We start from the raw sequence: 72,089 nt of genomic DNA on the forward strand, positions 1-72,089 counted from the left end.
GTCCTCCGTGACCGGATACACATGGATTTGCACATAAAGTGCAGGGTGTAGCGTGAGTACAACCAACTCAGTAAGTAACAAAAATAAATAAGGAACTGAGAAGTAGTGGCGAGCTATATAATTACCATTCACTTCAGTAATTTCAGCAATGAAAGTAGACATGATTCAATTCCTGCAATATAAGTTAAGTCAGTTGTACATTTACTAAGTTCAGATAAACCGGATACAATATTTTACAATAGTTCAGAATGATGACATAATTCAGCTAAGTGCAGCAACAAAGGAAACAAATGCAACCTCTCAGGGTAACAATCACTCAAGCTCTCAGTAGCTCAAACACTCGGCTCTCAGTCCTCAGTAATCACACTCAATAGGTACATGCGCTCACTAGGGGTGTACAGACTCTGGAGGGGCTCCTTCATCCCAAGCGCTATATCACTGCGGTGTGCAGCCCGATCCAATCATATAAGTAGCCATAAGGCTTGATGCGGCATTCAACCTGATGCACAATCCATAAATAGTCATAAGGCTCGTTGCGGCGTGCAACCCGATCCATATACATTCAGCCCTTAGGCTCGTTGCGGCATGCAACCCGATCCATATACCTCACATAGCTCATTGCTCGGTACTCAGGCCCTATCTCAGTCACTAACCTCTCTAGCCTCTCGACTCTCAGAAATCATACAAATCATCCCAAAAGAGATGATAACAAGTATCAACAAGAAAACAAGAGGAAACAGAGATATGACACACAAGTAAAACAGTGAATGAGTACGATACAACAAGTAACGGCTAATTCAACAAGTACCCGACCGCTGCAGACCCCAACAGTGATATCATATGTCCTAAGCATGATTTCTAACATGAATGGCAGTCAAATTTCTAGAAGACAAAGGGAACATGTAATTAACAATAAGATATTCGACTTTATAGTCTCACGGGACAGACCAAGTCACAATCCCCCACGGTGCACGCCCACACGCCCGTCACCTAGCATGTGCGTCACCTCCAAAATAGTCACATCATACCAAAATCCGGGATTTCATACCCTCACGACCAGATTTAAGACTGTTACTTACCTCAAACCGCGCAAAATCCTACTGCGAAATGCCTTTGCCCTTCGAATCAGTCTCCAAATGCCCTGAATCTAGCCACAAGCAGTACGATATGATTAATATAGGCTAAAGGAATCAATTCCACAAGAAAAATATGAAATTATAAGCCAAAATCCGAAATAGGCTCAACCCGGGCCCCGGGCCCACTTCTCAAAATCCGACAAAAGTCACAAAACCCAAAAGCCCATTCACTCACAAGTCTAACCATACCGAATTTATTAAAATCCGACACCATTTGGGCATCCAAATCCCCAAAATTCACTCTCCAATTTCCCTAGCCCTAAACCCTCAAATTTCACCTCAAAAACTCACCAATTAGGTGAAAAATCAGTGGGGAAACATCATTATTAAAGATAAATGGACACAAGGAGATTACCTCAGTAATCACTTCAAAATCCTTCTCAAGATCCTCCAAAATCCGAGTTCAAAATAGTGAAAATGGTGAAAAATCTCGAAACCTCGCTTATATAGGTTCTGCCCAGGCCATCCGCACTTGCGGCCATTTACCCGCATCTGCGGCTTCGCGAGTGAAAACAAGTCACCCGCTTCTGCGAAGAATTCTGCTCATGTGGGCCAAAATCTCGCTCATGTGGGCTCGCTCCTGCGAGGGAATATCCGCTTCTGCTAAGCCCAACCCACAGTCCACTTCCGCTTATGTGGTCCTACTGTCGCATATACGGTCACGTAGGTGCGGGAAAAGCATCGCACCTATGACTATCTGTTGCCTCGCCTCAAGCTCCGTACCAGCGCTGCCCTCTCCGCCTACACGAGCTCGCAGTTGTGGTTCCCCATTCGCATGTGCGATTACACCAGCAGGAACAACACTTCAGCTATCCTTCAACATCAAACTTTGATCCGTTAGCCACCCGAAATCAATCTGAAGCCTTCCGGGACCTCAACTAACCATACCAATAAGTCTTATAACCCAACACGAACTTATCGAACCCTCAAATCACTTCAAACAACATCAAAAATACGGATTACACCCGGATTCAAGCCTAATGAACTTCTAAACTTCAAATTCACAAACAATGCCTAAACCTATCAAACCACGTCCAATTGCCCTCAAATTTTGCACACCGGTCATAAATGACACCACGAACCTACTCCAATTCCAGGAAATCCAATTCGACCCCGATATCAAAATTTCCAATCTCTGTCAAATTTGCCAAAAATCCAACTTTCGCCAATCCAAGCCTAATTCTACTACGGACCTCCAAATCAGACTCCGTACGCGCTCCTAAGTCCAAAATCACCTAACAGAGCTAACAGAACCATCAAAATTCAAATCCGAGGTCGTTTACACATATGTCGATATCCGGTCAACTTTTCCAACTTAAGCTTCCAATTAAGAAACTAAGTGTCTCAATTCACTTCGACATCACTCCGAACTCGAACCAACCAACCCGGTAAATCATATAACAGTTGTAGAACACAATAGAAGTAGAAAAATGGGGAAACGGGACTACAACTCTCGAGATGACCGACCGGGTCGTCACAACTTGAGGACGAGCAAGAGTTTAAGTGTGGGGTGGTGATGTTCGGCTAAAAAATGTGTATACTTAACCATTGTTGCCTCGCATTCTAGTACTTTTGAATCGTCTTTCAAGTATTAATTATATTACTTTATTCTTAATATTATAGTTTAATTATGTAGGAATAAAGTGGTGTGAAGATGAAGAGATTTGGAGCAAATGAAAGACACTCTTTGGTATTTGTCCCCCCAAATGAAAGACAAAAAAAGAGAGATAGAATTCAAACAAAAAGAAGCAAGGAATTCGTACTTTGAACATGAAACGTTACTAGATTTAGCGCCAGGGCCAGCACTAGGCGCTGCCCTGGATGCTCGAAGCGGGGACTTGTCCTATTTCGCCCGAGACTTGGTTATTTCTGCCCTACACGGTCCCAACTCGTATAAAAGGAGTTCTAAACCTATTTGGGGGGAAGAATGTTTTTGAGATGAACTTTTGGCGAAGGGAGAGAACAGAGTCATCGTGGAGGTCGGGTTTCATCTTTTCTTCCACTAAACTTAGTAATTTTTATGTTTCTTTGTATGATTTGTTGTTTGGCTACCATGTCTATGTGGAGCTAAATTTCACGTTCTAGGGTTGTGGTTTTTTCATGACTATTGTCATTCGGCTATTGATTTTGCTGTCTTGATTTATCATATTGGTTTATTTATTCAATATTGCGCTTAATTATTTAATTATTTGATCACCAATTGAATATTATTTACGAATCTAGAATTGAACTAGAAAGTGGAAATTCTCGATTGCATATAGGATTGAGTAAAGCAAGTTCTTGTACCTGGGCATCGGAGAACGGATTCGCGGTTAGGATAGATATATACCTAATTGCCTTGCTTGGTTGATTTACAGGAATTATAAATGCATTCTTGTTAGTTCTAGTTCCATAGACATATAGGCGTTAGGTTAGCTTGAATAAGCGAGTAAGAACTCGACCGATTCCTATGAGCAATATTAACCTTGTTAACGTATAAACTAGATAAATTAGTTAGTCAATTCAATTGAAGAATACAATAGGAATGTTAGATAGCCCATAACCCTAGATCGTTTTTATCACATTAATAATATAAAAATCTGCTCTTCCTCTGCTTAAAGTTCATTAGTTATTTTCTTTTTAGTTTAATTACTTTAGCATCACTACTTTTGGGTTTAATCCTTGTTCAGATAATTAGGATAGTCTAATCTAGTTAATAGTTGATAACAAGTCCTTGTGGGTTCGACACTCTATCTTATCACTTTATTACTTGACGACTACGTATACTTGCGAGTGTGTTTGGCCGTAACACCAATGCTAATACCAGAACCTACTGCTCTATGATCAAACCGCATTAATTAACAATATCTCTATCCCCAGAACCTACTGCTCTATCAATGTCATTTGGAATCATAATTTTTATTTTGCCACCATAGTTAGTTTTTATATCTAAACTTTTAGATTTTTATTTTCCTCTTCCTCTTTTTTTTTTATTACTGGAAGAAACTACAAAGTAAAGGGATATTGTTGTTCATTAGTAATTCCGCACAATTAGTAGAAATATTTTTCACAAAACACCAAAAAATAGAAAACTTACACAATCTTCAGCCTCTGGAGAGCGATGCATCGTTTCTGCTTCATTTCATGATGATTGTGTTTCTAAAAGGTCTTGGGAGAGAGTTACTAGATACTCGTCCGGTCTGTAAAGGTCCTTGACTCGAGTTACATGGTTGTCCTATCTCTACAGATGCACCAGATACTCGTCTAGTCTATATGTGTGGCTGAGACGTCGCTCCAAAATTGCCACGTCCTTGAAAACTTTCACGACCACAGCTCGTCCCGTCTCTCCCACTTTTTTCTCGTCCACTTCCTTTCATTTACTACAACATCACATAAAAAGAAAATGATTGATCAGACTAAAGAAAATATTAATTAAAATAACAGAGAATTAAAATCAATTAGTTGATGAAATGTTAGAGTAAAGCACTAATTTTACTTCACCGCTGATTCTGTTATAAAATTAAAGCTTCAAACATTACGAATTAATTTTATTCAGTCTAATTAGGACAAAATACAGAGAACTTTTCAAAATAAGATATTGACATAAAGCTACAAGCATCACGAACTAATTTCATTGCAAGTCTAATAAGGACAAACATGCAGAGAAATTTAATTCTAATTATTGTTTAAGTGACCAAATATATGCATTTAATTCTAATGTAAAAAATATGTAGAATATTTCAAAAGAACATCAATCGCAAAGAAGTATTATATTTTCTTATAACCTTACAGTAACATATATGTGCCTTATAAAATTTAAAAGTATCTATCTACTGATTTAGGCATATAGCCATAAAAGAAAAAAAAAATAATGAAACACCAACATGCAATAGGTCTCTCAACAAGAAGCCTTTAACTTACCCAAACTGAGATAGTCGAGTTCTGTCAAGACTGAAAATCAACAACAACAACAACAACAACACCAAATAGGCTTCAAATGAGTCTTTTTGTGCCATTTCTTTTTTGTAATCCTGTAGATTATCAAATGGTTCAGAGAAATTCAGATGAAATCCGAGAATACAAATGTAAAATTACTGAAATAACAATAATCCCTAACTGCATGTTGAAAATTTTGCCTTACAGAATCCTTATAAAAATACCCAAACATAAATTTATATATAAACTAGTATGGGTATAAACAAAAAGGAAAGGATTAGGGTCACTAGCAGCTATATGAGAGAAATCAGTTGTGCAATTCTTCCTCCACAAAATCGATATGGATTTGAACAGCAACTATATGAGATTTTCGTTCCTAAAAGAAAAAGGAAAAGATTAGGGTTTTGAACACATACATGATAAATTAGATTCATATTTTGATCAGAGAGATTTAGAGTTGAGTGAATTTTTAGCATTGAAGTGATTTTAGAGAGAGGGGAGAGGGATTTCTAGAGTGAGGAGTGATTATGGCTTTGTGCGTCTCTGTTTTGTTTCTTTTAATTAGAATGAGATTTTTTAATTTTGTTTTGTTATTTTAAATTAAAATATCTAGGGTATAGTAGCAACCCAGTCGCTCCAAAATAACTTTCGCGGTGACAAATTAAAAGTCGCCACAAATAATATGGAGCCAAAATTTTATTCTTAGCGGGACCGAAAATTTCAGCCACATCAGAGGCGACCTCAGAAAAGTTGCTGCTAAATATTTATCTTCTGTAGCGACCTGTATAGTCGATGTTAATAGTATACCTGTTGTAGTTACCTATAGGGTTGCCGCTATATGTTGCCACTAAAAATCTAAATTCTTGTAGTGTACCCTCATTCGCCTTGCTTATGTTACATGTTTAAACTTACACATTGACCTTCTTATACTCCCATGGCCTGCAATTCACGGGGTGTATTTGATATTCCCATCTTAGGGTCTTAATCTAGAAATTTGCACATCTGGTATGCATGATCTGATAGGGCCTAAAACAGGGCCACGTCGTCAAGATCTCTCTCTCTCTCTCTATTAGTGCCCTTACCTGTTGTTGAATTAGCCATCTAGATAGTTGTAATCCTTCTAATTGCAAATATCTTTATATTATTAACAAACATAAGTCCTAACACAAACTCTTATGACTCACCTCTCTGCACGATTTGGATTTGAAAGAAGGGTAATAGACTCCTGAATGCCTCGTAGCTTCCTGTTTATATAATGCGGTGCACAACACATCTATAAACAAGGCTCTACTAGACACGGCTTGTAGAATTCCTAGGATAGAACTGCTCTGATACCAAGTTTGTCACGCCCCAAACCTGGGGAGGCGTGACCGGCACTCGGTGCCATACTCGGCCAGAGCATACCACACTGCAACTGTGAACTATGAAGGGGTAGCCCTCAACTTAGGTCGACGGGGCCTACCTACAAGCTGACAATACCAATCAATGTTGACGAGGCCATATTCTGAATCATCTTAAAATAGTGTATGTCTCATCTGAGGGTATACATACCCAAAAGCTCATATACATAACTGTGCAGGCCGGCGAGGCCGCCATGAACATCTACAACCAGTAATACCAAATTGATCATGTACACAGGGCTGGCAATGCCACGATACTAACATACAAAATACACAGGACTCGTATACAAGCCTCTAGAGATAACTGAACTGTATCATGGTCGGGATAGGACCTCGTCCTACCCATCAAATTTGTATATATAAAATGGACTCCAAGGTCTTGACCTGGTAACTCTGAGGAAGAGGATCTTACCAACCAAACTAGTGTTTGACTTTGTCTAATGGAAAGGTCTATCTAGCTGTCTAGCAGGACTTGCAGGCATAAAATACAGCGTCCCCAGCAAAAAGGACGTCAGTACGAAATAATGTACCGAGTATGTAAGGCAATAGAATAACTGAAAGTTGAAACTGAACTGATAATATAATAACTGAAAGTAACTGGGAGTCAAAGATAATCTGAAGATACGCTTATCTGTTGATATTGACTCAACTCTCTCAATATAGTATGTAAAATAACAAATCTGCCCTATAAGGCTCGGTATGTGTAACTGCTCTACCGTAGTAAGCTCGTTCATAGGCGCTCGGCCATACTAGGCTCTGTATCTCGTCCATTCTGGGCTCGCTCATAGGTGCTCGGCCCTCGATATATAATTTACCATTTGATCATAGGTTTCCCAATAGGAGCCTGCCCACTTATTATAGCTCGAGGGTGGTAAAAATACTATAATACTTCCCAATAGGGGCCTACCCACTGATTATAGCTCGATGGTGGTGAAAATACTATAATACTATCTATCTATATACATATGGACCCTATGCTCTCTTGACTGGAAGAAGACAATACATAACTGAATATAAAGTCCCGATAAGGGAGAATACTATAACTTATGAGACTCGGATAGTGTACACATATCCAAAAATACGAACTTTTCTTTATGTCTCGTTATCAAACGCATGTAGATACGAGATCATGCCAATGAAGAAAAGGTTTAGCCTTAACATACCTTATCACACTCTGAACAATAACCACGTTTAAATCCTCTCATCGCACTTCAATCTACCGCAATGATAATAATGCTATCGTTAAGCTATGAAAGATGCAACTATCGTACAACGAACGACAAGCTTATTTTATATTTAAATGGGCGACATCTCCCCTGTTTTCCTTTCTTTACCAAGTCCATAAACCAAAAAGAATCCATACAACCTTTACCTATATACTTTCAGCACCACAACACAAATCAAGATACATAACAACAAGTGCATAAACATCACCAGCGAAACTATTATTTAACACGACGAACGGCAAGTTCGGATTGAATCCTTGTTGAACCCTTTAACCCCAAATTCATTCATTCATTAACTTAACAACATATCCAATATGATATTAAGTACAATGGGAGGAATTCTAACCTCCTATTCATCTCCTAATTCATCCTCAAACAGCCCAACAATCCAACAATAATAACAAGTATAACTTTTCATATTCACAGTACCAACAGCAAGTTCGACATGTAGACAATATATTTATAATAACAACATCATATGAAATTTATTTTCCAAGGTTTCCAACCATTTAAAGTTCATGGAAAGCAGTCCATTAAAAATAATAACACCTCAAACTATTTCAAGTCTCCTTTTGTAGTATTTTGCTCAAATAATTCAACCAACACACAAACAACTTCAAGCATATGTAGTAGGTTGTTATACTCACCTTAACCAGTAGAAACAACATGAAATTTCAGCCAAACATAGCCCCCAACTATCCTCGATGACACCACAACACTATAGGTGTTGTATTCTCTTCTTGAATCAACTTTTGGTGTTCAAGTTGGTGTGTAAACACTTGTAGTTCGCCTTGAAACTCAATATATATGAAGGAGGGACTGAATCTTACCTTAATCAACAAGCACAACTCGAAACCTGAGGTTACTTCACTTTGAAGCACAACTCTTGGTACTTGCAGTTCATGATCTTAAGTATTTATAACCTCCAAGTTAACATGATTAACTTACTTTATGTATTTTTAAAGATGATCTTGTTTCTGAGCTTACATCAATTGACTTGCGACGTACTTTTATGTACGAAAACTTTGGGGGAGGGGGGGAATGCACAACTTGAAATGTTGTAATTGTAATTCATAGAGTCTCAGTGTAACATAACATATGGACAAATAATGGACCATATGAGGACGACTATCATTACAATATGGTCCAACTATGTTAGGAGGTCTTGTATATCATCTCAATTGATTCTTCAATCAATAATGTGGATGCTTATGAGAATGATCATGGTAAAAAGCTCTCTTAATGACGGATTAATGAGGTTCAAAAACAATTAAACCTAATTCTGGTGGCTTTATATTAAGAAGTGGCTCCAATAGATGATCAAGAAACTTGCTAGATATGATTTTTCTTAATTATGTTAACGCAAAACCATATATCCTTCGTAGGCCGTTTTCCTAATAGGAAAAGGACAGACAAGAGAATATACGAAGAAGGTTGGACGGTATACATATAATTATACTAATTTCTTAGTAATAGACATTTGTACAATTAGATAAGATGTCATCAAGTCAATCATGTGTTAATGCCTCAGATTGCCTTTAATTATTGGTGCAATTATGTTGGATTTGCACATGGCCTGTTTCTCTTTTTCCTTGAACTCCAATGTGACTTATATGTGATTAACACCCACTAATTAATCAGTGTTTTAGGTAATTGACATTAACTAGGTAGCTACCATTAATTGGGAAGAACTAAATTAACAATGCTATAATCAATTGCACTACTAGCTACTTTTCACCTCTTCAGACTTGATCATAAGTGAGCGGTCTATGCTCAGTACTAAAGGAGTCCTCTAGCTGGAGCCAAATGACAAATGTTATGAAGTTTTATTTTTAAAAAACTACTCCCTTTAGATGAATCCTCGAGATGAAACTTTATCGTTTCAATTCCCAAGATGTCACAATTGGTGAGCTTGAATTTGCTTGCAACTTAAGGTTAGGTCATACTCATGGAGAAATGAAAAGCTAGTGACTGGAACAAGGCACCAAAGAATTGACAATTCTTGCAGCTGAATCATTGTGATCCATTATTTACTTAACCATCACTGTTCCCAAGAAATCTACTATATTCTCCAATATTTTTTGGACATGATTACTATTTCATACTTATATAGTGGACTTAGATGCAGAAAGTCCGAATAGCTACATATCTTGGCCTACTGGTCAGTGACATTGATGAAAATTTGGAGATAAGGGTACCAATTTTAGAAGATTTTTTTTTTTTTTAATCTACCTAAGTCTTGATGAAAAAAGTTAAACGATACTTGTTCTAATAGGAGATAGCAAGTATCCAATGAAGTGCGAGGTTACATATATCAGATGAAATAATCAAAGAAAAAAAATGTTCGACATAGGTACATTCACAAAGGGTAGTGTAAATGCCATAGCTGATTGATGGGAAAAAAAGAAATCGTTATACTTGGCGTGCCTAGATGGACAAGGGGAATAAGATATTTATCCAAAAATAGGGGAAGCTTGAACATATACCATAATAGTATCAGAACAAAATTACTAGGACATGATCAGCTTCACGTTCAATACTTTAACGCTGGCTCTGTTACTTGTTAGGGGAAATGACAACCTGTTTACTTAATCTTTCTGTTAGTTGGAACAACGCGTTTCAAGATTTATTCCTAGTAATTGGATATTATTCTTCTCAACTGCTCAATCTCAAAGTTTATTATTTTTAAATGAATGCTTTTAACTCTGTGGTTTTGGGATCTCAGACATGATCCCTGATTTTTCTTTTACAAATAACGACAGATTCTTAAGAGGTTTCACACGAGATATCCTTATTCTTAGCCTCCTAAAAGCAGCAAAAAAGTGTATAAATGAAACAAGCTACTAGCAGAAGACTAAAGAGTGGTTATATCTCGAGTTAAAATGTCAACTCTGACAAAAGTGTAGTTAAACAAACCCTTTTGGAGACTTGCGATAAGCTTTTAGTAGTGTAATTAATAAAGTAAGTACATGATTAGTTCCAACAACTAAGTTATAATTTACTAACTAATGGAGAGAAGGTGAATTGGTATATACAAGAACAAGAAAAGAGTTGGGGAAAAAACAAAAGGGTAAATACAAGCCAGCTCTAAGGAAGAGAGAGCAATGATTGGTCGTTTTCTGGCCCCAAAAACTTCACAAGCACTCCAGCTCGGGTTTTTCGAACTAGGCTTGGCTGGCAATGAAAAAGGAAGAATCCCTAAACTGCTGGCAATGGCACCACTTCGATTCCCTTCTAATTCTATAAAGGATAAATTTGCCTTTATTTTACCCGAAATTGTTCAATTTTGTCCTCCGTTATGCTTTTGGCTTATTCTTACTCTTGTTGTTAGCAAATTGTTATGTATTTGTCCTTGCCATTAACAAAGGTCCAGCCTGAAATGGTTGAACTTCTGTGTCTAAATTTTTCGGAAAAAAAAAAAAAAAAAAACTATCCATATGTTTTTTACTATGATTTAAAATTATCCTCATGTTAGCTCCATTAGAGATTAGGGATAAAAATGATACTTTTTCCTAACAATGAACACAATATTTGATGAAATGTTTAACGGATGACAAAGTTACTCGATTTCGTATAGTACATGAGCAAATTTAATAAGGCATCGGACAGATTAGTCAGAGTAGTGGTTATCGGGTAATTTATCTGCTAAATCAAATAAATAATAAAAATAAAGTACATGTTCCAAATTCACGAAAGGGAAAGGCCAAACAATGAACATAAACAATTGCTTGAACAATTGCAAGACTCTTAAAGTATTGAACATAAACAATTGTATCAAAATAAGAAGGGAAAGGCTATAACACTAACATTCACGGTTTATCAAAATAAGAAGGGAAAAGTTTATATACATAGAGGTAAAAATATAAATATAATAACTTTTAATAGATTTATATATATGTGGGTAAAATATAAATATAATAATTCTTAACGGGTTAACGGTTTATCCGATAAGAAAATTGAGTTATCTCCTCCAAACTGATAAACCGTTAATTATGAAATTTCAATCTGTTCATCAATCATTAATCTGATAATTCGATACTAATAAGCCAATAAGCCAATTTTATAATCCGGTTATCGATTACGGTTCGATTTTAAACCAAGCTAGATGTTGATGAGAGTAAGGATTGGGTCACTGTCATCCTCGTGGTCACTTTAAACACAAGAAAGTGCCAACCTCACAAGAAAAGAGGTCTTATGTATGGCAGACCCCAACCTCTCCATGTTCCAAATTCATAACTTCCCCCTTATACCCTTTTCCCTACCTCCCCCCACAAAGGCCCCAACCCCCTTGCTTTATTATTTTCTCTATAAAATCCGCCCACATTCTTCCCTCAAATTCTCTCAATCCTCAAGTCCCTTAATTAGAGCTTGATCAACACCTTCTCAATACCAAGAAAAAGCCTCAACCCTCTTCTCATTTTGCCTCGTTTATTCTTCTTCCTTTTGTTCTCTCTTCACAAGAGAAGTACAGCTAGCCATAAAAGATGTGTTCCTCCAAAACTAAACTGCAGGGCAGCCCACAAACCATCTCACAAATCAATGGTCGCCCTGTTCTTCAACCAAATAGCAACATAGTTCCTCTTTTTGAACACCGCAACTCACTTAAAAAGACACCTCCAAAAACAACTTCTGCTGTTGTATTACAGCGAACTAATAATGCTCCTCCTGCTACAAATGGCAATACTAAAGTCAAGATTTCAGTAACAACTCCACCGGTCTCTCCTAAATTGAAATCGCCTAGACAACCAGCTACCAAAAGAGGGAATATTGATCCTAATGTCTTGAGTTCAAGTGGTGAGAAAGTTTTGAGTCCCAAAGGCACTGCTAATAAAACAACAACTTTATTGAAGAAGCCTAAGAAAAGCAGTTGGGGAATAACTTTACCCTCTTCTGTGGAGAATTCTTCGTTGAAATATTCGTCCTCGTTGATAATCGAGGCTCCAGGAAGCATAGCAGCAGCAAGAAGGGAACAAGTTGCAACTGCGCAAGTGCAAAGAAAAATGAAAATTGCCCATTATGGAAGAACAAAATCAGCCAAATATGAAGGAAAAGTATCTTCTTTTGATTATTCCTCTCCTTCAGCAGCTAACCCCAGTCCTCGAGAGGAAAAAAGATGCAGTTTTATCACGCCTAATTCTGGTAATTAAAAGTATCTTCAAACACAAAATGAGACACAAATTAGTGTAAGTGGATAAATAGGACTAAAGTTTTTGGTGTTTTGTTGTGTTTCCAGACCCGCTCTATGTTGCATACCATGATGACGAATGGGGAGTTCCTGTCCATGATGATAAGTAAGCATCTCTTTTCCCCTGTTTTTTGTGCATTGTTCATATTTGTCAGCTTCATAAAAAGGGCGCGCGGTGCACAAAGTATCTCATGTTTATACAAGGTTGGGGAAGGGCCACCTTTCGAGGGGTGTGATGTAGGGAGACTATCCCGATGTAAGCATCAGTGGCTGATTGGCTGATTACACGGCCGAACCCGTGAACAACTTTACCGTTGCTCCGAGGCTTCCCTTCGTTTGTACGCTTCATACTTATATTAATTTCCTTGTTGTATATACACAGTCTGCACTTTGAGTTGCTGGTGTTAACTGGTGCACAAGTTGGATCGGACTGGACTTCAGTGTTAAAAAGAAGGCAAGATTTCAGGTAGGTTTTTCTGGTTTAACTGATTCTTGATGAACATTTTGAAAGAAAAACTCGGAGGCCTTAGCTGTATTTTGCATTCTACTTTCCTCCAGGGATGCCTTTTCAGGATTTGATCCAGAAATTGTTTCAAAGTACAATGAAAAGAAGATAACTTCAACAAGTGCAGAATATGGTATAGAGCTTAGCCAAGTCCGAGGAGCTGTCGACAACTCTAACAGAATTTTAGAGGTAATCATACAATATGAGCTCTATAAAAGAATTTTAACCACTAATTAAACTTTTCAACTGTCTTTTCTATTTCAATGTTTTTCAATCCTTCCCAACATTATGATACCCTAATGGCCAATGGGAAGTACAGATGGGAAAGTGTTAAATTATTTAATCTGCTTGAGCCAATCATGGATGTAGCTAACACCTCTTAAATAACATAACCACATGGGCCATATGGAATAAGTATTGCATACCTGGCCTGACAACCCCAAGAAAGTAAGATTAGCTAACTTAAATAAGTGTTTATGCTTAAGAAATACAGTAGACTTCTCATAACTGTTACATTCCTGTGATTCTTAAATAAAATTTGGACATTTTTAGTCTTGCAAATTTTTAAATGTGGGGATCAATTTCTTGAATGTATTTCAGATAAAGAAGGTATTTGGATCGTTCGACAAGTATCTGTGGGGATTTGTAAACAACAAGCCCATTGCAACACAGTACAAGGCATGCAACAAAATCCCAGTGAAGACTTCAAAATCAGAAACCATAAGCAAAGACATGGTGAAAAGAGGCTTCCGCTACGTCGGCCCAACCGTTATACACTCCTTCATGCAGGCGGCCGGCCTTACCAACGACCACCTAACCACCTGCCCACGACATGTCAAATGCGTGGCATTGGCAACTCAACGACCTCCGGCTCTATAATTAACTAATCATATCTAATTTATTAAGTACTCCACTAAGCCATAGTTTTTTTAAAGTAGACAAAAAAGTTGTTAAGAAGCCTAGTTGATTATTGTCTAACAATATTTCCCTTTTTTTCTATTTGGGTGATGAATTTAAAGGTGTCAAGTGATATGATTTGGTGATTGTAAAGATATTGAGTTGGTTAATGTATAGACAGGAGGAAGAGAAGTGAAAGAATATTTAGAGGAGAAAGTAGAAAGGAATAAAGGAAGGATGGTATAGATATGGGGGGACAGGAGCATGTGCAGGGTTGGCAGGGGAATGCCAAAGGCATGTGTTTGGTGCATATATGCCTTTGGATTTAATTCTGTGACCAGTGACCAGCACCATCAACAGAAACTCAAGGGCCATTACTCCACCACTATTTACTTGCGTGCTTTTGAATAGAGGCTATCTTTCAAGGATAAGATGATGATCAACTTCCAGTACAAAGGAGGAGCCTTTGTGTTCCCCCTTGTAGGGCCTTGATTTGGATAATATTTTCTTTGGTTTTCTACTTTTGTTGTTGCCCCATCGTACCATGTTTGCTGGAATCTAACATGACCTAGAGGCAAGCACAAAGTGCCTTGCAGTTGTATCATTACTTTAGCGTGGAATTTTGAGTGACTTCTCGTTGGCCTTTCCCTTTTTTCAACACTTTTTTTCTTATTTGTAATTGTAATATTATGATGTATTTTAATGGTGATCTGTGTGGTTATGTGACCCTCTCTGGATATTTATGGATACACTTTTCTGGATTCTGTTTAATACGATAAGTTAAGCATCTACCTTCCATGTGCCCTCAACTTTTCTAAGTCACTTGTTAGACAAGATTGCAAAGCATATTCCCCACACACATGCACATGGACACGGCGACTAACTCAGGAGTGGATTGGAAATGCATCTTAAACTAAGGCTCACTTTGCTTGTGCAGGCAAACTGCACTTAACCTCTAGGGCCAGCTATAGGGTAGAGCGTCTAAAGCAAATGCTTGAGGTCCCCAAATTTGGAGGGCCTATTTTTTTAATATCAAAATAGGTTTATAGGTTGTTTTAGGAAAATAATGAGTAGTTTTTATCTTGAAAATTAGATTTTTTTTATAAAAGGAAAGAATAGATGTGTAACTAATTGAAGTGAGTGTAATACTTTTTATAAATGTGAATTTCTTTCAAACCTTTTTTTGTATGAACAAAAAATCTAACAAGTGAAATTATTATATTCCACTTTTTACCCATTTTTTATCAGAAAATATGTAGTACTAAATCATAGTTTTACACTATTCATTTTCTTTTTTGGTTTGTCCAAGAGTTAATCGCTCGCATGACTTTATACTCTTATATATTCTCTTTCTTGCTTTTTTCGGGTTTAAGTCTGATAACTTAGTAGGAGTAGTATTATTCGAAAACCCATAGCTTAAAAGTACTATTGATATCATATATCGTGCATTCTTTTTTATTTTTTTCTGAAGTTTCAAGCATTTTGTGTTATTGAAGGAGCAAAAAGATATCTTGAAATCAAGTCATCATTTTTCTTGAATTAAACTCTATTATTATAAATTTCAAGTGTTATTATCATCTCATTTTATTCTTACTTCATAGTTATATATTATCTTTTATTCATTTATTAGAATTTAAATATGCCACGAAAAATATGAATCAAGTTGTTCAAAACTAAAATAAAAGAGTTAAAAACTATTATAATATTGTCCAAAATATTTTTAGGAGAGATCGATTATAAAAAATTAGTATTAATAATTTTGTATCTCAAAATATTAGATAAATAGAATTCAAATATATATATATATGATTTTTTTTTAAAAAAATAAAGTTTAGGGCCTCTTATCTAACATTGGCTTTAGGCCACAAATACTGTTAAGCCGCCCCTGTTAACCTCGCAATATACTAGCAGCAAAGTCTGCTCCTTTGGACAATATTTTGTTGAAATTTTAAGTGAGTATTTGAAGTTGAAAAGGAGTATTTGAAAGATGAAATTTGAGTTTAGACATGAAATTCGCCTGGGAAAAGAGTTAGACATCTGTGGGTGACAACTATTATTTCACTAGAAATATTCCACAACCCACGTTTTCAAATTCATATTCTCTATTTAAGTTGAAGTTTGAACAAATTATGAAACAGCGGACTTGCAAATAATAAGTGTTTGCAAATGATATTTCATTATTAGCAAGTAATAAGTATGTCTACTTAAGTTCTAAGTTCTCTCAATCCGGTAAATCAAACTTATAACTTTTCGATTTGAGCACCTCAACTTACAGAAATAAATATCAATAAACACCTCCATCGTAGGGTAAGCTTCAATTGCCCGACAAGAATACAAGTCACATTCTATAGCTTTTTATTTCTCAACACGTGTAATTTGTAATTTGTAGGTTCCACTTTTTAGTCACCAATTTACCAAATTTCTAATATATCATTTTTCTTTCTCTTCTTCACCGTCAGGTCGCAATTGTTACTCCACCATAACTCCGCCACCAGGACCATCACACACCGTCAAGTCAAGCCTAAATGGCCAAACCCAAATGTAACCGAAACCTACTCCTCCTGCGCCTTCTTCATCATCACCAATTTCACTTATCCATTTTGATTTCTCGACAAAAACCACCATTTCATCGTCCAACTCCATCATTTTCAGCCGCTAAGCAATTTGGTCCGGCAACGGAGCAGTAAAAAATTTCATCGGCGTTGATCCCCATCTCCCTCCCCTCCATACAATTTCCTCCTGTTATCTCTTCTACCTTCAACATTCTCTTTTTTTTTTTAAAAATAAAATTTAAAAAAGCACCTTTCGACAAGAAGAAAGGGGGGAGAGAGAGAGAGAGAGAGAGAGAGAGAGAGAGAGAGAGAGAGATTGGGGACGGGAAGAAGAGGGGGAGCAGAAAGGGAAGGGGGGGAAAGAGGGAATTGGGGTGGAGAAAGAGGGAGCGGGACGAGTTTGATTCATTATATTTGCTTCTTTTTTTAAAATTCTTTTAGTTATTATTTATAATTATTTCTATTTGAGCAATTTTTTAATCAAAATTTTCCTACCAATGCGCCTTTTAAGCCTGATTTGCACGGCCACATAGACAATGCTAATGACATGTAAGCATGGTAGAGGTGAGTACAAGTTTAGGTGGCCCAAAAGCCATTTTGCCTTCTGCATTTTCTTCTAGGAATCAGCCTTGGATACCCACGCCCCTTCTCCACCCGAAAAAAAAAAACTTTAAAAAGGGAAAAACCAACGGATCTAGCAAGAAAATAGGCAACCAGACGAAGACAAAAAGTTAGACAAGCACGGGACTGTGGAGAGATAGGAACTACAAGACATTTCCAGTGAAAGCGAGTTGAACTTCTAACCTCGAACATACAAGTACAACAAATCACAAGATAAAACGTAAGATTGAAACATGAAGAGGCTGAAGTGGTGTTACGAGTGCCACAAGATCGCGATTTAAAGCGTAAAACAAAACAAAGTTCAGCTAGACTGTTAACTGCTTTCTTCCTGCTAGACTAGAAGAGGAACCTAACTCCTCAGGTTAGAGATATCAGCAGCGAGTTACTAGCATCCCCTTGGATGTAGCACCATAGCTGAAGCTCAATGCCAAGGCATAAAAATCAGCAAGAAATCCTTGAAAGCTTCCCATCAGCGTTCTATAAGTAGCACGGCTCAAAAGGAAATCCATCATGCTTTATAGGACCCTTGAATCATATTGCATCGATATTTCAACAAGGATCTTTAACCCCTGGAAATATCACCAAGTTTCCTCCTGTCACCACTTGGAAAGTTTGGAAAACAACCAAAAGCTACTTCAAAGTTTTGTACAATTATCACTCAAAACACAACTGAGATCTTTCACAATTCAAAAGACTTGAGGACTTAGAAAGGCATAAAGTGCACAAAGGATAAATAACCAGTTCATAAGCTTCACTTGATACACTGCAATCATACTAAATTTCTTGCATAAAAGAAACTCAAAAAATATAGCTTGTCCTTTAATTGACTTGCAACTTAAGCCCCTGCGTGGCTTGGCACTTTTTTGTGCTTTGTGCGCCTGATTATACTATGGCTACTTGCAGTGATGTTGCTGTACTAGCTGCAGTATTGCAGTAGATCGCTGGCTATGCCCCAGAAGTTTGCGAAAGATTTGATAACAGCAGCATATTGAAAATTTTCTGTGTGAAACTCAAAGTTCGCAGATACAAGGAAGTTGACATAAAAAAGTGGATAATCATTGAAGAAGAATGTGGAGAAAAAAATGTTTTCTGTAAGATTCACAGACCATGAACCGGAAGCACAAGATAGGTATTATCATTCAATCAAAAGGATAAGGCTCTTGTTTCTACAAATATAGTGTCCGCGCTAGCTTGCGCACACCTTTTGACTATTACACCGGATACCGACTACCTCCCACCAACAGAGTTATTTCTGCGCACAAAGGCTTAAGCAGTTAGGAAGAAATTACCTAATCTTTTTCATCTCTGTTAGGATTTCGACCTTGTTCTCCTATTTATCCCACCTCATTGACTGTTAGGGATAGACCTTAGGTTCTTGAGCTCTTCTTTCACAACAATAATTAAGAACATGCTCATGTAATCCACAAATCATTTCTTTTTTACCAATTGGTATTGTATCACCGGATTCATCTTAACATGTTAGATTCATCAGCAGGACAATTGCAAGAAGTTACGAATCAGTTCACAGCATCTGTCTACAACTCCGCTACATCACAGTGAAATCCCTATTTGCTTAACTAAATCTCCCGTAACATTCTCAATCATTTGATAATTCCACAATTGAAAAAACCTATAGTTAGTAACTACAAGTGCAAAGATTAAATTAGAGCATCGAAGTGACTATCATAGGATAGTCACGAGGGCTTAGAGGTATGAAGTTAAGTGAATTTTACCATCTGAACAAGCTTAGCTATTTAAAGGACTCTTAATAAAGTAAGTTGGTCCATCTTACAAGGGTGTAACCAAGTTTTGAAATATTAGGGATATATGCGTAGCCATTCTACATCCAAGACATTTATTTATAAAAAAGAGAGAGTGACATTGCCAAGTAAATATGTTCAGAGCAAGAAGATCCATGGTTCTCGTATTTGTTCCATTTCCACCCTCTGTTGGAGAAATATATGCAGACAATATGTTCTACTCAAACTAATAATATTCGTTGACAAGCATATATCATCATGCTAACTTCATGAAAACAATAAATGAACCAGCATGTTAATATAAAAACTACGCCTCAATCCCAATAAATGACTAGCAGCACACAATCACAAATTTTTCTCCAATTGAAATAGCAGCTAAATTCAAAAATATGAAAACATAAGAAAAAGTCACATGACCAGTTTAGTTTAGCTCTTATCCTGAGTAATGTAGCCTTCCTTTCGGCCCTCAAAACCAGGCCTCATGAGCTTCTTCTCCCTTTTAGCAATCTTCCTCATCTTCTTCTCCTTTACTTTGCCAGCAATGTTATCCCTTCTCTTCTGCTGTCGTTCGTTTTTCAACTTCTCCTGACTCTGCACTCTTTCCTTCCACTTCTCTGAACTCTTCTCTTTCCTTCTCTTCTCCCTCTTCATACTCTCCTTCAACTTTGAAGGATCATCATGCACCTTCACTCCCATTGCCCTATTTGCTGCTGCCTTCCATGCTTCCCTATCCGCCACCGTCCTATTCTCCCTCTTCACCTCTTCCAGCCTCTTCAGCCTTTCCAACTCTTTAGCTTTGGATCCCTTTTTCTTCTTCTTCTTTTTCATGTCATCGTCGTCTCCGAGTTTGACTTTCCCAAACTCTATTCCCTTTTCCACTTCACTCGCACTGTTATCTTCTCCCTCACCGTCTTCTCCTCCTTCTTCGCCTCTCTTTCTCTTCTTCCCCTCGGATTTCGCTAAAGATGCTTCCTTTTCACTCCTCCTACGATCATTAGCTCTGTTATTCTGCGAACTCTCGCCATCACCGCGGTTACCTCGGAGCATTTCGATCTTTCTGCGTAGCTTTTGTCTCAGCCCTTCGAAAGTAACGGAGGAGTTATCGTTATTAGGGTTATTATCGTTATCCTCCAAATTAATGGGCGTAGGTTTAGCATGATCTTCGTCGGGAATTGCTTTGGCGTCAGTTATTTGTTGTTTCTGAAGGGATTGTTCGAGGAGGCCGAGGGTGGAGGTTTGATCTTTTTTGTCAGGGTCAAGGCGGTTGCGACGAGCGAGTTTGAGGTTCTCTTTGGATTTTCGCTTTGCGGAGGCTTTGGCGGCTTTCGAGAGGCCTCCGTACCAGGGGGCGTCTTCTTTAGGGAGGTAGAATCTAGGTGGAATTAGGTCGATTAGCTTGTCGAAGAAGAGTCTGTGGTCGTGGATTAGGGATTTCAAATCTACGGTGGTGGTGGTGGTATCTGCGGCGGAGGTGGTGGCGGATCTTTGCTTCTTCTTCATTGCGGCTAGGTTGGACTAGCAATTGGGAAGGAAAAATTGCAGTATATTGGAACTTAACACCTATGGTGTAGTGGGTCAAAGCATTTCTTTTGGGCTCAATGTTAGAAATTCAGAACATGTTGGTATTATACAAACAGGCCTCTCCAGTTAGTTGGGCCTAAATGTTATGGGCCAGTCCTACTGATGAACTAACAGGTTATTTTGGACTTGCTGTTCGCAAACGTATATGGAGTTTGTTTAAGGAAATAACACTATATAACCATTATCAAAGTAATAGCCGAAATAATGTATAATATATATATATATATATATATATATATATATATATATATATATATATATATATATATATATATATATATATATATACATAAAATATATAAATTTTATGCACTTATGCAACTACCGAATATAAATAATTTTGACCGCGGGCTAAAAGTGATCTTTGCCGGTTTGTTTAAGGATAGTTTCAAGATACATAAGTTATTATTATTAAATATATTGACCTTAACCTAAAAAAGAAAACCTATAGTGATGAATGACTTGTACTATGAGTGTCAATGGTTCGGTTTGGCTATTTATTTTATAAAATTTGTACCATACTAATTTTTCGGTTATTCAATTATGTATAATCAAAATTAGACTTTTAGAAACTGTACGAATCATGTCGATTTCTCTTCGGTATTGATACGGTTCGGTTAATTTTTGATATTTTTTTAAATGTCATTTAAAAGTCATTGGTAGAAGCAGAATGCAATAACTACGGGCTTTTATAGGACTTACCAAAACTCTCTAGATATTTTTACTATTTAAAGGGTGATGAATTAAGAAACATAAATGATGGCGAGAATGTATATCTATCAAGCATAAAAGAAACTAAGCAAAGACAAAGAAAATATAAATCACATGAGTGGATAGATATTAAACTAGCGTTTGGCCATAGATTTTGAAATTTGTTTTAAAAAACTGATTTGGGTGAAGTTTGATTTGAAAATGAAAATCTATTTGAACATAACTTTTCAAAACCATAATTCACTTCTTCTTTTTTGTTGTTGAAAAAATATGAAATGTGACTTATACACATAAGTTATAAAAACTATCAAAAATACCCCAACAATACCAAACAAACAAACTTGCTAATCTTGGATACGCACCAGAACCTTCATCGATATCATTCATTATCATTATCATAAACCATAGTCCTGAACATAGATAAGTTTGGCACAAAATTATCATTTTTATAATGAACAACATAATACACTAAAAATCATAACCTATTATTTTAATATCAACGGCTAATAACATAATTACTAGCCACTATAATTCGTTAAATTACAATAATATTACAAGATCCATCAATCCAAAAGAAAACGATAGCAATTAACTGGTGGTTAGTTGGGCTGTAATAGATAATGGGATTTTTTATAAAATATTAAAGTTTGGGATAATTTTAAAAATTGTTTAAAAATCCAACAATGATATTTTGGGCCAAAAACAAGTCTAGAGCTAGTTTTGGTATTTGAAAATTTTATTTTCAAAATTTGCTAAAATATGAATGAAATCTATAAACAAACATATCTTGCCAAAATTGTTTTGGAAAAAACTTGGCAAAATCTATGGTCAAACAGAGGCTAAGCACGGACTCAAGAATAAAGTCTATATAAGATTAAATATTCGAAAATATAAATTTAAATCATACGAAATGAGACATATTCAATACATTGTAGTTTTCTACTTATAATAGTTAGAATACCTTGTGTCTTGCTAGTGAATATGTTGAAAATAGTTTAGTTTCAATAGGAGTAGTATAATAGGTTTGGGAATTAGGATTTTGAGTTTAATTACTTGTTGCCTTGTAACTGGTTTATAATTTCAAGGCCCAAGGAAAAATTTAATATTTTATTGTTTTAAATTTAATATATAAATATATTTTTCCCATATAAATTTATTCGATACGGTTCGGTATTATTATTTTTTTCATAAAATAAAAAACCAACCTTAATTATCGGTTTTCAACTGTTCATTGACACCCCTAACTTGTACCATCGATAAGTTGTTTGCTTTCTTTGTGCAAAATATACTTTCGTAGTGAGCACATACACCAATAACTGATATATAAAAAAATACAAACATCGTAACTATAAAGCCAGTAAAATATGCACCTTGATAAAAGTTGGGGTCAACTATATAAGTATTTACTATCCATAACGCTTTATTTGAACCCGTCTCTATGCAATATATAAAAAATTGAGCAAACTTCATGTATGGCTATCCGCTAGAAACTAATATCAGCCGCTAGCCACAAATTGCAGTATGCATTTTATAGGCCAAAATCAATTATAACAGCTAGCCGCCGAATTATACATCTGACACACAAGCACAAACACAGGTTCATTGGAGAAATGATTTTCGACCCAAAATGGTTTAGCCGGAAAACTTCACCGGTCGCAGCAGTGGCCGAAAAATTCACGGTCGCCGGAATTCAAATAGCAAGCAAACCATCTTTTAGATCTAGATTTCCATAATATCAAAAGTCCCAAAAATAATAAATAAAACGAGAAGGAGTCGTCGGATTTAATGGAGGGTCGCTGGTGTTTGAGTTTCCGTCCAGATTTAAAGACAACAAGATCGAGCACAGTGTGTTAGATTAAGTAGGTTTTGATTTCGATTTCATGATTTGTGGCGAGGTCGAAGCTGGAGCCTCGACACCATTAGTATTAATTTGCAATATATATTTTTCTTAGGCAATCCCTTTTCGTTTGTAGTAATTAGAGAATATGAAAGAAATAGGGAAGATAATAGGAAAAAGAAAACCATTACCGGCAGTAGAGGTTAGGGCTTCATTGCCTCTAGATTCTGCCATGGAGAAGGCTCTGATCAAGTAATAGATGTCGTTTTGCAGGAGACGAGAGAAACCAAAGAACTTGGGTTCGAGAAATGTGGATAGTACTAAATTAGAGAAAACTACCCTCTATAACCTGTCATTATACAAAAAATATATACTAAATAGACTGTCGCTATACAAAAATATATAAAAAATAGACTGTCACTATACAAAATAGATTATCATTATACAACAAATATACAAAATAGATTGTCACTATACAAAAAATATACAAAATAGACATTTCGGGCCATTAGATGTAATATGTTTGGGCCGGAAGGTCATTTTGTGTCAATAGGCAAAAATATGGGCTATTAAAATTTTGAGAGGCTATAGAGGGTAGTTTTCTCTAAAAAAAAAAAAAAAAATTTAGGTTCTCTAAGACTAATTCTCTACATATTCTGATGACATACAAAATCTCTAACAAAACGGAAGGACTATTAAGGTGATTAGTAGTCTTTATTTTCCATACTTCTATGATAAATTGGGGAGTACATAAAAAGTTATAGAAGAACATTCACATAAATATTTATATTGTCATGTATGAGGAAAATAAAGCTTTTCTTCCACTCAAAGTGAGGTATTAAGAAGTAACAACTATTTCTTGTTACTTCTAGTGATACTTGAGAACACGAGAAATAAAGTTGAGAAAATACAGTTTAGTCCCTTTCTTTTATGTTGTTGGCACGTGATATCTCTCAATTATTTAATTTTACGCTTTCGAATTTTTAATTTATCAGACTTCACAAATTTGGTCTAATTTTAGGTAAAACCAATTGATATTAGCATTTCTAGTAGCCTACAACTCGGTTGATTTGTGAGTCATTTGCTAACATGCATGAAGATAAACTAAGACATTACAGACTATTGGTTCTTTTATATGAATTGATGACCAAATTTCTCAAGTTTATCAAATTGAAAATTAGAATATACAAGGTACGATCATGTTTGATGACGAATTCAAATCATCCAATATAAGAGCTAAAAGCCAGAATCCAACTACCTTATCTGTTCCTTCCTTTTCTACTACCAAAAATAGTGTTTCTCCTTTAACTTTTCCCTTCCTTTTTGCTTAACCAAAAATAGTTTGTTCGACCTCAAGAAGATAGTGCATTTGAATACGAGAGAATTTTATTACTCAACTTTAAAAAAAAACTTATGTTCTTGCAGAAATAACAGAATGATGGTTCCCATGTGTCACGAGGACAATACTCTCTCGTTAGCTAGTCACTCGGCTCTTCACTTTCTATTATAGTACTTTCTTTTTCTCACTCGATGTTTAGTACAGGGGTGGAGATAAAAGTTAGAGCGACAGATTCGGTTAAACTCAATAACCTTTGTTCAAACAATATATTTTATATTAAAAATTTATTAAATATATACAAATATTAAATTTAGAACTCAATCATTAGCACCTGAATTCGTTATTCTAAAATCCTGAATCTATAAGGTTGAGATCTTGACTTTGCCTCTGTCGGCACTCATATTTAGACCGGACTAAATCCGTATTCACGTCCAAAAGTCTCATATTAAAAAATAATTAAGGATAAAAAAATACGTACTAGTCTACCACAATCTATCCACGTTGGTTCACTTTCTCCTATTCCGCAACTGCACTTCACTAGCTAGGTAAATGAATGTCCTATAAAGTATGAGTATACATAGATCGGGTTGGTTCAAAACTTTCAATTACCAAACCAAACCAATGGTGTCAGGTTTTTAAATCTATAAACCAAAACTAAACCAGCTAATTCTATAGAATTATATCACAAACGACATTGTCCACTTACCAACCTCATCCGCAGGAATGACCTCGATAAGCAGAGTGACTAACTGTATGGGTCAAAATTCATCTTTAGTCAAAATGGTATTAGTAAAATATTTTTGGGATGCCACGTGTCAAAGTAATCTAATTAACAGCGAAGGTCATGGTCGAAAAACATTCTTGGGACGCCACGTGTCGAAGTAATCTAATTAACAACGAAGGTCGTGGTCGAAGAGTTAGCAAGGGCTGAGGTCGAAGAGTCATCAAGGATCGAGGTCGAGGCGAGCACCCTTGACAGAGTTACAACAGCTAGTTTCAAAATAGGACATAAAAGAGAATATTTTAGTGGATATTCTCTGCACTTGTGCTGTTAGGATTTTTAGGAACATGTCCCCAATAAATAAAAAAAGACACAATGATAGAGGACATGTGATATTCATTTGCAAAATACACTTTGACTTTAGAAAGAGAATCGGATCTTATTGCAAGCATACAAACACAATATTTTTACTAAGATTCTTGTCTACACTTTTTCACCGAATCCGAGAATAACTCAGATATTCAAAGGATTATCCATCACTCATTATTGTCAAAAAGAACATTCACTGATTCATCCTTTCTTGGGTGACTCATTCATTCTATTTACTTAAATGTCATTTATTGCTATTCATCAATATTTAATGCTATACTATTGCCTTTGACTTCTTAAATATTGATTGTGCATTGCCACTGCTATTAAAATATATTTACGTTGTATTTATTGCACTTCTGAGAACTTCGACTCGAAGGTAGCCATACTTATCTTACGATAATCTTTGGAGATATTATTGTTAACTAAGATTAATCCTCATTTATATAAATTTAATTAGTTAAACCAAGATCTATATTTTTTTGTCAAACAAAAGCCATACGAGTTTCTTAAACCTTATGTTCCAAACAAAAGAGACAGAAGAAAGAGCTCATAGAATCATTAGAAACAAAACTAGTCTAGCATTTAATACACATTCTCATATTTCAATCTATTTGTATACGGTTGAAATAGATTTCAGCCTCCGTATGTTTGATCGAGTTCGAATGGTAAGCGATCGAAGTGAGAGCTCGAAATGAGTTCCGAGGATAGAACAAACAAGCCTCGAGCTCCAAGACCGATCGAGGGATCGACTCGGTATCATTATCGAGCCCATAACCAAATCGAACCACAAGGCAACGTGAAGGTTGTCGAAGATGCACAAATCGATTGACACTCGCCCCGAAAGTCAAACTCGAACTAAGGCCGGGGGCTCGACCCAATACCGAGCTCGAGCTAGTATCGAGCTCGCAGACATGAGCCGTTGCAACCACACCAGGAGAGAGAATCTTGGCAGGAATCGAGGAAAAGACAATTAATCATGGGTTCTCCACTATATATTTTTTATTATAAATAAAGTAAGATCCCTCTACTATAAAAGGGGGAATCATTGTAAGCACAGCAGAGGTTCACACATTATAACAAAATATTTTCTTCTCATATTGAAAGATATCCCCTTGTGTTTATTTTCTTTTGTCTTATTCGTTCTTCTTCTCATTATTCTCATTCTCATAGTCAAGAATACATGTATTTCTATTTTTCTATACAATTTGTATCAAATTATATCATATATCCTTATAACCATACACAAATTTAATTCTATCCAATTTTTTCGGGTAAACAGTTTGGCGCCCACCGTGGGACTAAGGGTAACAGTGATTGTTTAATACAAATCTGCAATACACACCAGTTTACAATTTCAAATCAGCAATGGCAAACCCTCGATTGATGGCTTTACCTATCGACCACGAAGCCAGCAACTTGATACCCAGGGCCGGAAGGCCATTTAACGATGTCACTGAAGCTCGAGTCGAAGTACCTGAAATCCGAGTCAAAGTACCGCCGGATGTCAATTCACAAGTGGCTCTTGAGGCGAACCAACGCTCTGATCTGGAAAAAAGCATTCAGTGCGGAACTCGATCCGTAGCTCGAGACACCCATAACGTGGAGAAGATCGGAGTCAGCTTACGGATGATCTTCGAGATGTTACAAGCCCAGCAAATAGTGATAGCTCAGTTGCAGAGCCAAACTCAGGTACAAAGTAGGCAGGAGCCCAATCCGCTTCGAGAAATCACCCACAAGATGGAGCCAACCATAGTGAAGTCAAATGAGCAAGAATCAGGGACTACTCCCGAAATTGCTAAATTGCTCGAGGAACTCACAAAGCGAGTCGAAGCCAGCGATAAAAAAGTAGAAACATATAACTCTAGGGTCGATCAGATCCCGGGAGCTCCACCAATGATAAAAGGGTTGGATTCCAAAAATTTCGTGCAAAAACCTTTTCCCTCGAGCGCGGCCCCAAAACCAATCCCCAAGGAATTCCGTATGCCCGAAATTCCCAAATATAACGGAACGACCGACCCCAACGAGCATATCACTTCTTACACGTGTGCCATCAAGGGCAATAATTTGGAAGATGATGAGATCGAATCCGTATTATTAAAAATATTCGGTGAAACCCTATCAAAGAGGGCAATGGTATGGTATCATAATTTACTATCTAACTCTATTGATTCTTTTGCTATGCTTGCAGATTGTTTCGTAAAAGCACATGCCGGAGCAATAAAGGTCGAAACCAGAAAGTTAGACATGTTCAAGGTAACACAAAAGGATAATGAGATGCTAAGGGAGTTCGTATCTCGTTTTCAAATGGAACGAATGGATCTGCCACCAGTCACAGATGATTGGGCTGTTCAAGCTTTCACTCAAGGTCTGAACGAGCGAAGCTCGATGGCTTCACGGCGGTTCAAGCATAATCTGATCGAGTACCCAGTTATTGGACCGATGTGCACAGTCGATATCAATCCAAAACAAGAGTCAAATATGACTAGTTGATTTCCAGGTCTAAAAGAACTACCAAGAAAAAGTCGACCAGAGATCGATACCGGCCATATAGCGGAAATCCCCCAAGCCCGGTCTGATAAAATGGCAATCAACTACCAAGCAATTGGAACGTATAATGCCTAAAATGATACTACTGCTGAGTATCCGAGGCCTCTTTACAATCAACCTTGAATACTCGGGGGGCTCTATCTGTCACGCCCCGAACCTAGGAGCGAGACAAGCACCCCGTGCCTCACCTAACCTGGCGTACCAAATTGCGACTAAGGGACTCTGAACACATAATGTCATACTTTGGCCATGGGGCCACCTTGCAAGACAATTTGCGAAGCAAAATATAAAACTGAATGGAAACTAGCACTAACTAAATATCAATATAAAGCTAGGCCGACAAGGCCGTCATAGCTACTACAGCTGACAAACCACCAATTTATACAAACCCAACATACTGCACTAACCAACAGGATATGCCTACAAGCCTCTACTGATAGATGTACTGTGATCGGAACAGGGCCCCGACCTACCCATAACATATATACAGATATACATAAGATGTACACAAAACTCTAGTCCTGGCAACTCCGAAAGACGTGGAGCTTACCGATCAGGCGGAACTCGGAAAACACCTACTGAGGAGGTCTACCCGTCTGTCTGTCTGAACCTGCACGCATGAAATGCAGCGCCCCCAAAAAGGGACGTCAGTACGAAATAATGTACCGAGTATGTAAGGCAATAAAATAACTGAAATCTGAAACTGAACTGATAATATGATAACTGAAATTAACTGGGAGTCAAAGATGATCTGGAGATATACTTACCTGCTGATACTGACTCAACTCCTTCAATATAGTAAGTAAAATAATTGTACGGCCTTATAAGGCTCGGTATATATAACTGCTCTGCCATAGTAGGCTCGCTTATAGGCGCTCGGCCATACTAGGCTATGTATCTCGACCATGCTGGGCTCGCTCATAGGCGCTCGGCCACAGTAGGCTCGGTATATAACTTTCCATCTGATCAGAGGTTGCCCAATAGGGGCCTGCCCATCGATTATAGCTCGATGGTAATGAAAATACTGTAATACTGTATATATAGGCTTGCTGCTCTCTTGACTGAAAGAAGACAATACTAAAATTGAATATAGAGTCTCGATAAGGAATAATATTGTAACTTATGAGACTAGAATAGTGTGAATAAATTCATGAATATGAACTTCTCTTTTTGTCTCATTACTAACACATGTAGCTACGAGATCATGCCAAAATGAAGGAAGGCTTAGCCTTAACATACCTTATCACAATCTTTTCAATCACCAAGTTGAACTCACCTCTTCGCACCTTAATCTACAAGAATGATAATAATACTATCGTTAAGTTACGAAAGGTACAACTATCGCACAACGAACGACAAACCTATTTTGTATTAAAACGGGCAGCATCTCCCCTATAATATGCCCTTCCTCCAACTTCAAGATAACACCAACAATACAAGGACAGAACAATAACAACATATATACATCATTTTCCAGCCCTATATACACCATCAAATACTACAAAACAGCCCAACACACCCCAATCTCTTCGTACACAAAACGACCACCGTAGTAGTGTCAAACGACCCGAAAATGTTATGACGAACGACCAGCCAACCACCCTACATTTATATGGTGTTTATAAACCCCCTTCCTCCTCTAAAACTCCACAAAATAGTAATAAAACACGCAGCCCAACAGCAACACAAAACAGTCCACAAAACAGTCCGCTACAAGTGAATAACTCGAACTCACGGCTTCCGATCACCATCCCGTGAGTTCTTACAAGTATAGAACGACTTACCATGAATTTACAGAAGAAAAAATGGATGAAAGAGAGCAGTAAACTCACCTTATTTGTTGGATAACTCAGCTCCTATCTTGGTTCTTCAAACTCTAAGTTTTACCTCCAATTGGAACTTGAAAGGGAGAGAAAATCAATTAGAGTTTGTGGGAAATTTTTGGGAGGATTCTTTGCAGAGCTTATGTCTGGTTATTATACTCTATTTTAAGTCTAATATATGAAGAAAATAGGCCCTTAAAAGGCCTCTTTGGACGACCCGAAATGGCCCATTTTTGGGCTTTCATTTAAGCAAGTAGGTGACACACCTACTTGTCACCTAGCAGCTTGCGCAGTATCGCAAAAATGCACATATCTCTCTACTCCGATGTCGTATTGACAAATGGTTTAATGCGTTGGAAAATAGACTCATAGATCTTTAATTTGATGTGTGGAACACACCATAACTCTAAGTATATTGGGAGAAAATTGCAGTTACATTTGACCCAAAGTTTCAGTAAAACTTATGAATGTAACTTGTGATGACTTTCATCGACTTTTGTTCCACAACTCGCTTGACTTAAAAACATAACACACGGATGTAATACGACTAATATAAATCATAACATAATCTCTTTATCATGTTAATCACCCTAGTCTCACCCCAAAGGTACATGTTATAACATTCCCAACTTGTCGACTTTCGATGAAACATTGTTTTATTTAATTGCTTTAGCTTCTGAACTATCCAACCCTCTTTGTACTTGTTGTTCATGATCTTCAATATTTGTAACCTCAGAGGTAACATGATTAACTTACTTTATATACTTTTAAATATTATCTCATTTTTTTGTCCTACATTAGTTTGCTTACGACGCATTTTTACGTACGAAAATATAGGGTGTAACACTATCATGGAACGTATATGTGACGATTATCAAGTTCGGTACAAAGGAAGGTACTTCGTTATTTCATGACAAACTGTGTCTCGACAGGAAATGTTGTAAGAGCCAAATGGTCAAAACGAACCATGCTCATGTAGTTGGCCCGATCCCTGACGCAAAACATGAACGCATGTATAATGACTTGCAAAGAAAGCTCTGTTCTTTACCGATATCTTATATCCAAGATTCATTATGCAAACAGGATCGAGTTCGAGCAAGCACTCAATCGACCATTACGCCTACGGGCTACATTACTTCGAGTTCGAATCATTCACTCGACTACTTTGCCTACAAGCTACTTTTATTTCGAGTTCGAGCAAGCACTCACTCAACCATTACGCCTACGGGCTACATTACTTCGAGTTCGAATCATTCACTCGACTACTAAGCTTACGGGCTACTTTTATTTCTAGTTCGAGCAAGCACTCACTCGACCATTATGCCTACGGGCTACGTCACTTCGAGTTCAAATCATTCACTTGACTACTAAGCCTACGAGCTACTTTTAGTTTGAGTTCGAGCAAGCACTCACTCGACCATTACGCATACGAGCTACATTACTTCGAGTTCGAATCATTCACTCGACTACTAAGCCTACGGGCTACTTTTCTTTCGAGTTCGAGCAAGCACTCACTTGACCATTATGCCTACGGGCTATATTACTTCAACTTCGAATCATTCACTCAACTACTAAGCCTACAAGCTACTTTTATTTCGAGTTCGAGCAAACACTCACTTGACCATTATGCCTACGGGATACATTACTTCGAGTTCGAATCATTCACTCGACTACTAATCCTACACGCTACTTTTATTTCGAGTTCGAGCAAGCACTCACTCGACCATTATGCATACGGGCTACATTACTTCGAGTTCGAATCATTCACTCGACTACTAAGCCTACTGGCTACTTTTATTTCGAGTTCAAGCAAGCACTCACTCGACCATTACGCTTACGGGCTACATTACTTCGAGTTCGAATCATTCACTCGACTACTAAGCCGGCGGGATACTTTTTATTTCAAGTTCGAGCAAGCACTCACTCGACCATTATGCCTACGAGCTACATTACTTCGAGTTTGAATCATTCACTCGACTACTAAGCCTACGGGCTACTTTTATTTCGAGTTCGAGCAAACACTCACTCGACCATTATGCCTACGGGCTACATTACTTCTAGTTCAAATCATTCACTCGACTACTAAGCCTACCGGCTACTTATATTTCGAGTTCGAGCAAGCACTCACTCGACAATTACTCCTACGGGCTACATTACTGCAAGTTCGAATCACTCACTCGACTTCTAAGCCTATGAGCTACTTTTATTTAGAGTTCGATCAAGCACTCACTCGACCATTATGCCTACGGGTTACATTACTTCGAGTTCGAATCATTCACTCGACTACTAAGCCTACGAGCTACTTTTATTTCGAGTTCGAGCAAGCACTCACTCGATCATTATGCCTACGGGCTACACTACTTCGAGTTTGAATCATTCACTCGACTACTAAGCCTACGAGCCACTTTTATTTCGAGTTCGGGCAAGCACTCACTCGACCATTATGCCTACGGTCTACATTACTTCTAGTTCGAATCATTCACTCGACTACTAAGCCTACTGGCTACTTTTATTTCAAGTTCGAGCAAGCACTCACTCGACCATTACGCTTACGGGCTACATTACTTCGAGTTCGAATCATTCACTCGACTACTAAGCCTACATGCTATTTTTATTTTGAGTTCGAGCAAGCACTCACTCGACCATTATGCCTACGGGCTACATTACTTCGAGTTCGAATCACTCACTCAATTATTGAAGCCTAAGGGCTATCTTACTTCGAGTTCGAGCAATCACTCACTCGATCATAAAAGTCTGCGGGCTAATATACTTTGAGTTCGAGTTCGAAACAATCACTCACTCAATTATCAAAGCCTAAGGGCTATCTTATTTCGAGCTCGAGCAAACACTCACTTGGCCATAAAGGCTACGAAGGCCGAATTCGATGAAATCACCTAAATCCTCATGAAAACATCTGCAAGGCATGAATGAAATCTTCACAAAGCAAGTCAGTAAAAGAAAAAGATATTTGTATAGATATACAAAGATGGTTTACATAAATAAATGCAACATAGAAGAAGCTAAGGGCTAAGCTTCTAGGTTATCATCGAGAGCGGTCTCTTCTTCACCGGGCTCCCCCCATTTTCGGACCCATTCTTGCTACCATCATCATCATCGCCATCAGAAGCCAAGGCTTCTGCATTAGCTTCAAGTTCTTTAGCCCTTTTTATCTCTTCAGCAAGGTCGAAACCTCGAGCGTGTATCTCCTCGAGGGTCTCCCTCCGAGACCGACACTTAGCAAGTTCGGCAACCCAATGTGCTCGAGTGTCGGTAGTATCTGCTGCCTCTCTTGCCTCCATTTGAGTAGCCTCGGCATCGGCCCGATACACGGCAATGGACTTGTCTGCCATGACTTTCGACGACTCAATCTCCACCTTGGCCTCAGCCGAACCTTTTTGCTTGACGCTTCAAAGCTGAACATCAGCCGATAATAATTTGGCCAAGATGGTTTCTTTTTCTGCAGCCAGGCGGTCAATAGTCTCCTTCCACCGGTCACATTCAGCCTTGATTTGATCGACTTCTTCCAGAAGCAACCCGATCTTTTCAACCTTTTACTGCAGCGGAGATAACGAAGGGTTGGCTTCCACAGTTGGGTCAAAACCGTACTCTAACAGAACAAGGCTCACCTGCTTATCTAGTTCGGCCTCTTCTTCACGAGCCTTAGCCAAATCTGCTTGGAGGTCCTTTATAACCTCGTTCTTTTGGCTGCAAAGAAGCCGCAGAGCATCTCTCTCCCCTGAGACCTTCTGAAGCTCGACCTCACACTGGTTGAGGTCGACTCGAAACTTGCTAATGGCCTGCACAGTAGGGAAAAAACACAAGTCAAGTTTAGAAAAGAACGAAGAAACCAAGCACAGTAAAATCATTACCAGAGAAATGAAATGTTGGGCCCTTCTAGGAGAAGAGAAGCGTCACTAATATCGGAGGCATCATCCACTACAGAAAAGCAATCCCAAAAAGGGTCCCCTACACTAAAGCCTCCGCCCATATCGGGGGTCTTCAATTCTCGAGCTTCCTTTAACGCCTCCTCAGAAAAGGTCGGAAGAGAAGGCAAATGACCCACTATCATAGTCTCGAGCGAATCGCTTGGGATGCTCTGATCGAGACTCGGGGTATCGAAACTGACCCTGACCGGTATAGCCGTCATCGGCTCAGAAGGTCTGGAGACCTCGATAGCTTTCACAAATCGAATCACCAAAGCTGAAGCATCATCATCATATTCTACTTCTTCTTCTCTCAGTCGTTGGACCGAGTCCATCGAAAGAGCGATTGCCTTCCTCCTCACCCTTCGAGTTTTGGGCTTGGGGTCCTCTGACCGAGAGATAACTTTTCGCTTTTTATCTTTCCCCGGTTCCGGGACCGGGGAGTTGGTTCCTTACTCACCGCTCGAAGGCCTCAAAACGGCATCCTTGGTTACACCTGCACGAAGGAAGTCGGTAACGAATGGAGCATAAAAAATATTTTGAAAAACATGAGAAGTGACCCTTACCGTGATTCTTGGCCTCCCATCTACCTTTTGCCAAATCACACCAAGCGCTTTCGGCATAAGAAAAAGTCGAGGCTAGCTTCCAAACCCAATTCTCGAGGTCGAGTACCGCTTGTGGCATCAAAGGGGCAGTTGTATATCAGAGAAAGATATCAGATAGAATCAGAGAAAGATACGAAAAGCAACGCCTTATGAAAATCACTTACGGTCGAAATTTCATTCCTCGGGGAACGACATCTTCTCTTCTGGGATGAGGTCAATGGTCCTCACCCGAATATAACGACCCATCCAACCCCGATCCTTATCTTCATCGATGCTCGACATTAAAGCTTTCGATGCCTTACGATGAAGCCTGATTAGTTCTTGAAAGATTTGAGGCCGATACAATCGTATAGGGTGATTTAGGGTGAAATCCAGCCCCCTGACCTTGTTGGAGAAGAAGCGAAGTAAGGTTACTATACGCCATAGAGAAGGACGAATTTGACCGAGGGTGACCTGATATCTTTTGCAAAAATCAATGATCACTAGGTCGACGGGATCCAACGTGAAGGGGTAAGTATAAATACTTAAAAACCCCTCCACATGAGTAGTGATGCTCTCTTCGGGAGAAGGAATTTGCAACACAACCTCGGGACCCCAGTTGCAGTCCTTCCTCATAGCCTCGAGATGGCCCTCTATTATCGAGCACATATACATCGACACATGCTCACATCGACCCGGAACCGACGAAGGATTTTCAACCTTAAAATCGATCTTCAGAGTACACGAGCCAGGAACATACGCGTGGGGAGGTGGCTCCACCGGCGCCTTGTCGCCGGACGACCGTGAAGAGGAAGTTTTCTCCTTCTGAGGTACGATTTTTGAAGTTTTTACCATTGATGTAAGAGAAAGAAAAGCAAAGGAAGATGAAAGGTTGATGGTGCCAAACGCTGATGAAGGTGGCTCTACAAGCGGTGGAATAGAGGCAGAAAGAGTAAGAAATTTTAGGAGATTGAAGATGTAAAAGTGGTAAATGGTAAATGGAAGGGTTATTTATAGGTTTATACCGTGGCGGTTCAGTATCAGCGGTGGCCGACCACCGTCTGACGTGCATTAAATACCTTGAAAGACTAAATCGACGGGACAACTATCACGTACGTCATGATCGAGCCCAGTGAAAACGTTAGCTTATAATCCGATCGAGCCGTCGAAAATCATATCGCTTCTCACCACGTTCTTCCTGAAAAACGAGGGGACTATCTGTATACGGTCGAAATAGATTTTGGCCTCCGTACGTTTGATCGAGTTCGAATGGTAAGCGATCGAAGTGAGAGCTCGAGATGAGTTCCCGGGATAGAACAAACAAGCCTCGAGCTCCAAGACCGATCGAGGGATCGACTCGGTATCATTATCGAGCCCATAACCAAATTGAACTGCAAGGCAACATGAAGGTTGTCAGAGATGCACAGATCGATTGACACTCACCCCGAAAGTCGAACTCGAACCAAGGCCGGGGGCTCGACCCAATACCGAGCTCGAGCCAGTATCGAGCTCGCAGACAGGAGCCGTTACAACCACACTAGGGGAGAGAATCTTGGCAGGAATCGAGGAAAAGACAATTAATCATGGGTTCTCCACTATATATTTTTTATTATAAATAAAGTAAGATTCCTCTACTATAAAGGGGGGAATCATTGTAAGCACATGAGAGGTTCACACATTATAACAAAATATTTTCTTCTCATATTGAAAGATATCCCGTTGTGTTTATTTCCCTTTATCTTATTCGTTCTTCTTCTCACTATTCTCATTCTCATAGTCAAGAATACATGTATTTCTATTTCTCTATACAATTTGTATCAAATTATATCACATATCTTTAGAACCATACACAAATTTAATTCTATCCAATTTTTTGGGTAAACACTATTATAACTAATATTACAAAATAATTAAATCTATATTGTAAAAATGGGATTGTTTAATGAACAAAATAATCGAGCATAAACTAACGCATAAAAACAATAAATACAACATTTGATTGAAGAAATTAGAAAAAATAATTCCCGCATTATTAATAAATCCTAGGCAGCACTCCGCGAAGACAGCCGCCTCCTCCTCTCTAGCCTCCAATTCAGACTATGCGTACACCTTCTACCTGTTACTTTTGTTTTCCAGTTTGCTTTTGATTCCTTCAACTATTTCCTAAATACTACTTTGTTTTCATTTTTTTATGACAAAATTCTTTCTCTTTTATTTATTCCTCTTATTTTGATGGGAAAAAAATTATAGTACTGCAAAGAAACAAAAGCTGATAATGACACGAGTAGTTACATTCAAAAGTTAGACGCCTTAATTAGGTTCCTATTCAGAGCTATCACGGTGCATAATTTATGTGTTTATTGTGTGGGGGACATGCACTAGCTCACCTTTCTAATATTTTGGTGAATAACACCGTTAACCATAAAATGAATGAGTGAGTGAAAGTAATACTAGATCTTAGCAATTTGATTAAGAGCGAAATATAATATAACTAGAGGAGTCTTGGGAAAAGTAAATAATTCAAAAGGAGTCTCAGGAAAAGTAAAAAATTCAAAAAGGAGTCTTAATAAAGGTAATTAAATTAAATTTAAATTAAAATTGAGAGAAAAGAGAGAGAGAGAGTTCGAACAGGATACTTAAATTAGAGCACTCTAGGACTTTCCCTTTTGCTTATTTTACGGGATTTAGACCCACCACCGTCCCAATTAGTCTTAATAAATCACTCTTTCTCTCTTGATTATATGCGGGGTTTCGAAAAAGATACAATTACTTATTTTTAATCAAGTATATTTTCATGGTTCGAACTTGTAACTTTATTTTATTGTCCCAAATTTAATCAATCTTTTCATAATTAAATAAATTGCACCCATTTGCATTTACGGGGGAATTAGAGTATTAGACCACCAACTTCGCAATTAGTCTTTAATAAATCACTCTTCCTGATTTATTACAACACATCAGGTACCTATTATTTAGGCCCCAACTTTTATTACCCCGTTAATATAGTAACATCAATCCTTATCATAATCAAATCTCAAAAAAGCCTGGGGCATATCAACCTCCTCCTCCTCCTCCTCTGTAATTGAATATAAGAAGAGAATCACCTCCCATTCTCACAAATGCTTCAAATGAATTTCTAAATGCAGATTTTTTAACAGAGAGAGAGAGAGAGACGAGAGTACTGGAAAAAAGCAGAAACAGAAGGGGTTTTACATTTGTAGAAGAGACATCTAGATATACTCTAGAACTAGAATACCCTGCTTCTCTTTTCTATTGCTTCTCCGGCCTTATCTCTCTCTACCGCTCTTTCGTTTCGTCTACTGGTCCTAATCTCTCTGTTTTTGCAAAACCAAAGTTGGAGCCGAGGAGTTATTATTATGAGTACTAAAGAGAAAGAGCGGAAGATGTTCGTTGGTGTGGTTTGGAATTGTGCTGCTGAGCTCAAATTCCTCCTCACTGCTCTTCTCTTTCTCTGTTCTCTCATCACCCTTCTTCACTTCCTCCCTTCTCGCTTTTATTTCTCCCCTTCCGATCTTGCCAACTCATGTCTTTCTACTCCAGTTGATCACTCTCTTTCCCACTTCAACGCTACTAATTCCTCTGCTTTACCACCTCCACCTCCACCTCCGTCGTCCTTGGACAAAGACCGACTGCTTGAAAATGGCGTCGTTAAGAGAGCTTTCAACCCATTTGGCTCGGCTGCCTACAACTTCATTCTAATGTCTGCTTACAGAGGAGGTTATAACACTTTTGCCGTAATGGGTTTAGCTTCAAAGCCTCTCCACGTATATGGCAAACCCAGCTACCTATGCGAGTGGGTCCCATTTAATAAAAACCATAACTCCATCTCTGTCACCGGTCACAAAATCCTCCCTGACTGGGGCTACGGCAGGGTTTACACTGTCCTAGTCATCAACTGCACTTTCCCCGTCCCCGTCGGCGACGACGGTGGAAAACTCCTCATTCACGCCGCAACCAACGGCGGCGGCGATACTAAATTAAACACCACCGACACTTTTGAAGCCTTAACGGAAACGGGAGAGGATTTTATTAACTTTACTTCAACATTCAAAAGCCCACCTAAATATGATTTTCTATATTGTGGTTCGTCACTGTACGGGAACTTGAGCCCGCAGAGAGTACGAGAGTGGTTAGCTTTTCACGTGAGGCTGTTCGGTGAAAAATCTCATTTCGTAATTCACGATGCTGGGGGTGTACACGAGGGGGTAATGGAGGTGTTAAAGCCATGGATGGATAAAGGATACGTGACATTACAGGATATAAGGGATCAAGAGAGATTTGATGGATATTATCATAATCAGTTCCTTATTGTGAATGATTGTTTGCATAGGTATAAGTTTCAAGCCAAATGGATGTTCTTCTTTGATGTGGATGAGTTCATTTTTGTGCCTAAAAAGAGTACTATTAAGTCTGTGGTTGATTCGTTAGCGGATTATACGCAATTCACCATTGAGCAGATGCCTATGTCGAACAAGCTTTGTCTCTCTGAGGACCGCGGTAAATCCTACAGGTATAACTTGTTAATTTCTTACATTTCCTTTTGGCATTTTATTAAGAACGTTTTATGTTTAATAGCATTAGAAACTCAAATTTGGTTAGTATATTTATCAGCAAACATTCGCAATGCTAACTTTCCATTGACCCATGTTGCATTAGAAATTTGGTGCTTAAAATAAATCAACCATCCCAATTTGGTGTTAAGTAAAAAATTTCGTCTCTCTTTTGGATATTAAACAATACCAAACATGTTAGATAGTAGTTATTTCCTCTGTTTCAGAGTATCTAAAATGTTCTGAGGGAAGGTTCTTTTCCCTTCTATCCTCCCTTAGTTTTGATATTTTTGTATTTGTGAGTATTTGATTAGCACTGAAATTAACGGGGTTGGATTGTTTGTGATGTGATTTTTATGTGGCATAGTTCAAGTAAGCTTCATGCCGGATTGGACTAGCCTGGCAGGAACAGTTACATGTTTTATAGCTTACATTCATACTAGGCATTTTCATTAACTTCTTTTGAGTTTGTTTCCAAGTTCTGAAATGGTATGATTAGGGGATGGTTAGATATTCTGATAATATTATGTCGTCTGGTGGTTTTGAACTCTACTTATTGATGTCTTGTGGTGGTGGATAATTGAGATGCTTTGATGGATTATTAGACTGTTCACAAGTAGGTATTTAGTCTTGTGATAATGACTTAAAATATTAACTCCTTGTTGTATTATCCTAGTGGAAGTTAAGCTGTCTTAAATTGTCCATACTCTATTTCCTTCGATGAACCTGTTTTGGCTGGATCGGATGTGTTTGTCCATGGTGTTTGGAATTGAAAACTTGACCAAATTTGTTGCCCTGAAGAAATTTTAGATGTTCAGTGCTCATTACCAATTAGAGTTGATTTTCCTATAATAGGGGTCATTACGTAGTTGAACCTGAGCATTTTTTTAAGTAATGAGTTGACTCTGAGGCTCCTCTGATAGTGATTGAAAGTTTAAACCACTGTTTCTTCTTCTGTTCTTCTATGGTAAGCTAGATTATCATAATCCGGGAGGTTTGAGAAAAGAAAATGATTTGCGAATCTGTTAGATTGTGTTTTTTGTTCGATGGTATTGCCTGCATTCTGATACTGTTCCAACATAGTCGACTCGAGATCGTCTTTGCTTTATATATTTTACAGAAAGTCATCTACGTGTCTCAAAATTTTGAGAGGAAACGCTTAAATTGACGACTGAATGGTAATGTGACTGCAGAAAATGGGGGTTCGAGAAGCTAGTGTACAAGGATGTGAAGAGGGGAATTAGGAGGGATCGGAAATATGCAGTGCAACCTCGCAATGTAATAGCCACTGGTGTGCATATGTCTCAGAACACAGTAGGCAAGACAACACACAAGACAGAAGGGCGTATCAAGTATTTCCACTATCACGGGACCATTGCAGAGCGCCGGGAGCCATGCCGACAGCTGGTCAACGCCACGTCGATCACGGTTGACGGTACCCCTTATATTGTGGATACCACAATGAGGGATATTGCTGCAACTGTAAAGAGATTCGAACTCAAGATGATCGGCTCTACATTACAAAGAACGCGGCAATGAGAGGTCAACATTGCCGCTGCTTTCTTTCATTTTACATGTGTTATTACTTTTAATTTTCTTTTGGTTAGAACTATATATTCTTCTCTCGTTCATTTCTGTATGATAAAATTTTCTTTTTTACTTTGAAATAGAAATAGAGAGGGTATAGAAACAACAGAGACAGGCATTAGCATATGATTTGGTATTATATTGTAGGACTACAGGGTGTTTTGTATTCTTTTGTCTCTAATTATAATAACACTGTTTTATTCGCCCTCATTCATTGGTATGGGTTCCTTTTGTTATAAAAATGGCTTGGATTCGATTATGTTGTCGGTGTCATGGGACCAGCCAACCTTTATCACCACACAAAGGAGCAAGTAGAAAAAGAAGAGTGGATGGTATTAGGAAAGTGACAATCTTGGTTTGGTGCTTTCCAGAGAGACGATACCTCCACTTTCTGAGTCTTTCTTTTGGGGGTGTTTTTGATGATCATAATTCATGGATTGATGCTTTGTGTATGGAAAAGGCTTTTGTTTTTGCTTTCATGGCCCAAGGCCTAAGGATTGGTATTTTCCTCCGTAACAATCAAAGTTGTAACTTTAGTTCAACTTATAATATAAAAAATTGCAGGTCAGATTTGGCATCCAGGACCAGCCAAAGTGTCAAACAGAGCATGTGCATGACAGAAGGGTAGGAGTGTCCATGATTCGGTTCGGTCGGTTATTTTATAAAATATGTATCATATCAATTTTTTGGTTATTCTATAATATATAATTAAAATTAGATTTTTCGAAAGCGTCCCAATCATGTCGGTTTCTCTTCAGTATCGGTACGGTTCGGTTAATTTTTCGGTAATTTCTTTTAAATATCATGTAAAAGTCGAGTGAACCAATTTGACAATGTCATGCTTCCCGTGAGCAACATGCTTCAAAGCAGGCTCTTTGGCCAACACCGCACCCAATACCATGTTGCCAAGATGAGCTATGCCCGGCGGTTGTTGAGCTGCCGCTTCGGCTAGTTCATCAGCTTGAACTCCCTCCTCTGTTTGCCTCCACTCGCCCGCAATTAAGACACCGAATTTCATCAAAGAAGGACAATCCTTGAGTAAAAGTAGAATGCAATAACATATCTACTTTTATAAGACTTGGCAAAACTCTCTACACATTTTTACAGTTTAAAATGTGATGAATTAAGAAAATATGAAAGATGACTAAAGTATAGATTCATCAACTATTTTATAACAACGTAAAAGAAACTAAGCAAATACGAAAGATACTAGCCAAACTGGGACTCAAGAATAAAGTCTATAGAAAATTAAATATTCAAAAAGATAAATCTAAATCATACGAAAGAAAACATATTCAATACATTGTAATTTGCTACTCATAATCGCTACAATACCTTGTGCCTTGCTAGTGAATATCTTGGAAATAATTTAGTTTCAATAGGAGTAGCATAATAGGTTTGAGAATTAGGATTTTGAGTTTAATTACTTGTTGGCTCATAACGGTTTCATAATTTCAAGGCCCAAGAAAAAATTTAATGCTTTATTATTTTTAAACTTAATATATAAATATATTTTTATATTATAAATTTATTCGGTATGATTCGGTATTTTTCGGTTTATTTTCATAAAATAAAAAATATACCCTAATTATCAGTACGATTATAGATTTATATTAAAACCTACGGTTTTATTTTAAAAAACCTAAAAATCAGTTCGGTACGGTACAGTTCAGTCGGTTTAATCGGTTTTTAAATATCCATTGACACCCCTATATAAGGTTTCTTGAGTGTTTCCCTTCCATTTAACTAAACCTAGTACTCCATTCGGACCACTTTAATTAATTTTTTGACCTTTTTTTAATGGTCTACAATATTTAATTTTTTCAGATATTAAGAAGAAATTAACTTCTTTTTTTCTAAAGTTGCTCTTGGAGTAAAGAACCTAGGAGTATTTGTTATATTTTCAATGAACAAATTAATGTTAATATGGTCAATTTCATTATTAATCAATGCTAAAAGTTGAATTCTTTAATATATGTGAAAATAGCAAAAAATTAATTAAATTGGACCGGAGAGAGTAATGATTAATGTAGTGGCTATGTTGCTTGAACTCAAATGTGTTACGTGCGTGTTGGATCCTTCAAAAGTAGTGTAATTTTGAAGGATCTGATAGATACTGCAATATTTTTGAAGAGTCCAAACAATATAGGGTATTGAATATAAAGAAAAAAGAAGAAAAAATCAACCTTTTATTTTTAGCCGAAAGATGAACATTTTCTTGGCTTGGCATACAAGAGTGTATCTCCGCCACTTTGAGCAGTTGTTTTATTCTTCATGCCGACTTTGTTTAAATCTTCGTGGACCCGTAATAGCTTTAATTGGGAGTGCAAAGGCTTGGACTGTATTTCAACTTCAATCATGTGTATGTGGAGAGGTGTTAATCCAATTAGTCAAATTTTGGCAATTTGTGTGAAACCAACGGCTCAAAATACAATATGATAATCCATGATTAAGACGAGCTAGATACGTTACGAACTAAATACATTCAAAAACCTCCAGGCATGATGAGGTGTGAAAAATACCTTGCATGTGTACAGCTATCCTTTGATTAAGCTCGACTCCAGACATGAAAATTTTGGTAAAATGTCAATTCATCTATTTTGTTTTTGTTCCTTTTTATTTTTAGGGGCCCTCCTTTTTGTTTTCCAACTTTATTGACTTTTCGTTCTATAGCATAAGATGGTCGGAGATTATTTGCTCACTACATTTGAGTTATTTTAGATACATAATAATGCATATTTGGTTTCATTCTTAATAGTGAAGAAGAAAAAGAGAAAAATAGAACTGAAGATTTTAAATCTGGCAGTCAAAATTTTTCGCGTGTTTAAATACAACTGTAGATTTAATTAAAGCTCCATGTTCAAGTTTGGAAAGGTTAACAGTTAAGTATGTACTCAGTTCCGTCTTAATCAATTGAGTGCTATACTTGAGTAAAACCAGTTATAATCCATCTTAATTGGTTGGCCTTTCATGCCTTACCGGTGAAATACTTATAAATACTTAAGTGGAGTAACATTTTTTTTTCTATTTTTGCTTGTCACATTTTTTCCCTTTCCTTGTAATCTAGGAGTAATATAGTAAAGATTAAAAAGAGTAGCTCTAGGTCTAGATACCTCCATTAAATGGTGTGTACATGATTAGTTAATAGCGATTCTCAAGTTTTTGTTAGGGACATAGTAGATATGCCCTAGATCCAATCTCATATTTGATGATTTGAACATATTTTGTGAACGTTATTTGATATAAAAATATATGGCATCTGATATTCTTTTATCATAATCATTATTAATTATTTGATTAACTGGATAAGGTCCTTGATTAGATTTTGAGACTTGACATTGTGATGGAGATCATGATAATGAGAGTGAAGTTTCTTATAATTTAATCTAAATTTGTTCTTCATTATAGAATTATTAATTTGGACATTAGTAATCCGGTTAGATTAATATTTATGCGATCTTTATGGGATAAAGATTAGTTGTTCTCGTTAACTAAATCACATAAATAGATGATGCATATAGAGATATGATCATTGAACCGACTCATTGGATAATTCCTAATGGTTAGAATTACCGTAAACTGTCAATAGGATATTTTCTTGAAGAATGTGATGCAAGAGTTTCCTTTTACCTAAGATCGTCATAGTAATTGACAAGTTATTTATTGTGCTTTGATACTGGACACCTATGGCCCTAGGACGATAGTTGAAAGGATATTGGGTATGATTAAATGCTTGTAGAATTAGTGATTGATCAAGATAGAATCTGTCAACTTGGTAATGAGTTTAAGCTCCATATTGTCATGATTTATAAACGACCAAACTAAGACCTTGGCCAGGGCAGTTGAATGAAAAGAAGAAAAGAGTTTCTTAGGTCATTCAATGGTCGATTATATTTGACATGAACACATAGTCGGTCGCCTATTAGGATTTGACAGTTGAATCATATTTTAGGGTGACCCAGAGCTATAAGGACAAAAGGAATCGCTGCATTATTCTTCTACTGGTTCTTGAGAGTAAATTGTATATTTTAATCGAGAGCAAAAGAAAGAATTATTCCTGAAGCAGAAAAACTTTTCCTGGTCACATAAATTCTTGAAGAAAATTACTTTGTAAAGCTAAAATACAAAATCAAAAGAGAAAATACAATTACAAAAAATGTGTTTCTTGTTGTTCTATCGTTTAGTTGAAATTTTTGAGAAAAATTTCAGCACGAGTTTTTCATTCAATTTATTCGCGAATTTCATTGATCAAAGAGTTTGATAGCAAGAATTGATCTCGATTTCGCTGCGTGTTGTGTTATAAACATCTATACGCAATCCTACCGTTCTAACATCATTTGCATTAGACATGTTGATCGTACTGATGAACTAGATGGTCGTAGTGAACTAATGATTGACTTTAGAACCGTTATTGTCGTTTACACAAGTATACAGTATCTACAACTTCACAAAAACTACAAAGCATTCCTTTTCAGTGTGCATTTTCAGAACAAAGTAGATCTACAATAAAATCGAATCCTCCTAAGAAACGGCCAGATGATTTGCTGGTCTCTAGTCACATCAACCCATCTTATAATTTCATGAATTATCATAAAATCATTGTTCTGTTTTTTGAAAAAGGAAAAAGCAAATTGGTGGGAAAGGATACTGAAAGTTACTAATAACCTATTTGGTAAATTAGCTTATTTTGAAAAATATTTTTCTCAAAATTACTTTGATGAGAATTAGTTTGTGTTTGGATAATCAATTTGAAAATTACTTTTTAGCAACAATTAGTATTTGATCATACTTTTAAAAAGTATTTCTAAGTGTATTTTTCTCAAAAGTGATTTTTCAAAAAAGTATATTTATAGAAAAACTATTTTTTTCTACTTCTAAAAACTGCTCCTACTTCTATAGAGAAACATCTTAACTTTGAAAGAAAAAAATACCTCTGGTTTAAAAAGAAAGCACTTTTGGCCCCAAAAAAATAAAATCTTGGCCAAACTAGTTATTAATATTTTTTAAAAAATGATATGGAGAATAGAATGAAGTTGGATACTCCGGTGAGAAGGTACGAGATGTTAGCCCTAGAGGGCCTAAGGAGAGGTAGAGGTATGCCAAAGAAGTATGCGAGAGAGGTGATTAGGCAAGATATGGCGTTACTCCAGCTCACTGAGAATATATGTGTGGAGGTTGAGAATTAAGGTAAAAGGTTAGGATAGGTCGCCTAGCGTTGTCCTTGACAGTAGCTTTAGTACATGAGTTAGTGTTACTTATGTATTTTCGTATTCCTTGACTAGTGTGATTACTTGTCGTTGCTTTCGTTCCGACCTTCTTATTGCAGTACTCAGTTTTAGTTTTGTATCTTTATATTTTTGCTTCAGCTTCTAATTGGTGTGCCTGCTGCTGCTTTTCCTTTTATCTTTCCTAAACCGAGGATCTTTCCGGAAATAGCTTCTCTGCCTTCTAGAAGGTAGGGGTAAGGTCTGCATATATACCACCCTCTCAAGACCCTACTTTTGGGATTACACTGAATATGTTGTTGTTGTTGTTATTATTGTTGTTGTTGTAATGAAGCTGGAGGCTAGAGCAGAGACGGATTTAGAATTAATATGGTGCAACCTTTAAAGTTTTTAGTATTGAACCCATTATATCTTAAAAATTATGAGTTCATATCTATTATTTATTGTAAATTTAATAATTTTTTACACATAAATCTATGTTCCGCATTAAAAATACTAAATTCAATTGAACCCGATACCATACGGAGGTTGGATTCCCCCTAAACTGATGGCGTGTCAAGGATACTTTCTTAAGGATATTTCTATCTCCACAATGAACAGAATAATTAGGCATATCTTCTCGGATGCAAAAGAAGAGTAGTAGTAAATGTGGTAGCTATTGGAGTTCACTGTGAATAGAGTTGGAGTCCATATATTCACTAATGTTTTCTCTCAAAAATTTGCAACTCCTTAACATTTTATGTATGTTCTGTATCTGCGAGTAATATATAATATTTCCCAAAGCGGTCTGCACTATACTTTCTAGCTTATGGGCTGATTGGCCAAGCTTCTAAAATTAGTTTATTTTAAGAAATATTTTTCTTAAAAATATTTTTTAAAAAAAAGTATTTTGGTGACAGTTTGTGTTTGGCTATTTAGTTTGAAAAGTACTTTTGAGTAGCAATTAGTGTTTGGTCAAACTTTTAAAAAATATTTCTAATCCCGACTTAGTGAGTCTGATGAATTGTTGGCACCAGTCCTACATTTTGTCTTTGTGGACCGAGGAGAAAAGGGGCTCGACGGGAAGAGGAGTGTACCATGAGAGAAGCAAGGAGGTCAACCTCTTTCAAATATACAACATGGATTCCGGCAATGTAGTTGGACTCTTACGTTGATCCGAATGAATCATCTTTTCCACGGAGGTAAATCTTTGCCTGTTAGGCAAGAGGATAGTAAGTTCCAAATTCTGTCTCGGTAGGACATGTATTTCTTGTATTTTTCTCAAAACTACTTTTCAAAAAAATACTTTTGGAGAGAAGCTATTTTTTTTTATTTCTTAAAAAATGCATTTGCTTCTCCTCAAATACACTTTTTTTTTTCCTTCCGAAATCTTGTCAACCACCTTAATTTTAGAGAAAAAATATACTTTTGACCAACAAAAGAGACTTTTGCATAAAAAAAAATTGGTCATACAAGCTATTAAACCGTTAGCCTCATCAATGTAAAATTGATACACGGATATGGAGGTCGAAGTTGTTTTCCCTTCAAATAAATTTCTGAATATATTGTTTATATATGAAGTATATAAAAATTTGTAACTGAGAAGAATTTTAAAAGCACACGGATTCATGTCGACAAGAATTTATAGCGAAAGTGATTCCTCAATTTTATGCTAATTTTCCATTTCAATTATTTGGGTAACGTGTGTCGGCAGATTCGACTTTTAACCCTCTTCTATTCTTTGTAGAATTAAGGTCACAAAAAGATTACAATCAAAGGAAAATTAGCATAATGCTATATTTACAAACATATTAAACACAGCGAATTGTTGTTACTTGCTAACTTCAATTCATGCCAATGAGGCCTTCCAGGGTCGAGCTATTGTTGACTACTTTGGTCATAGTTCAACTTAATCTTATGAGTTTTGTTTAATTATTTTAATACTTTGACGTCCAAAAATTTGTGAGTTACTATTGTTAAGATCGAGAAATTTTACTACGTGAGTCACATAACCCGTAGCATCCCGGAAAATTTCGAAATGCTTAAACTCTATTAAGAAAGTTGATGTGTGCTAATTATATTATTTTATGTGCAGACGAGGACTATTAATATGATGAATATTAATTGTATATGATAATAAGTGTACAGAGCATATTATAAGTGATGTAGGGTCTAAGAATAGACTTAAGTCCAAGTCAAGTTGGAAATTACATGATAGACTAAAGTTCCAAATGAGTACGCACAAGACCTAACTTTGGATGAGTATATCTATATCTATATATATATCATATATATATATATATATATATATATATATATATATATATATATATATATATATAAGGAGTTATGTGGGATACAACCTATCAAATGAAAGGTATTCGAGTCTAGTTTCTAACGCTTCAAACCATTCGTTATTTTAACATTCCTATCAAGACGTTATGATCAAATTACCGAAGGATGGCAGTGAAGTACTGCCATTGCGTTCGAGTCCGCATCCGAGCTTCGAAGAGGAGTGAACTGGGGATGCGAAACATCCGGGGCCGCGTACGAAACTCAGAAATTTGGGCCTATAAGTATAAAATCGGGGGAAGAGAGTATTTTGAGTATTGGGGGTTAGGGTTCTTGAGGTGAAGGGGCGATTTTAAACTCAAATCAAGTCCAACTAACTAAGGTAAGTTATTAATGATATTTTGAGTTGATTCTTACTCAATATACATGAGTTCTAATATTATTCTTACATCCAAATACTAGATTTAATTATCAAATCCTCAAAAACACAAAAATTACCAAAGTTATGATTTATCAAGATTGATCTACTAGAGGTAATTCCAATGCTTCAAACTCGTTTATTATGAGTAGTTAGAAGTATTTGAAACATTTGTTACAAGTTTTAATGATTGAAAGACTGGATTATAAAACTCTAGTTCATGGCATGAATAGTACTTTGAGAAAATAAGAGAGAAGATGAATAGTAATCTTTGGCGATGAAATTGATGAATACAATGAATCTATAGAATTATTTGTTAGCAAAAGTTGGAGGTGATCAACTAAGTAATCGCCCAAATTGTATATTTTGCAAGTGTTGATAATGGAAGATGATGAATAGTAACTTGGTGGCATTAAACAATTGATGTAGTATCATTAATGACTTGGAATGGGTATTAAAATATAAGAATGAAGTTGAATGGACTAGCATGTGACTCTATTCAGCGATTTGAGTTGTTGGAGGCTTTTAGCCAACTTATGAGGCATAAATGGTTATTGATAAATATTTTAGGTCATATTTTGATGTAATTAGGATATCTAATTGTAGATATCGAGTTGTTGGTGATGTTTGAGCATTTTAATCAACATTGGAACGATGGAAGAGGATTGAAAGCTTGTGAATGTTAATAAAGCGAAAGAGAGGTAAGTTGATTAAAACTTACTCTTCTTGAGGGACTTTCTCTAAAAGCATGTTTCGAGTTATTACTTAAGTTGTTTGCAAATGTGCTTTCGTGCTTGTGGGGACAAACAAGTACGGATGTCTCCATGTACAAAAATATTATATTGCATATATGGTGTTATGCTGTTTTATAAAATTTTATTTTTAATCTTGTTGGCAAAATGACACTCGAGGTGAATGTTATAAGTTTTTATCAAAACTTTCGTATTGACAAGAGTATACATATTTAAGTGCTAAAGATAAATTTTCATGGAAAGCATTCCTTTCGAAAATTGATGAGAAGAAAAGCATTTGTGGTATCTTTTAAAGATTGATGTTAAATTTCTAATGGCTTTAACATGTAAAAAGGTTGTTTATTTAAATTTTGTTCAAATGGCTTAGATTTTCTATTAATGCTATGATTTGATAAAAATAGATCCTTTGAGGCTACTATGCTAAAAATCTATTTTTGGAAGTATCAAATATTTACTTGTGTTCACCGAGATTGACTTCAGATATATTGTGTTCGTCGTCATGAAACTACACGTGCCGGTATAGGCGTAGATGATCACTTTATGATATAGACTACGACAGAGTGCTCTCCCTAGAGAGGGTACTATTTTGTGCTATTATTAGCATGGCTGAGTCGATTCGTACGGCACTACGGTGAGATGGTCTGAGCAAGTAGGGTATATGATATTTGCCGCTAGGTACATAACCTAGTTGACCTTCTTATGTCAGTGATGGTATAGTACTCCCGGTGAAAGGTAAGGATGATTTTCTTATGTTTAGGTCTAAGGAGCCGAAAGTGATTTTAATGACTTAAAGAAAATGGAATGATTTTGTATGATTTTATCCAAAATCTTGGGTTGATATAAATATTTTAAAAGTTTACATTGTAGGTTATATTTCACTTGGCTTTTATTTAAAATGACAAGGATCATGAATGGATAAAATTTCTTATCATTTTATATCAAATATTGATGCATTATTTTTAATAAAGTTTGTCCAAGAACTTAAGTTAGAGAGAGTCTATGACACTTATTGAGTACCGCTGTGGTGTACTCAGCCCTTAGGGGGCCCCCTCCAGGGTCCCGCTTACTTTACATGTTTCAGGATGAGGTAGGATACGTGGCATGCGGTCAGGGCTAGGATGACTCTCTTCCTGAGGTATATGGTGATGCACCACTCCCATTTCGTGGTAGCTATCATATTGTTTTCTTAATTTATGCTAGTCGGGTATTAGCCCAAGTGCTTAATTCTATTCTTTAGAGGCTCCATAGATAGTTGTGAATTTTTTTAGTAATAGGGTTGTACACGACATACATGAAAATATATTTATTTTACTTAGTCTCATTGTTATTATCATGGAAGGCATCATGTGTATGTGATTTTTATCATTTAACTTGAAAATGTATATGATTTTTAAGGAGCTTCCGCAGTTAAATTTGTTTTCATGCATATGATTTGGGTGCATCACATGATTTAATTCGCTCGGATCGGATAGTATACCGGGTGCCGATCACGTGGTTTTGGGTCGTAAAAAACTTAGTATCAGAGCACTAGATTTTAAGTCGAGTCCTAGGAAGTCTATGGAGCAGTGTCAAGTAGAGTCCCTCTTATCAGTGTGTTGCCGACCACACTTATATCGGGGAAGCTACAATGAAATATAGGGAGTTTCACTTTCATCTTAATCTAGATCGTGTATTTGTGACTGAAGTGAGAGTACGTATTCTTGATCGTATTGATTACATGTTGTGGAAGATACAGAAATTACAAGAATAAAGCTCAAGGTTCAAGTTATAATACAAGAAGCTTGGGCTAACAACCAGAAAGTGTCAGATTTGTTCAAAATGGAAAGATAAGTTGAGAATAGATTGAGACTGATACAGTCAACATGTATGACTTTGGTGAATAAGAATTATCAGTCAAATACTGAGAAATCATAGAAGAAAATAAGGTGATGATGTTAGCTAGTATTGTCAGGATAGTGTCATGACTTAAATTTTTTTTTACTAAAGGATGCGAATAAGGGTACCTATGGTAGACCCTAGATTTCAATTCAAGATTGTTGGTCAAGATGTTGGAACGACTTTTTACTATGATAATCATCATTAACGAGTTTAACAAAGGTACTGTAACGACCCGACCAGTCATTTTGAGCTCTAGCGCGTCATTCAGCAGTTTGAGACCCTGAGCAGCTTCACTTCAGGTATTATAACTTGTACGTGTATGGTTGGAATTGAATTTCGGAAAGTTCGGAGTTAGTTTGGGAAGAAAATTCTAATTTCGAAAGCTTTAAGTTGGAAAAATTGACTAAGGTTTGATTTTTGAGTAAATGACTTTGGAATCAGGATTGGAAGGTTCCAACAAGTCCGTATGATGATTTTGGACCGCAGGTGCGAAGCTCGTGGCTTGGCAGTGTTTTCTTTAAAACGAGAGTTGGGTTCAATTTCACTTCATTTTGTCCATGGGAGCCGATTTTGGAGCAGGTTTGGAGTGCCATCTTCATCCTCTATTATGGGGTAAGTGACTTCTTCTCATTTTGGGTTAAATACATGGTCTGTATATGGATTTAAACATGAAAATTAGTAGAAATTTGGGATTTTGAAGAAAAACCTAGAAATTGGTTTTCTTGGATTTTGATCACGAATTTGGGTATGGAATTGGAAATAAATTATATATTTGAGTTCGTGGGGTTATGGGTAAAGTTTGTCTTCGAAAATTTTCGAAATCCGGACACGTGGACCCGAAGGTAATTTTTATCGACTTTTCGAACGGAGTTGGAAATTATTGTAAATAGGATTATAATGAGTATTAGAGTATATATTTATGGAATTGCTCATTTATTGACTAGTTTTGGAGCATTGGGCATCGATTTGAGTTGTTTAAAAGGCTTGAGAGCCGGCTATGGAACTTCAGAGCGAGTTAAGTCTCCTTTCTAACCTTGTAAGAGGGAATTAACCCCATAGGTGAAATAATTCAATATGTGCTTCTATTTGTGGGGGCTACGTACGCACGAGGTGACGAGAGTCCGTGCGTAGCTACTAATATACTTATGTCCGGGTAGTCTAGGACCCAGATCATGTTATAATTACGATGCTTGCATCCTACTTGTTAATTTAAATTGCTTAAATCATATCGAAACTTGGTAAAGAAACTTTAAAAGGTTAAACTTCATTCTTCTTGACCGTAAATGGGAATTTATATTTTTCTTGATAGTTGCCCTTAATAAATCTTAAATTTGGTTATTTTAAAATTGTATTTTCTCTTTTGTGGAGCGGGCCGAACGCCTCGCCAGGTTAAATAGATGCATCTATGATCCGCGTCGTTCGACCCTCGGCAGTGCACAGTTTAAATATTTATGTTGGAGCGGGCCGTACGACCTCAACATGATTTACGCATGATATATCTTTGGAATTGATAATAATTGATATTGCTTTCATTGACCCGAGGTCCAAAAATATTAAATGACGAAAATAAATTTGGAAATTTCTTATGAACAAAAAAATTGTTTACTTATTTCATGATATTGAGCTTACATTCGTTCTACGTAATCCATGCCTAATTATATCATTGATATTTTATTTATAGCCCATAGTAAATGTCGAAGTCGATCCCTCGTCACTACTTCTTCGAGGTTAGGCGGGATACTTACTGGGTACGTATTGATTTACCTACTCATACTACACTTGCTGCACATTTTTGTGTAGGTGCATATATGTCTAGTGGCCTTGAGGGCACAGAGGCGCGGTTATTGGGGGGACTTAGGTGAGTTGCATTCCACGTTAAGAGTCCGCAGCCAGCAGAGTCTCCTTCACAATATTTATATTTCTCCTGTCCAAATTTATATTCCGGACAGATGTTGTATTTTATTTTACATTCCTAGTTGAGGCTCATGCACTTGTGACACCGGGTTTTGGGGTGATTTGGGTTATCCTGTATTGAAATATTTTAAAATTATTATTATTTACTCTATAAATTCTATCTTTTACCATTTAATTGAAGGAAATATGATTTCAAAATTATTAAAATGAGAACCAAATTAAGTATTTATTTTTGGGCTTGCCTGACAGCGGTGTCCGGTGCCATCACGACTTTTAATGGATTTTGGGTCGTGACAACATGGTATCAGAGCACTAAGTTCACTTAGGTCTCACGAGTCATGAGCGAGTCTAGTAGAGTCTTGCGGATTGGTACGGAGACGTCTGTACTTATCTTCGAGAGGCTATAGGACTGTTAGGAGCACTTCCCTTCTTGATTCTTCATCGTGCGATTCGATTCCTTTGAGGCTTATGCCTTCATTCCCTTCCTATTCAGTCTTATGCAACGTGAAGCGTTTGTTATAAATTGGGAATCGAGGCATTTTAATGGTACTACAGATGTGGTGCAGGATGTTTCTTCCTGCGTATTTGATTGGGCTATTGTCGTCACCTTGCGGAAGGCCGTTCTGTCGTTGTAGCTCAGTATCAGTATTACCTAAGGTTTTGAGGTTTGACATTGATTATTATGACGATTCATGTGTTGCTATCGCACCATGTTTGTGTAATGGTAGGATGTCTGTCTATGCGTCGAAGCAGTGAATGACTTGGAAGGAGGTTTACTCAGTGCATGATTCAGAGATCCAGTATTTTTATTTCCGACTATGAATGTTCAGGTTTGGGTTGACGGAGTAACGAGACTTGGTATTTCGAGCATGGTGGAATTTTCATATGTGATGTGGTGTCGTCGCCCTGAATTGAATGTGTTTCTCCGATGTTATGGTCTTCATGAATTTGCCTTCGGGGCAGGGTAGTGTGAAATAGTGTCAGGGAAACGACTGTCAAAGATCGCAGTGTGCGGTGGTTCGGGACTTAATCGGTGGTCCAGGTGTTGAGGGCTCAAGAAAGATGATCTTCAGAAAGGTTTAAAGTTGGTAGCGATCGATTGGTTCAAGTGCTACATAGGTAGATTTTGATTTAAGGCAACAACTGGGCAGCGGAGGATGAGAAATAACATGTGGGAGGTGTCTTGCGGTGGTTAAATTTCTAGAAGTCCAAGTATGAGAAACAAAAGTCGGGTAGTTTCTTAAAGGAGATGGTTTGACAAAAGTGGCAGAGTAGTAGATGGGTTCTGTGGTAGGATAGCTACACGCGTTGAGGAAAGTTTAGAGTGATCAGGAACTCATGGTGGACAATGACTAAGTCTATGAACTTAATTTGGAATATTGGCTACTTTACGGAGAAAGGTTTGATATGACGGAAAAGAGTTGCATGATATGAAGAAGAATACAACATGACTTTGGATTGGAATGTATCGCCGCACGTTTAGTTGATATCAATAGGGAGTGAACGGGCTTGTACAACTGGTGAATGAGCACGGGCCCAAGATGGTTTATTGGTTTCATGGTAATTGTACTCGGTGCATCGTTGTTAGAAGATGTCGGCATGGAATTTCCATAGGTGGGTTATTTTTGGTGAGTAGGTTAACTGTTGTGTGGTGTTGATGAAGCTTCTACAAAGAATTTTATTGTCTATCCAGTAAGAGGTCGAATATGTAAATGTGGATAGTGATTCAAAGCGTTCATGAAATAGTTAACAGGAAGATTTCGAGGAATTTGGCGGGTCGATTGCGCAAGGTCATGTCAGTAAGGAAGAAGGAATCTTGGTAGGTTCCAAGGTCATGTAATGGTAGCTTCAAGCTTAAGTGGGAGAGCCCCACCGCCTACGATTGGATTGCATGATTGTCTACTTGTGAGATTTTTGGTTATCGGCATATTGGTGGGTTGCTACGACTAAGGAAAGAGAACATCAATGGTTATTTGAGACAAGGATTTGAGGAATGTGTGTTATATTTTATCGGTTCATGTTCAGGTTTTGGGAAGACTTAGAGTTTATGCTTCGTGTAGATGTGATGTACAAGGAAAGGAATTCAGCTGGTTGCCTCTTTGAGAAGGTGTTCATGTGACAACATGGCCTTGGAGTTTGATTATATTCGGGAACAAGTCAGAGTGGGTGACTCTCAATAATGCGGTGACTAAGGATTTCGAGCCAGTAGTATGGTTAAGTATCAAGCTTTTACAGTGGATTATGAAAGGGGCTTGGAGTGTTCTATGTTATCATCGGTCTGCGGTGTAGCATTGGAGGAATGAGAGAAAATAACTTCGGATTCATAGAGGGATTTTCAGAATGGGTGTACCAGTTGAAGATGCGAATATGCGCATAAGGAGGGTATGAGATGGTTCGTGGGTTTTGGAGACAACGTGGTCTCGTGAAATAAAGTCACTCAGGATGAGTGCGTATTTGGGTTCATGCTGTTTTGAATGGAGCTATTATTATTATTATTATTATTATTATTATTATTATTATTATTTCTAGGGCAAGTCCCGAGTAAAGTAGAAGAAGTGGCTTGGTTGGTAATGGTTGAATCAGCACGGTTATGGCAGTGACCAGTTTCTCCAGCGTGAAGTTATACATGTGGTTTGTGTTTGTACACTTGGGCTTGAGCGCCACCACAACTTGGTTGATTTTGGAGATATTAGATTCGTATGGCTTTGTTGTGTAAATGGATTTCCGGAAGAGTTATGGTAGTTTAGATTACGACATGAGGGTGTATTTTCTGCGATTTGGGAATTTAGTTGCGTGTTGCATTGGTTCTTCTGAAATGAGCTAAGTAAAAGGTTTCTATATGATGAAGTGTTTATCCTATTAGTGGATCAGGGGTTATTATGGAATTCTGGTACTCTCACGTATTGGCATGTTAAGTGCAGTGAGCGACATGGGGAATTTGAAGCTGAGGATCAAGGTTGCGGTTCGGTGTTGACAAGAATGTCACAAGCTCGGATGATCAGGGAAGAATTCATATGTTTAGAGTAAGCTGGTATTGTCTTTAGCATCACCTGAGATTGGTGTCCTGTGTAAGAGGCTTTGTGTACTGATTTGCGACTTTTTGAATTACTTTACAACATTAGTATTGCCGGTGGTATGGATGTGCAGACTTGTTACTTGGTGCAGAAGGTCGTGGGAGTGTATCTCATGGGAAGACGGTATAAGTGTGACCTATATTCACTTGATTGATTAAAGATTAAAACCAAGTATGGAGATTTTGGTACTATCGCTGATGTGAGAGTTTAGGTCTGAAAGGCACTCTATTCGGTTGATTACGAATTGCAGAAGTTTGTTCCGAATTCGATGGTTGTTCTTGAGTGTCATGGGAAAAAGGACATTGTGGATCCTTGAGAGGGTATTTGCCCAAGCATAGTATGATCAGAATCGGTTTGGGGTCCGTTGATGGGTCCAAATATGGATGTGTACTCTACACCAGCCTGGGTGTGTTCATTCAACATTGCATTCCTTATGGAGGAGTATTCGGGTGTTGGAGGTTAATTTCGTCGTTAGCTACTTCATGTAATACTCTATTGTATCGTGTGGGTTGTGAGACGGCTGAATTATTTGTACAATGTGTTGAGGTCCCGCGTAGTGGTGGTGTTATACGAGCGGGATGGCTCTCGAGATGCAGATCATATATCTTACCTTAGTTGTGCTTGGGTTTTATAGCGTATGACGCTACCCGTCTCATCAGGATTTGTATTATGCACTTGGCATGCTTATGGTTGATATTCGGGCATTTCGTAAGGTATAAACATTTCTGGCTTGATGGGTATTTACCCATTTATTACTATGTGAGGATCGGGTGGCACGCCGCCACGGAGATGTTGTTAGATTGGGTTGCACGCCGCAATGGTGTCATGTATGGATCGGTTTGCATGCCGCAACAGTGTGATGTTGAGTAGAGTTCCATATACCTATTCTTGTGTGTTTTGCTTCTCATTTTCTGAGTAAGGTTCATAACATCTTTTCGGTTGTTTAATTAGTCACGTGGGTTGAGCAGTTCTTTCCAGAGTTCATTTTTCCTTATGTTTAATATGCTAATTTGTGGATTGTTGGCACATGGTGGCATCATATGAGACCTTTGGTAGTGTTTGTGGTGGCTTATTGTCGGAACAACTTATACTGGGTAAGACAATATTATTGGACTTGGGATCAGTGCGATCGGATTATATGAGGCATATTAAAAGGCAAATATCGTTATTTGGTTCATAATGTGGTAATGATCCTTGTCAAGAGAAAAAACCCAATGATTTGTTGACTCGGCAGTTGGTTAGGAATTTCTGCACATCTCTTCCGTCGTGGCAGCATTTCAAGAGTTGGAACATGACTTATATTTGTCATGAAGTGTATTGTGGGCATCAGATTTGTGGAATTTCGGCTATTGTTATCGGAGGATGTTATTATGGTTATGTGAATTATGCGATGCATGGTAAGAATTTAGTAAGGGTACACAATCATGTTTGGTGCAGTGTGTAGTGATTGATACGATGTTCGTATGTTGGAAACAGGCCTGATGGAAAATTCTGGATGTTGGAATTTGACTCTAAGACTTACTTGACTAAATAAAGAGGAAGATCTTCAGATTGGCTCGAGATAATATGCTCAACTAGGTTATGGTAGCACGAGTTGGTGCACGAGGTGTTGACCAATGATTTCGAACAACTCCAGAACAGTTCTTAGCACGTTCGAGGACGAACATATGTTTAAGTGGGAGAGAATGTAATGACCCGACCGATCATTTTGAGCTCTAGTGCGTCATTCAGCGGTTTGAGACCCTGAGCAGCTTCACTTCAGGTATTATGACTTGTACGTATGGTCGGAATTGAATTTCGGGAAGTTCGGAGTTAGTTTGGGAAGAAAATTCTAATTTCGGAAGCTTTAAGTAGGAAGAATTGACTAAGGTCTGATTTTTGAGTAAACGGCCTCGAAATCAGGACTTGAAGGTTCCAACAGGTTTGTATGATGATTTTGGACTTGAGCGTATGTCCGGATCAGGTTTTGGATGACCCGGGAGCATTTCGGCGCCTATTATAGAAGTTGGCATTTTTGGAAGAATTTCCTAAATATGGGTTGAAGTGAATTTCAATGTTATTGATGTCTGTTTGGGATTCCGAGTCTGGGAATAGATCCGTAAGGCGATTCTGGTATTGGGATCACGTCTAGATGTGGATTCGGAGGTCCGTAGGTCATTTTGGAGTCATTTGGCGAAAGTTAGAAATTTGAAGGTTTTTGAGAAGTTTGACCGGGAGTGAACTTTTTGATATCGGGGTCAGATTTTGATTCCGGAAGTTTGAGTAGGTCCGTAATGCCGAGTGTCAATTGTGTGCAAAATTTAAGGTCAATCGGACGTGATTTAATAGGTTTCAGCATTAAATATAAAAGTTTGAAGTTCTAAAGTTCATTAAGTTTGAATTGGAGGGTGATTCGTGTTTTTAGCGTTGTTTGATGTGACCTAAAGGCTCGACTAAGTTCGCATGATGTTTTAGGACTTGTTGGAATGTTTAGTTTGACTAAGGAAAATGCTAAGGCAGCTGGTAACTGGTGCAATCGCACCTGCGAGGTTTTGGCCGCAGAAGCGGCCAAAAGGGTCGCAGAATCGGTTCTGGCTGGGGAAAGCTGGGACCGTAGATGCGATCAAATTCCGTAGAAGAGGGACCGCACCTGCGCACGAAGAGCTGCAGAAGTGGAGATGCAGAAGCACTGCCGGGCCGCAGATGCGGGAAATGTTGGGCTGAGCTTGAACCGCACCTGCGATGGAATTTCTGCAGGTGTGGAGCCGCAAAAGCGGCTATTGGACCGCAGGTGCGAAGATCGTAGCCGGGCAGTGTTTTCTTTAAAATGAGAGTTGGGTTCAATTTTACTTCATTTTGTCCATGGGAGCCGATTTTGGAGCAGGTTTGGAGTGCCATCTTCATCCTCTATTATAGGGTAAGTGACTTCTTCTCGCTTTGGGTTAAATACATGGTTTGTATATGGATTTAAACATGGAAATTAGTAAAAATTTGAGATTTTGGAGAAAAACCTAGAAATTGGTATTCTTGAATTTTGATCATGAATTTGGGCATGGAATTGAAAATAAATTATATATTTGAGTTCGTGGGGTTATGGGTAAAATTTGTCTTCGAAAAGTTTTGGAATCCGGGCACGTGGGCCCGAGGGTAAATTTTATCGACTTTTCGAACAGAGTTGAAAATTATTGTAAATAGGATTATAATGAGTATTAGAGTATATATTTATGGAATTGCTCATTTATTGACTAGTTTTGGAACGTTGGGCATCAATTTGAGTTGTTTGAAAGGTTTGGGAGCCGGCTATGGAACTTCGGAGCGAGGTAAGTCTCCTTTCTAACCTTGTAAGAAGAAATTAACCCCATAGGTAAAATAATTCAATATGTGCTTCTATTTGTGGGGGCTACGTACGCACGAGGTGACGAGAGTCCGTGCGTAGCTACTATTATGCTTATGTTCGGGTAGTCTAGGACCCAGATCATGTTATAATTGCGATGCTTGCATCCTACTTGTTAATTTATATTGCTTAAATCATATCGAAACTTGGTAAAGAAACTTTAAAAGGTTAAACTTCATTCTTCTTGATTGTAAATGGGAATTTGTATTTTTCTTGATAGTTGCCCTTAATAAATCTTAAATTTGGTTATTTTAAAATTGTATTTTCTCTTTTGTGGAGCGGGCCGAACGCCTCGGTAGGTTAAATAGATGCATCTATGATCCGCGTCGTTCGACCCTCGGCAGTGCACAGTTTAAATATTTATGTTGGAGCACGCCGTACGACCTCAACATGATTTGCGCATGATATATATTTGGAATTGATAATAATTGATATTGCTTTCATTGGCCCGAGGTCCAAAAATGTTAAATGACGAAAATAAATTTGGAAATTTCTTATGAACAAAAAAATTGTTTACTTATTTCATGATATTGAGCTTACATCCGTTCTACTTAATCCATGCCTAATTATATCATTGATATTTTATTATAGCCCATAGTAAATGTCGAAGTCGACCCCTCGTCACTACTTCTTTGAGATTAGGCGGGATACTTACTGGGTACGTGTTGATTTACCTACTCATACTACACTTGCTGCACATTTTTGTGTAGGTGCATATATGTCTAGTGGCCTTGAGGGCACAGAGGCGCGGTTATTGTGGGGACTTAGGTGAGTTGCATTCCACGTTAAGAGTCCGCAACCAGCAGAGTCTCCTTCACAATATTTATATTTCTCCTGTCCAAATTTGTATTCCGGACAGATGTTGTATTTTATTTTACATTCCTAGTTGAGGCTCATGTACTTGTGACACCGGGTTTTGGAGTGATTTGGGTTGTCCTGTATTGAAAATTTTAAAATTATTATTATTAACTCTGTAAATTCCATCTTTTACCATTTAATTGAAGGAAATATGATTTCAAAAATATTAAAATGAGAACCAAATTAAGTATTTATTTTTGGACTTGCCTGACAGCGGTGTCCGGCGCCATCACAACCTTTAATGAATTTTGGGTCATGACAGGTACAAAAAGTATTATAAATGAAGAGGTTGCATCTTAAATTATCATGACAAGATATATAGAGGTGATATGGATCTAATTGATAAATGAATGTGAATCAGTCAAGTTTGTGGTCAACATAGTATGACTCATTAGAAGTATGGTATAGTTAAGACAGTGTCAATAGTGACCAAAGACACCTTCCCAAAAGAAAAAGAAAAAGAAAAAGAAAAAGGAAAAGAAAAAGACTTTCTTGTTCATCCGAAAAGGAAATGTTACAAGATGAGGGAGATGACCCTTAATTATACTAGACATTGGGTTTCCCCTAAGCATGATTGGTTATCGTCATGATTGTGTCATATATAATAGAAGTGGCACACAAGAAATAAAGTGCCACGTGTAAGTACGAGTTGAGGATAGACGAAGCATGACATATGTAAAAGATGGGCATGACAAACCTTGTGTTCCTCCAGATGATGAATGTAATACAAATAAAAGTCAATCTCTAATTAGGCATACCAAGGTATGTGAGGATAAAGTATGTGAAATTAAATGGGTAAGCGTGGAAATATTAAGGGATGAGATGCACAAAAGGCATAATCTTGAAGGTTATAAGAAGCAACATAGGTTGTTAGAGAAAAAAATGACGTGGAATGATAATCTTGAGTTTTTCTAGTCTAGGTATGTCTTATTTTATTATGTTGAAATGATGAAAGATTGACAATTTCCAAGAATGATCTCAAAGCAACTCTATATGTGCCAAATATTGAAAGAGCAGTTAACTTGTGAGTGAACGGATCCTTATAATTTAAGAAGAATAAATATTAAAATGGCTCGTGGGCTAAGTTAAAGTTATTGAAAAGTTATACATATAATGTGTACGACATAAGGCTCAAAACAAAATTGAAAACGAAGATGGTACAGAGATTGAGAAGTTACAAGAATTCTAAGGCTACATGATACCGTGTCACAAACTCCTAACTTGATATATATGGACGAGGTCAATGATACCATAAAGAATGGAAAAATATGCAAGTATATATGTTTTTATATGAAACATATTGAGGTAAATATGTGGTATTAGCTATGGACAAAAGAGTTCACATTATGATGAAGGCATAAGGTAATAAGACCCTACATGTATGACATCTTTATTATAAGTATTAGTCTACTCGATGAGATACCATTAAAATAAAATTTTATGAAAGGACTTACTAGCAAGAAATATAATTTCAAAGAAATATACTACGGAATCTCATATATATATATATATATATATATATATATATATATATATATGCGGCTTGAGAACATGATGGTAGCATAAAGATAGATTGCATATTTCTTACATTTAGCATTATGAAGATGATATATGCCGTGAAAAGTTATACAATGATATGTGTATTTAGCCTAAGGGAGTCACACTTGTTCAACTTATTTAAGCATGAGATGATAAGCGCAAGGTAGTCGTACTTGCTAGAACTGTATTAGAGCACGAATTGAAGGGTGAAATGTTAGAAGAGATTTCAACGGTAGAGTGAACATGAAAGAGTGAAGTGCTAACAATAATGATGTCGTAAGGGCGGGAAATAAAGGCACCTAGCAATATATGTTGCAGCTAGTAGCGACGTGATACATGGATACAAAAATAAACAAAGAAAATTCCTATGAGCATAACCAATATATCCTATTATTAGAATACTGAGCATAATGATGAAATAAAATTCAAGGTACGATGAAAGATTGAAGCGGTAAAATAGAGATTTTTAATTGGGAGGAATAAATAGCCTATTGTAGTGGGTGAGAAAATTGATTGTCAATGAAAAGTTTTATGTGAGATAAAAGTTTAATAATAACTTCTAGTGGCAAGTAAGAGTTTGAATTGGGTTTACTCTTAAGTGGGGGAGCATCAGAACAGAAAAGATTCACCTTAAAGGTGATGGTTTTGAAAATAAGATTTCTTATTCACGAGTCAAGACGAATAGAAAATCTTCGTTAACTTCATGATGAAATGAGTACAATTATCATAAAGTATTTGTAGAGAATCAAAGACTCATTACAAGCAATAGTCATGATGTTCTACATCAGGAATGTTAAAAAGTTATGTCTGATATTCACTTATTTAAGGGGCAACTCAAATGTATTCTTACAACTTAGAGGCATATATGATTTGAATTAAATTCAAGTGTTGGCAGAAAATGAGGGAGTACTTTGAAATATATGTGAAATTTTATGGAATAAGGGAGTACTTTTAAATATGTGCACACCTCGCACAGAATAAAACAGAAAGGGATAATGCAATGCATATTCTTAAATTGTAAGATGACTCTTGTAGACCAAAATAAAGTATGCCAGTAAAAAGCATGGGCTTAAGAAAGAGCACTAATCTTAAAAGGTGTAAGTGTCATCGTGATAGCATTGGTATGAGAGTGTTGGAAGCTTACAGACTATGGTAGTATACCTATGGTGCACCCATAAATAGATAAAATATCAAATTTTTGTTAGAGAACTGTAACAAGGAACTCAATAGAGTTAAGGAGTTGGTTAAAGTTAAGAAATAAAAACTTGAACCCCTGGTATTCGAGAATGGATGGCAAAGTAGTATCGTAAAATGAATGAAACTGGGATGAATATTTATTTTCATAGAGTAAACTTGTAAGCAATAATAGTTGTCAAGTTGGGATCTTCGGAAACTCCAAAAATTACGAGTGAAAGTGGGGGTATTAATTGTTATATGATAGATGAATCTAGGACAAATATCTTATTAGTCTTTGGAAGGAACATAAGACCATTCTAGAATAATTTTAACAATTATAGGACATCAAGAGTCCTAAGTGGGAAAAATAATATTTGGAAACAAGAATCATGAAAGGCAACATATTTATTTGAAAATATTATTTATGGGGAAAAAAATTCCAAGACTACGAGTCGGAATGAACAAGTTTTGCAGATATCAAGTGGGCAATATAACTTTGATCTCATAAACTATGAAATATTGCCTTGAAAAAGCTAAGAAATTAAGGGACCATGAAAATAAGTTATTCTTTATCTCAAAAAAATTATTAAGGAAGTCCAATCACAGAGAGATTTTTGATTTATTTGAAGATACTTTTCAGGTACAACTTAACGTATGCATGACTAAAGAAAATGTATGTATGCATAATAATGATATGGGAGCTATGTATAGTAACTATTATTGATATTGAATGGTATTCATATATGTTACTAGTTAAAAGTTTCAAAATTTCACATTTGATACACTTCTAGTATATGTACGGCCTAGTGGGGCCAAGATGGTACATTATGTTGTTTATTGTTGGTTGTTAAGATATGTTATTGTTGGTGCCCATGTGGGAGATTATTCTTGATAGGTTGGAATTTTTGGATAGTCCCAATTAGAGGGAAAATTCCGCCAATTTTTTTAAGAATTTGTAAAGATAACCAAATTTTAAAGGCCATGAGTAAGTTGAGATTTTGGAAAGGAAGTATAAGACCCATATAAAGTCATAAGTGCAAATGGATGGTGGTTGGAGATAAAAGGATGGTAACTCTATGCTTAGTAGTGACTTGTAAAACATTCAAGTACGAATGTTCTTAAGTGGGGGAGAATGTAGCACCCCAAATCAAGTCCAATATACATGAGTTCAAATATCAAATCAAGTCCAATTCGAGTAAGCTCAAATCAAGTCCAACCAACTAAGGTAAGTTGTTAATGATATTTTTGGGTTGATTCACATTCTTGTATCCAAATACTAGATTTCATCATCAAATCCTCAAGAACACAAAAATCACCAAAGTTATGATTTGTCAAGATTGATCTACTAAAGGTAATCCCAATACTTCAAACTCATCTATTATGAGTAGTTAGAAGTATTTAAAGCATTTGTTACAAGTTTTAATGGTTGAAAGATTGGATTATATAACTCTAGTTCATGGCTTGAATAGTACTTTTGAGAAAATAAGGGAGAAGATGAATATTAATCTTTAGCGACGAAATTGATTAATACAATGAACCTATGGAATTATTTGTTAGCAAAAGTTGGAGGTGATCAACTAAGTAATTACCCAAATTATATATTTTGCAAGTGTTGATTATGGAAGACGATGAATAGTAACTTGGTGGCATTAAAAAATTGATGCAGTATCATTAATGACTTCGAATGGATATTAAAATATAAGAATGAAGTTGAATGGACTAGCATGTGACTCTATTCGACGATTTGAGTTGTTGGAGGCTTTTAGCCAACTTATGAGGCATAAATGATTATTAATAAATATTTTAGGTCATATTTTGATGTAATTAGGATATCTAATTGTAGATATCGACTTGTTGCTGATGTTTGAGCATTTTAATCAACATTGGAACGATAGAAAAGGGTTGAAAGCTTGTGAATGTTAATAAAGCGAAAGAAAGGTAAGTTGATTAAAAATTACTCTTCTTGAAGGGCTTTCTCTAAAAGCATGTTTCGAGTTAATACTTAAGTTGTTTGCAAATATGCTTTCGTGCTTGTGGGGACAAACAAGTACGGATGTCTCCATGTACAAAAATATTATGTTGCATATGTGGTGTCATTTTATTTTATAAAATTTTATTTTTAATCTTGTTGGCAAAATGACACTCGAGGTGAATGTTATAAGTTTTTATCTAAACTTTCGTATTGACAAGAGTATACATATTTAAGTGCTAAAGATAAGTTTTCATAGAAAGCATTCTTTTTGGAAATTGATGAGCAGAATAACATTTGTGCTATCTTTTAAAGATTGATGTTAAATTGCTAAAGGTTTTAACATGTAAAAAGGCTGTTTATTTAAATTTTGTTCAAATAGCTTAGATTTTCTATTAATGCTATGATTTGATTAAAATAGATCATTTGAGGCTACTATGCTATGAATCTATTTTTGGGAGTTACTTGTGTTTACCGAGATTGATTTCGGATATATTGTATTCGTCGTCATGAAACTACACGTGCTGGTGTAGGCGTAGATGGCCACTTTGTGGTATAGACTACGACAGAGTGCTCTCCCTCGAGAGGGTACTATTTTGTACTATTATTAGCATGGTTGAGTCGATTTGTACGGCACTACGATGAGACGACCTGAGCAAGTAGGGTATATGATACTTTCCGCTAGGTACATAACCTAGTTGACCTTCTTATGTCGGTGATGGTAAGTACTCCCGGTGAAAGGTAAGGATGATTTTCTTATGTTTAGACCTAAGGAGCCGAAAGTGATTTTAATGACTTAAAGCAAATGGAATGATTTTGTATGATTTTATCCAAAATCTTGGGTTGATATAAATATTTTAAAAGTTTACATTGTAGGTTATATTTCACTTGGCTTTTATTTAAAATGACAAGGATCATGAATGGATAAAATTTCTTATCATTTTATATCAAATATTGATGCATTATTTTTAATAAAGTTTGTCCAAGAACTTAAGTTAGAAAGAGTCTATGACACTTATTGAGTACCGTTGTGGTGTACTCAGCCTTTAGGGGGTCCCCTCCAGGGTCCCGCTTACTTTACATATTTCAGGATGAGGTAGGATACGTGGCATGCGGTCAGGGCTAGGATGACTCTTTTCCTGAGGTATATGGTGAGCACCACTCTTATTTCATGGTAGTTATCATGTTGTTTTCTTAATTTATGCTAGTCGGGTATTAGCCCAAGTGTTTAATTCTATTCTTTAGAGGCTCCATAGATAGTTGTAAAAAGTTTTAGTAATGGAATTGTACACGACATACATGAAAATATATTTATTTTACTTAATCTCATTGTTATTATCATGGAAGGCGTCATGTGTGATTTTGAAATTGAAAAATATTTTATCATTTAACTTGAAAATGTATATGATTTTCAAAGAGCTTCCGCAGTTAAATTAGTTTTCATGCGTATGATTTGGGTGCATCACATGGTTTGGTTCGCTCGGGTTGGGTAGTGTGTCGGATGCCTGTCACGTGATTTTGGGTCGTGACATAACCAATATTACTTATGTGAGTCTAGTTTATTTCTTAACAAGTAGATTCATGTTCCTACTTATTTTAAAGCATAAGCTAAAAAGGCAATATTTAGGTTTATTCTTTTTCCTAAGTGGAGGCTTAACTAATGGACAATAAAAAGAAAAAAAGAAGATAAAATCAAGGAACATCAACGACTTCTAGGTATGCTTTTTGATAAAAAATTGTTTTATTGAAAATCTTACCTCTTAGCATCCTTTCTACGGTGAAGAAGAAAGACTACACTTTATGTTCAAAAGTATGGAGGATTACTTTGCTGAAGATATTAATTTTGAAGGTGACGGTAAGCAATATGAACTTTATGCAATTTATTAGTTTCAAGTGCTCACTTTTTTTTAATGTAAAACGTAATATAATTTTCTTATTATTTATGTGTAAATATTGTACTTATAATTTAGATTATATTTTTGTAGATTATACTGTTAATGATCAAGATTGTTCCACATTCGTCCATAGTTACATCAACAGTGACTTTGCTATTAAGATTGGGATGAAATTTTGTTCTGAAGATGAATCATACGAAGCATATAATTCGTATGCTTTAGCAAAAGGTTTTGGTATTCGAAAGGGAGCAAAAACTTACAACAGAAACAATGAATTAACAAGGTGTTTATTTCTTTGTTCTTGTGAAGGGCAATCTCATTTGTATTCTAATTATCTAGAAAGAAAACGTCAAAGGTTAGAATATAGATGTAGTTGTATGGCTCGCATAAAATTTAAGATTTCAAATGGGAGATGAGAAGTTTTTGAATTTTCTGATGAAAAAGCTGTTCGTTACCTTCAAAATGAAACAGGTGGTAATGAAAATGCTAGATTTATTGAACAAGATGCTCATAACTTCATACAAGTACGTAAAAGAAGTATGATTATGAGTGGAGATGCTCAAACTCTTGTTTCGTTTTATGCATATGCAATCAGCATATTCAAACTTTTTTTACTCTTTTCAAGTTGATGAAGATTGAAGGTGTATACGGTCGAAATCGAGCTCGTGGTGCATCCTAACCTCCGACATGGTAAGCCAGGCTAGAGACATGATAATAAAGGACTGAAGATCGACCCCAAGTCCCACCGGGCTAGAACCCAGAGACAGGACGCCTGCCTTCGAGAATATCGAGGCCATGATCTCGAAATCGATCCTAGCCCAAAACGACTTTGAAGAAACATTGTCAGGATGGCGAACGAAAGACCGAAATATCCGTGACCGACCGGCTATTACGGCGGGAATCTCTGCAAGTACCGATAAAGAACCGACAATCAGTAAATCAAAAAAAAATTTACCTTTTGTAGAATTGTACCTAAAGTAGGACCCCTCTACTATATAAAGGGGGTCTGATAATTCATAAAGTACGTTGTAACATGCACTCCAAGGCAATATATCATTATTTTTCTATTATTAGTTCTTTTGCTTTCGTTCGTCAGTGTTTGTTGTTACGAGCCCAGATCAAATGCAGATATTTCACCAAGGCTTAAATCGTCTTCCTCGTGTGTTTTGAGTTTACTTCATCCTCATTTATTTAATTTGTCTTTATTTACTTCTTTGTGTCAAATAAATCTGTTTATCCTTAAAATCACTTACAAATTTAATTGTTATCCGATTTTGAGGGTAAACGGAAGGACGTGCAACTTTTTTTCCGGAGAGATAGTATATCTAAATTGCATTATGAGTGTTTTAATTCAACGATGCAGTTATATGGAGATCAAAACACTAGCTTCACACAACTATTGACTCATGCTTCAACTAACCAATTTGGAAGTGGCATTGAGAACCAAAGTTCAAACATCACTAGAAGAAATGTTGATTTTAGTGGACAAAGATTGCACGTATTTATTTTAATTATGGATTACATTGATTTACGGATGAACTTAATTGATAGTGTCAAGAGATCACTTGAACAATATTTATAGTATGAATAATTTGAAGAGTCAACATATATTGATTATTTTATATTATCTTACCTTAATTTATAATTTGTGTCTGGTGATGCAACCGTGTATATCCTATATAGTAGTGTTATTGTGGTGTATGTTAAATGTGTTCGGAGCAACATAGTTTACTATAGCTTGTTTATATTACTATATTTTATTTTTGCGAAGCATTTCACATACAAAATCGTTCATTATGTATAAGTTGTATGTGACTATCGACGTTAGCTTCTTCATCCTTTTCTGTTTGAAACTCATTTTCTTTTTCCAGTTTGTCATAGTTATTCTTTTCTTGTGCTAAGTGATTGATTATAGAAAATGCAATTAGAGATATTTTAGTGTAATAGCTTTTCTCAACTTGTTTGTTGCTTTGAAGAGTACATAGATCATAATGTATTTTTTTTCACCGTAGTTTGCTTTTTTTCTTTTCTTTATTATAATATTATAATAAGAATAATAATATAATAGGAGTAATGAAATAGATCTTTTTCTTTCTTCTTTTCCTTTTATTGTCCATTAGTTAAGCCTCTAATTAGGAAAAAGAGTAGACATAAATATTTTTAGCTTATGTTTTAAAATAAGTATAGTGGGAGCATGAGTCCACTTGTCAAGAAATAAACTAGACTCACATAAATAATGTTGGTTATGTGACTCACATAGTAAAATTTCTCATTAAGGTCCATTCAGTTGTAACAGAATAAAACATAATAATATTTTGGGAGAAAATCATTTACACCTTAATTTTTCTTATAAAATTAAATTCCCCTTCTAAATAGGAGCAATACACAATTTCCCCCTACTATCCTACGCAACGTATTTTGCCCTTAATGGTTTTCAATCCCTTCTTTTATTAAAAATAAGCTGATACGAGCAAATTATTTTTATTCTATTTTTTGTTATTTATTTCTTTCTTTATTTAACATCATTAACTTATATGCTTGATTCCTATTTTTCATTTTATTAATTTAGAAAAGAGTTTTTTTTTTGTTCTATATGTAAGTCGATAACAAAAAATTTTAAAAAGAGAAAGAATATCATGATTCATGATATCAAAAAGGTAAAAAGGTAAAAAAGGAGGCAAAGATTGATAATTTGATATCATAGACGGTAAAATAAGCATTTTACAAATTCAATTGAGATATAAGCGGGATAATATCTATTTTCGAAAGTTGGAGTCTGATTTTTTTTTTTTAAAGTTTGGGGCGTAAATTATTTACACTCATATTTCTATATCTACGGTGTATGTAGGAATTGAACAGAATTCAATTGAGATAATTATGAAATATGGATATCACCAGTTTCAGATATTCAGATTGTTTAGTGTAAGTAAATGTACTTAATTTATGGTATAATACTCTCACCAAGTGAAATCCTCTAAAACCTTTTTGAGTGCTCCCACAGGATCAAGTTTCCTTTACCAGAAAAAGGTAAAAATAAATTAGAAATTTATGGCAAATTGATATTTCCGAAAATGATTGCAAGTTTTTAGCAATGTTGATATGTCAGTGAACTTTACAATTGAAATCTTCTACAGGCTGCTCGTTTTAGAGTTGTAGCCCAGTTTATGGGAGAGTATATTCATTGGGCTGAACTGTTGTTGGAGCCCAGTGTAACTGCAGTTGGAGCCCTACGTCTTCTGAGGGGAACTTTGACAGAAGCCTCCTAATAACAACAACAACGACAAACTCAGTGTAATCTCACAAGTGAGTCGGAGGAAGGTAATTTGAACGCAGATTTTTCCCCCACCTTGTAAAGATAAAAACGTTATTTCCCATTGTTAGAGATAAAGTTTAATCTCTATAAGTTAGGATAACAATCTCTATTAGTTAGAATAGCTATGTTATGTTAGCTATATTTTAGGATATATAATTGTTCTATTAGTTATCTTATCTCCCTACTCTTCTATAGTGTGTTGTAGACTCTTGTATATATATTTAACAATGTATTCAATAGAAAACAATCGAATTCTCTCAACATCATATCTCATAACATGGTACGAGAGCCTACCATGGCATCAACTTCTCAACTTTCAGATTCCACCACCTCTACTACAATAACGTTAACCATTTGTCACGACCCAACTGCTACTATTGATCGTGATGGCGCCTAACGCCGCCGTCAGGCAAGCCAACGGCGATTTACCAAAGTAATTACATGTTTTAGTATTTTTGAAATCAATATTTTCCTTAATTAGACAGAATGAAATAAAATTTACAGAGTATGTGAAAGTATCTGCACGAACCATAATAATAAATAACCTGAAAGACCCCCAAAATCCGGTGTCACAAGTGCATGAGCATAAACTAGGAAATATGATAAATGCAACATCTGTCTGGAATACATATTAGACAGAAGTATGTAAATAACTCTAATGGAGACTCTGTATGTTGCGGATTCGTAACATGGAATGCAGCTCACTGTAAGTCCTCGCAATAGATGGGCCTCTGTGCCTAAAAGATCACTAGACATACATGTTCCTGCACAAAAATATGCAGCAAGTGTAGTATGAGTACGTAAATCAACGCGTACCCAGTAAGAATCAAGTGTAACCTCGAAGAAGTAGTGACGAGAGGTCGACATCGACACTTACTAAAGGTCCAATAAAGCAGCATAATAAAAGCGTGAGCAGATATGAAGCATATGGAAATAATAGGGTAAATCTGTAAGTTACCTAGTCTTCCAAATATTTCCTTTAAGGAATAAATTTTTAAGTCTTGTATTCTATCATAACAGCTCAGAAAATGTCAAGTATTCTTTCGCGAACACGTGCATTCTTTCGCGTTTGCGAAGAAGAAAACCAGACACCAGCACCAGCAGTTGAAATTCAGCCAAACTTGGTACGAAACCACCCCAGAACACACGCCCGGGACCCCGTCCAATCGTACCCCAATACCTGACACAAACCTGCTCGAGGCCTCAAATCACATCAAACAACATCAAAACCATGAATCTCACCCAAATGCAAGCTTTATGAACTTTAGAACTTCAAACTTCTACATTCGACACTGAAATCTATCAAATCAAATTCGCTTGACCTCAAATTTTGCACACAAATCATAATTGACATTTCGAACCTACTCCCACTTCCGAAATCGGAATCTGACCCCGATATCAAAAAGCCCACTCCTAGTCAAACTTCCCAAAAACCTTCAAATTTTTAACTTTCGCCAAATGACCCCGAAATGACATACGGACCTCCAAATCCACATCCGGACGCACCCCTAAGACCAGAATCACCATACGGAGCTATTCCCAAGAATCCCAAACGGGTATTAATAACATCAAAATCCACTTCAACCCAAACTTAAGAAATTCTTAAATTTTTAAAATGTTAACTTTCCATAATAAGTGTTG

General features: G+C 36.7%; 3 protein-coding genes across 3 annotated transcripts; 2 read left to right on the forward strand and 1 right to left on the reverse strand.

Moving 5' to 3' along the window:
- Nucleotides 1-12,015: 12,015 nt before the first annotated feature.
- On the forward strand, nucleotides 12,016-14,990 carry LOC104089941 (uncharacterized). The gene is made up of 5 exons (XM_009594959.4): nucleotides 12,016-12,816; nucleotides 12,911-12,968; nucleotides 13,245-13,328; nucleotides 13,421-13,556; nucleotides 13,968-14,990. The coding sequence occupies exons 1-5, from the start codon at nucleotides 12,162-12,164 to the stop codon at nucleotides 14,244-14,246; spliced, it is 1,212 nt and encodes a 403-aa protein (XP_009593254.1). The 5' UTR covers nucleotides 12,016-12,161; the 3' UTR covers nucleotides 14,247-14,990.
- Nucleotides 14,991-19,399: 4,409 nt separating this feature from the next.
- On the reverse strand, nucleotides 19,400-20,789 carry LOC104089940 (ribosomal RNA-processing protein 14-C). Its single transcript, XM_009594958.4, has one exon. It carries the CDS (start codon nucleotides 20,695-20,697, stop codon nucleotides 19,624-19,626), a length of 1,074 nt encoding a protein of 357 aa, XP_009593253.1. The 5' UTR covers nucleotides 20,698-20,789; the 3' UTR covers nucleotides 19,400-19,623.
- A 16,863-nt stretch (nucleotides 20,790-37,652) lies between these two features.
- Nucleotides 37,653-41,003, forward strand: LOC104089939 (galactan beta-1,4-galactosyltransferase GALS3-like). The gene is made up of 2 exons (XM_009594956.4): nucleotides 37,653-39,166; nucleotides 40,400-41,003. The coding sequence occupies exons 1-2, from the start codon at nucleotides 38,013-38,015 to the stop codon at nucleotides 40,743-40,745; spliced, it is 1,500 nt and encodes a 499-aa protein (XP_009593251.1). The 5' UTR covers nucleotides 37,653-38,012; the 3' UTR covers nucleotides 40,746-41,003.
- The last annotated feature ends 31,086 nt before the right edge of the window (nucleotides 41,004-72,089 follow it).

The sequence above is a fragment of the Nicotiana tomentosiformis genome, chromosome 2 (assembly GCF_000390325.3).
Source record: "Nicotiana tomentosiformis chromosome 2, ASM39032v3, whole genome shotgun sequence".
In the NCBI taxonomy this organism is placed as follows: Eukaryota; Viridiplantae; Streptophyta; class Magnoliopsida; order Solanales; family Solanaceae; genus Nicotiana; species Nicotiana tomentosiformis.

What these genes read in the sequence shown, in the direction of transcription:
- LOC104089941 (XM_009594959.4), top strand. Translation starts at nt 12,162, where the DNA reads ATGTGTTCCTCCAAAACTAAACTGCAGGGCAGCCCACAAACCATCTCA. An exon ending in TTTTATCACGCCTAATTCTG is followed by an intron (nt 12,817 to 12,910) that starts GTAATTAAAAGT and finishes TTGTGTTTCCAG; the next exon opens with ACCCGCTCTATGTTGCATAC. An exon ending in GTTCCTGTCCATGATGATAA is followed by an intron (nt 12,969 to 13,244) that starts GTAAGCATCTCT and finishes GTATATACACAG; the next exon opens with TCTGCACTTTGAGTTGCTGG.
- LOC104089940 (XM_009594958.4), bottom strand. Translation starts at nt 20,697, where the DNA reads ATGAAGAAGAAGCAAAGATCCGCCACCACCTCCGCCGCAGATACCACC.
- LOC104089939 (XM_009594956.4), top strand. Translation starts at nt 38,013, where the DNA reads ATGAGTACTAAAGAGAAAGAGCGGAAGATGTTCGTTGGTGTGGTTTGG. An exon ending in GACCGCGGTAAATCCTACAG is followed by an intron (nt 39,167 to 40,399) that starts GTATAACTTGTT and finishes ATGTGACTGCAG; the next exon opens with AAAATGGGGGTTCGAGAAGC.